At 37.5% G+C, this 72,089-nt stretch overlaps 1 long non-coding RNA gene across 1 annotated transcript; it reads left to right on the plus strand.

Moving 5' to 3' along the window:
• Window positions 1-3,654: 3,654 nt before the first annotated feature.
• Window positions 3,655-39,084, plus strand: LOC106005817. Its single transcript, XR_001179461.2, has 3 exons — window positions 3,655-3,920; window positions 20,416-20,459; window positions 38,012-39,084. It is a non-coding gene; the product is annotated as an uncharacterized LOC106005817 (long non-coding RNA).
• The last annotated feature ends 33,005 nt before the right edge of the window (window positions 39,085-72,089 follow it).

Consider the following 72,089-nt stretch of genomic DNA (forward strand, 5'->3'; position numbering starts at 1 on the left):
GCTTTTGTTTCCTTTGCCTTTGGAGACATATCTTGAAAGAAGTTGCTGTGGCTGATATCGAAGAGATTACTGCCTATGTTCTCCTCTAGGATTCTGATGGATTCCTGTCTCACATTGAAGTCTTTTATCCATTTTGAGTTTATTTTTGTGTACAGTGTAAGAAAATGGTCGAGTTTCATTCTTCTACATATAGCTGCCCAGTTTTCCTAGCACCATTTATTGAAGAGACTGTCTTCTTTCCACTGTATATTTTTTCCTGTTTTGTCTAAGATTATTTGACCATAGAGTTGAGGGTCCATATCTGGTCTCTCTACTCTGTTCCACTGGTCTATGTGTCTGTTTTTATGCCAGTACCATGCTGTCTTGGTGATCACAGCTTTGTAGTAAAGCTTGAAATCAGGTAACGTGATGCCCCCAGTTTTATTTTTGTTTTTCAACATTTCCTTAGTGATTCGGGGTCTCTTCTGATTCCATACAAATTTTAGGATTATTTGCTCCAGCTCTTTGAAGAATACTGGTGGAATTTTGATCGGATTAGCAACAGTCAAGAAAATAAAGAGGCAACCCACAGAACGGGAGAAGATATTTGCAAATGACAGTACAGACAAAAGGTTGATATCCAGGATTTATAATGAACTCCTCAAACTCAACACACAAAAAACAGACAATCATATCAAAAAATGGGCAGAAGATATGGACAGACACTTCTCCAATAAAGACATACAAATGGCTATCAGACACATGAAAAAATGTTCATCATCACTAGCCATCAGGGAGATTTAAATTAAAACTACATTGAGGAGGGTATGTGCTTTGGTGAGTGCTGTGAAGTGTGTAAACCTGGTGATTCACAGACCTGTACCCCTGGGGATAAAAATATATGTTTATAAAAAATAAAAAATTAAAAAAAAAAGAAAAAAAGAAAAAGAAGCTTATATCATGTCATGAAAAAAAAAAAACCTACATTGAGATATCACCTTACACAGTTAGAATGGCCAAAATTATCAAGACAGGAAACAACATGTGTTGGAGAGGATGTGGAGAAAGGGGAACCCTCTTACACTGTTGGTGGGAATGCAAGTTGGTGAAGCCTCTTTGGAGAACAGTGTGGAGATTCTTCAAGAAATTAAAAATAGAACTTCCCTATGACCCTGCCATTGCACTCCTGGGTATTTAACCCAAAGATACAGATGTTGTGAAAAGAAGGGCCATCTGTACCCCAATGTTTATAGCAGCAATGGCCACAGTCGCCAAACTGTGGAAAGAACCAAGATGCCCTTCAACGGATGAATGGATAAGGAAGATGTGGTCCATATACATTATAGAGTATTATGCCTCCATCAGAAAGGACGAATACCCAACTTTTGTAGCAACATGGACGGGACTGGAAGAGATTATGCTGAGTGAAATAAGTCAAGCAGAGAGAGTCAGTTATCATATGGTTTCACTTATTTGTGGAGCATAACAAAAAGCATGGAGGACATGGGGAGTTAGAGAGAAGGGGGTTGGGGTAAATTGGAAGGGGAGGTGAATCATGAGAGACTATGGACTCTGAAAAACAATCTGAGGGGTTTGAAGTGGCGGGGGGGTGGGAGGTCGGGGTACCAGGTGATGGGTATTATAGAGGGCACGGATTGCATGCAGCACTGGGTGTGGTGAAAAAATAATGATACTGTTATGCTGAAAATAAATAAATTAAAGAAAATGGTCCCTCTTTCGGGTCCCAAGTTTAAACAAGGGCCATTGCAGAATCTCTTAGGGTAAGGAGGTAACCTGGGGACAGTAGTGACCGGCATTTTGGCTAAGAAAGATTTGCTGTAGGGTTTGTCCATGATGGTGGTTTAGCTCACACGGCATACAGGCTAATCCTTAATGGCAATGAAATAGGATGGCTCCAAGGCTAAGAAGGACCATAGGGGAAACAACTGCTATTGGAAAAATGGTAAGTGGGGGCATACTCATTCTCTTATTTTACTCACTTTTTTGGGGCCTGTCAAGAAATACGATCTAAAAATCACTTTTTCTCTTCAGCTTAACTGAATTGTGTATCTTACTGCCCAGTGGCTTATGCAATAAATGTTACTAAAAAGACTAATTTAAGATCTGAATTTATTTTAATTAGTTTTTGTAATACTGCAGCAGATGTGAGTCTGCTTATATGCAACCTGTACTGGCTGAGAATCTCAATGAAGTCTCAAACATTTTATACTGATGGAGAAGACAGTTTCAAGTAATATGGACAGGAATAGGAAGTCAAAGGAAGGGGGAAAGAAGGAAGCAGGCTTGTGTGGTTTTGGACATGTTCCCTGCACACACGCAGCCAGTTATGGTGGGGTTGTGGCGTGGTATTAATAACTGACAGCTGTTGTTAACTCCTATGGAAGAGTAGATAACCTTACGTGGAATCCATACCCAGATCCTGGGCTGCAGAGTAATGAGTCCCCCTGGAATGAAAGCTTTGGCCCTCTTTGTTGTAACTATTGATCTACTGTAGAGGCCTGATGTGATTTAGATGAGGGAGGAAGAGATAATGGCATTGATTATTCTATTTGGGAAGCAGACTAAGACAGAACTAAGGTACAATACATGAACGGAAAAAAACCCCACTCAATCATTCCTTGTCTTTTCTTTGCAGTCCAAGGCAACACAAGTTGTCATAGTGACAGGGGAATACATCTTGATAAACAAGTAGCTTTGAATTTCAGGGACAATTTGGTGTGACAAAACCCTAACATTGCTTTTGCTGTCCTAGCTTTTGGGGGACCATGGATGACAGTCCGGTCAAAGTCCTGGATAGTGGCTTACCACTGAGGGGTGAGCTTGAGGGACCGAGTGCTCACTCAGGGAGAAGAGTCTTCCCCAGTGGAGGTCATAATTTTTCACTTCATTAGGTAAAAATGTCTTTGATTCAAAACTGGACTGTGTCATGTAATGAATGTAGTGGGGCTGACTTGGACCATTCATCATAGGTCAGTTTCTCAGCTGGAGATGGAAGGGCTGAGGGGTGGTAGATTTTACCCCGAGGGGATATTTGGTCATGTCTGGAGACAGTCTGAATTGTCTGGATTGAGAGTGGAGGTACTACTTTAATCTGGTGGGTAGGTCCCAGGGATGGTGTCAAACATCATACAATGCACAACAGCCTGATGCAACAAAGGATTATCCAGCCCAAATTGTCAGTAGTCAACATTAAGAAACCTTGGTCTAGTCTATTTTGTAACAGGGTTACCTAGAATTTGTTTAGAATTGTCCACCAAAAAGCAGCTCAAGTGCCTAATAGATTGCCTTAGAACAAGAATCCAAGAGAAAAACACAAATGAAAATGAAAAGCACAAACAAAATGAAAAGTATGGTTGCTGTGTTTTTTGCCTGGGTCTTATCCCTGTCATCTGCTTACAAGCTATTTCAACTACAGCATATCACTGGTAAGCATCCCCGCTTCCCCCCACTCCTGTTTCACCCCAGCCACTGCATTCTGGGGAGAAATTGAAGAGGTAGAATAATGTCCCTGACTTCCAGTGGGTTAATATTCTAGGCCTGTAAATAATAGAATGGGGTAGATTTAGAATGTCTTTTCTGTGACAAAGAACAGGAGGGACAGGAGAGGAATTGTGTCATGATGTTCTGGAATTCAGAGTCAGAAAGAATGAAGATCTTATCTGTTGTAAGAAACCAGTGTGGAGTCTAGCAGTTATGAGCTCAGACTTGTCAGGTGGATAGAGTTGGTGGTATTGCATAAAGTGGTAGGATTCTGAAGCAAGCTAAAACTCTCTTGAATGCTCATTTCTCACCTGTGAAGTGGGCTTACTTGTATCTTCCTCACACACTTATGAAGACTTTGTGGTATACTGAAGTTATTTTTAGCTTTCATGACCTTTTTCGCAGAAGAGAAGACCGCAGGTCAGCAGCATGGATTAGAGGTAAACAACAAGTCCAGGGATGTCTGGGTGGCTCTGTTGGTGAAGTGTCTGACTCTTGATTTCAGCTCCGGTCATGATCTTACGGTTGTGGGATCAAACCTTTTGTCAGGCTCTTCATTCAGTGGGGAGTCATCATTCAATGGAGATTCTCTTTCTCCTTCTACCCCTGCCCCTCCTTTCTCTCCAGTCACATGAGCACTCTCTCTCAAATAAATACGTTTTTTTTTAAAGGTAAACAATACCAAAGGACTAACGGACACATGAAAAGGTGCTTGACATCCCTTGGCATCAGGGAAATAAAAATCAAAACCACATGAGATACTGCTTCACACCAGTCAGAAAGGCTAAAATTAACAAGTTAGGAAATGACAGATGTTGGCGAGCATGTGGAAAAAGAGGAGCCATCCTACATTGTTGGTGGGAATGCAAGCTCGTGCAGCCACTCTGGAAAACAGTACGGAGGTTCCTCAAAAAGTTGAAAATAGAGCTACCCTATGACCCAGCAATCACACTATGGAAGAGCCCAGACGTCCATTAACAGATAAATGAATAAAGAAGATGTGAGATACACACACACACACACACACACACACACACACGAATATTATGCAGCCATCAAAAAAATTGAAATCTTGCTATTTGCAACAACATGGTTGAAACCAGAGGGTACTATGGTAGGTGAAATAAGTCAGAAAAGACAAGTATCATGATCTCATTGATATGTGGAATTTAAGAAATAAGGCAGAGGATCATAGGGAAGAGAAGAAAAATTAAACAAGGCAAAACCAGAGGGAGACAAACCATAAGAGACTCTTAATCTTAGGAAACAAATTGAGGGTTGCTGGAGGGAAGGTGGGGGTGGGGAGTCTGGGTGCTGGACACTGGGGAGGTTAGGTGTTGTGGTGAGCACTGTGTTGTGTGAGACTGATGAATCACAGACCAGTATCCATGAAACAAATAACACATTACATGTTAATAATAAAAATAAAATAAAATCATTCAGTAGCTTCACGGCAAAATAAATAAATAAATAAATGGTAAACAACAAGTTTGAAAAAGCCAGAGGTATACCTGAAATCTGGCCTAAGGTCAGAGTTCTGCCCATAACATGGGCCATACAATTCTCTCCTTTGATTCCCCTGGGCACTCCTATTGCATTAACACTGGATGCATATCAGCCTCCATCACACACCAGGTACTATTCTGGTTACTAGAGACACAAACACAAGTAAGACAAAAGCACTAGAATCATGGTATGGGTTGGGCAGATTTAAAGCTGAGATGGTCTTTGAACTGGCACTGAATAGTGAAGAAAGTTCGGATGGGGTGGAGCAGAGAAGCCCCAGAGACTCTAGAAGCAGTAAAGGATAGTGTTTGGGATCTGCTGGTAGTTGAGCAAAGAATTGCAGGATTCAATAGGATGTTACATAGTCTGTCTTTTATGAGTGGGAATACTTTATGCTGATCTAAAACTTCAGTTTACAAAGCATTCCCACATGCTCTGCCACCACTGCTACTACATCATGATGAAATGAACCTTTATTGAGGACTTACTATGTACCAGGAGCTAAGGTGAGCATTTTACAAGAACCAGCTTGTGTATTTTAAACAAGCAAATGCAGTCTATCAGGAAGATGCTACTATCAATGTGAGGAAGGAAATTATTAATTTATTTGTTAATTATGAAGAAACTTAAAGGGGATTTAGTGCCAAAAATTTTTACACCAAAATTTACATACTAGTTAATAGCATGTTTTGAATAAAACAGGCATCTTTGACTCCATGTCCAATGCTGTCTTAATTAACAGTTACATATATGTCTCACATTTCCCTTTCTTCCTTATGTGTTCATTCCTTTCAAGATTCTAAATTCTCTAAGGGCGAGGGCTATCTGTCATTGTGTGTCCTTGCAGTTTGGGTAGGGGTCAGAGATAGGGATCAAGAATTAGGTGTCTAGAGCAGAATCAAGATTTAGGAAATATTGGTGAAATTTAATAAAGATTTAGTCCTGGGAATTATCTCAAGGGAGTACTCTTCTTTAAAAGGTATTGGTAAAAATGGAATGATCCTGGGTATGAAAGAAGCAGCTCAATTTGAAAAAGTGTGATGATTGTAGTGTTTATCAGTGGGAGAATTAATAGAGAGAACTCTGAATATTACCTTATCTGGCCAACCTAGGCTGTTTGCTTAGGTTCAGGCCATATGTGTAAGATTCCAATGAGTTTTCATCAGCACATGTGTCCCCAGTGAGTCTTTGAAAGAATGAAAACTTTTCTAAGTACTGAGCTTTGCTTGCTGGGAAGTAAGAGAAGTTACTTCAATAATGCTGCCAGTAGTTCAGTAAGGATTGAAGTAAAGAGTTGAAGCTTCCCCATCCTGGTGCCCATTAGCCTAGTGGGCCTCTAGATATGTGCAAGTGTCTGAAAACTCACAGAGCAGGTGGCAACAACAGGGATTTTTTTTCTCTTAGAACTGTTTTTTTAGATGAGGGTTCAAATACATTTTAATACTTGAAAATTATAAACACTTAAAGATCACACACTGATTATGATATTATGATCTAACATTTTGATTTCAGGGACTTGCATCAGGATCTTGGGTTCTTGATGAGAGGGGTTGAAGATGTGTACATATAGGAGGGTTGTGAATGACTGGCTAGAGACAGGATGTAGTAGATCATATTTTCCAAGATGGCCACATCAAGGTCTTTCATCCTACATACTCTTCTTATAATTTGATATCTACATGCTTCCTATCAAGAAGTGGAGTTAACATTCTCTTGGAATTTGAGCAGGCCTGGGACTAGAGAGGAAGTGATGTAATTCCTGAGGCAAGGTCGTAAAAGAAGATAGAGCTTCAACATGGTCTCTCTTGGGATACTTGTTCTGGGAACCCAGCTGCTATGCTGTGAGGAAGCAGAGGCCACCTGCAGGTGTTCTGGCTGAAAGCCGCAATTAAGAGCTCAACAGACAGTCACCATCAATTGCCAGGCACATCAGTCCTTTGAGGTGACTTCAGTTCTAGCCACTGACTGCAATTGCATGAGAGACCCCATGTGAAACCCTTAGCTGAACCCAATCAACCCCAGGACCATAAGAGATAATACTGTTATAGCCACTTAGTTTGGGGATGATGTGTTACACAGCAATAAGTAATTGGAACAACTAGTTCACTCACTTCCTGTACTATGTTCATTTTTATAGATTAAACATTTTTATGCTTTTGTTATATATAGCATACATACATTACACGTGAGAAAAAGCCAGTGATATGATATATAAAACCTTTAAAAAGGTTTGCTAAACTCTTTAGGCTTTATATATATATGTGTGTGTATATATATACATACATATGTATATGTGTGCATGTTATATAAATATAATCATAAATATAATCATATATATAATCATATATATGTGTACATATATATATATATAGAGAGAGAGAGAGAGAGTGCATGCAAATGGATCTGAAAGCATAATTCAGACAGTTCCAAATCCTACATCATAATTTCTCAAATTTAATTTAGAACTTTGCATTTCTGCTGACATTCTTGTTTCTTGTTTTTTGCTGAAATTGGTTTTTAATGATAATCTTACTGCTTGTGGGCATTTAAACTATGAATTCTGAGATTAGCAGTAGAAGTTGAGTTAGAGAGATCTCATCATATTCAGATAGCTGAATAGCCAAGCAAATCACTCTGTGAACTGTCACCCTTACGGCTGATAAATATCTTTAATCCTATTCAAATATATTCTACTTCCAAGGCAATCCATAATATGGTTCCCCCCCACCATCAATTCTATTTGTGCAGGTTGCCAAAAAACCCCAAATTATTCTCCCTCCTTTAGATACATTATCAGAATATATCAGTAATATATCAAAGGTGTACTTGACCCAGGTTCCTACCTCCTCTCAATGGAGTAGGTTAAAAAAAATACCTTTACTTATATGGTATGAAGACACAGGCAAAATCATATATAGGGTCAATACATCCTGTGAATTGGATTCAGAGGAAAGACTTCTCTCTCTCTAAATTGAGTTCAATCACCTAAATAGGGCAAGTGAAAGAGAAATAACAAAGAGAATGGTCTGATGTTGGCATAAAGCTGAGGCCAGTTAATTGAGTATTAGTTGATGGTACTGGGTCCAGATTGCTAATGGTATATAGTATAGCCATATCCTGACTCCTGGAAAGAATTTTCAAGATTCCAATGATAATTTAACCCTGCAGACTAAGTCCTCAGACACTTCCATTGGCTTCCTGTCTAATTGCTCTACAGTTAAAAAATAACACTCAAATAAAAAGAAAATACACCCACACAAGAGCTCAACAGTAGTTAAATCTGAGTAAGGCATATGCTGAGCTCCTAGCCCTTGGAGTTACAGATGAAATTCAATTCCTGCTCTAAAGCTCAACATATAGATGTATTATATTAATTTGCTAGAGTGGTTGTAACAAAGTACCACAGACTTGGCTTAAACATCAGAAATATATTGTCTCAAGTCCAAGATCAAAGTGCAACAAAGCATCTTTGGTTGACCAAACTTTATCCAAGCTTCTCAAATGTCTCCTAGCCCATCTGTGCACTTCCTTGTAAAATGTAGTTTTAGCAAGAATCCCGCTAGGCACTTCATCTTCAGCCTTGATATCTGATCAGGTTCCTCACGTTCCATCATCCCCTAGTTGATAGATATCTAACTCTGGCCTGTCTTCAGCAAAAACACAAACACAAACACAAATAAAAACAAAAAACTCCCCCCCAAAAAACCCCCCAAATCCATTAAGTTTATTTAGCCAGAACCTCATCCTTACTCTTAAAGTTCCCTCTTGGTAATTTTCCATCCACCAATCACCATCCTGCATCTTGGCTGTAAATTTCCACTTGCTCATGTTGTGTTTGGAGTTGAGCCCAAACTCTCTCCACTGTAAAATCCCACCACACTAGTCTGCATGCTTACTGTGATGGTCCTGAATCCTTACCATCTTCACTAATTGTCCCTGAATACATTATTCTCTTTAATGGGTGCTGGTAGAGGTGTATCCTTCTGAGGGCTGTAAGGGAAGGGTCTATTCCAGGTCTTTGTTCTTCATTTGTAGATGGCCATCTTCCTGTTCACGTGTCATTTTTCTCTGTGTGTCTCTGTGTTCAAATTTCCCTTTTCTATAAGGACACTAGTCATATTGGATTAGGGTCCCACCCTAAAGACCTTGCTTTAGCTTGATTACTGTATAAAGACCCGATAGTCAAAAAAGGCCACTTTCTGAGGTCCTGGGGGTTAGAACTTCAACATAAGAATTTTGGGGGAAGGGAGGTACAATTTTACTCATAGCAAGTGTGATAGGCAAATAGAGAAGAAAGTGCAGTGTAAAAAACACAATGATAGGAGGACTTGCTGTCTTTCTGGAAAGTCAAGGCACATGCAATTAAGACAATAATTCAGCTGTGTGTAGTACAGATCCAGAGACTTCTAGCATGACACCGCCTTCAATATCAGGGGTCAAAAGGGATCCCCAGAATTGTACACACTCCTTGTAAAACACCCTCTGAGTTGCCCCACACTACTTACGGTATTCTCACTACTTTCTGCCTAGAGGCTTCAAGACTGTTGCCCCTAATCATGGTTTCCACCATATGAAGCCCAGTTCTGCCCTCATCTGTGTGCTAATTCCCATCAGTCTATGCAAAGACTTCTTCTGGAAAGACTGCAAAGACTACCTTCTGGAAAACACAAGCTGTCACTGGCAAAATACCCATACCCTTGACCTCCTTTCTAAATATTCTCTTCACTTTAGCCTGTCTGAATCCTGGTACCACCAAGGAGGCTGTTTCCTGAGCCACTCTTTCAGCTGGTAGCCATTTTTCTCCTACAGCTCTCTTATTATTGGGTCAAGAAGTGAGGTATGAGTCTTTCTTGCTCCATATACATTCTTCTTTTCCCTTAAAAAGAAACACCTTTGAACATTATATCTTCACGTTATAACCTTATACTTATCTACTAACTCCCAGGGCTCTCAAGTCTTTCTTACTTCTTGAAGATTTTAGCTCCTGGCTCACTCTCTACAAAAATACTCCTATTATAACTCATGATGAGTCTTATATCCATATAGGAAATTATTCTAAAACCTTGGCCTCTCAGTTTCTTGACCTCCTCTATTCCAATTATCTTGTTTCCCACTTACCTCAGTCATGTGATTCCCATGGTCATCATATTTAAAACTTGCCATTTTCAATACTTGTTAGATAATCTTTACCTCCAGCATCCCATTCCATCCTATACCACCATCATATATTTCAGGACCATTCCTCTAGGATCCCCATTCCTTCAGCCCCATCAGCTCCTATAGTTCGATACTCTTTTTTCACTGTCTCTCACCCTTTCCTGATGACTGCAACCAGCTCCATGTCCTTAATTCCTTATTCAGCTAAAATGTTGTGGACAATCATTAGAGCAACTCATTTACTTATATCTATAACATCCTCATCCTCTCTCATTTTGATAATGCCAGCAGAACAAATATAATTTCTTAAATTCACCTCTCCACCTATTCCACATCTGCATGAGGATATTGAAAAACACAGTCCTTGTTTCCTGGACTGACTTTAAATCCATGCCTTTATACCCGTTTTCTGTTCTTTCCTCACCAACCTCCCAATGATTTTACTCAACCTCATAGCTAAATATTTCTTGGAAATTTTGCATTAGGGAACACAACTCCTGTTGTCATGATTTAAAATTCATTTTATACATGAAGGGTAAAATTTATTTAAAAGGGGACAAAGTTATTCTTCTTTAAAAAGACAAAATTCTCCCTGAGAAGTCTTTCAGTAGTTACTTCTGCAATTGCAGTTTAAGAAGTAGTTCATAAAAATTCAGAAAGTTTAGGTAACTGAGATTTTATTCCAACTGATGAATCTGAAAGATCTGGTAGTTGATGCTCTAATTGGACAACCAGGACAGAATTCTTCATAAACTAAAGAGAAAAATCAGTTCTCTAAGAAATGTGGGCTCATCAACTTCTTTTTAGAAGAAGATGTCACCCCTTACCACTCCTAGTTTTCTCTCAGGCAAAGTACTGTTCTGCTTTGGACATACTTAATGGGCCAGTCATAGTTACTCAAAATGTTCAAATGCAAACTGATGATAATGTCTTCCACTTAACATCATCTCTGTTTTCAAGCACTGCATGTGAATTTGAGATTTGAGAAAAAGTATTTATATGTCATGTATATGTATTTTGTGTGTGTGTGTGTGTGTGTGTGTTTGCTTTTACTTTCTGAGAGACTAGTTTCCAGTTGTAGTTTGACTTGCATTCCCTTCCTTCTCTTAGGAAATTTAATACCTGACTCTAATCTAAACTCCCTGTTTGTGTAACAAAAAAAAAAAAAGAAAGAAATAAAAAGAAAAGAAAAGAAAAAGAAAAACTGAAGTGAAACTGTGGACCCTTCCTTAATCTTGAAACAACCAATTACCTACTCTACCTATTCATAGGTTCTCCTTCCCTTGTTGGTCTGCTTCATGGATTTCCCAACATAGAATAGTATCTATTTATCTAAATCAAATACTTTCCTTAATAGTACTTCAAACTACTTTCTGGTAACCACCTGTAATTGTGATGGACATTGCTGATGAAAGGTAGGATTCTCTAGAATTTAATGGAAAAAAAAGAATAAAATACATTTTGATGAATTTTGTTGATATTAAAATGAGTGATTTTTTAAAGTAAAACTTTATAACTATTTTCAAGATCACTACTGGGGAAAGGTAGTGGTTTTAACACTGGAAACGCATATTTCCACTTCCTTAAGTTCTCAATTCCCTTCTATAAAGAAAGGAAAGCATAAAATCCCTACTGGTCACTAAAAGTACCTGAGACTGAGTCTACCTGGAGGATACAGGGCCTGCTATCTCAGTCTTTTTTTTTTTTTTTTTTAAGATTTTATTTATTTGAGAGAGAGAAAGAGAGAGAGAGCATGAGAGAGAGATATCACAAACACAGGGGAGGAGCGGAGGGAAAAGCAGACTCCCCAATGAGCAGGGAGCCTGATGTCTACTCAATCCCAGCACCCTGGGATGATGACCTGAACTGAAGGGAGACACTTAACCAACTGAGTCACCCAGGTGCCCCAATGTTATCTCAGTCTTAATGGTTCCAGTGAATCTGTTGGTTTTTCATCTAAGATGCTCACATCTCTTTCTTAAGTATGAGAAACATATAAAAATTAAATAGGCAATACTTGGACAAATTTGGGACTTGTTATTCATAGTCAAATCAGTAAGATCTTGTCTGTCCTTTTCATCTTAAAGAAAATTCCATATTTTGCTTAGATTTCTAGATAGTGTACATATTTTTCTGTCTTTATTGAACTGATTATTTATTTAAAAATCATTAATGTAGTAAATTTAATTAATAGAGGCTAACATTAACAGATGTTAACATTAGTTAAACAAACTGTCCACTTTGTAAAAACGTTCTTATCATAGGTATTATCTTTTTATACCCTGCTGAATTAAAATTGTTAATGTTTACTTAGGATTTTTGCCTCTATTTGCATGAGAGAGATTAGTCAATAATTATTTCCTTCTAATAACCACCTTTTGTAAAGATTTTGGTAACAAGGTTATCATAGTTTCATAAAATGGCTCAGGAGTACACATTTTTAATATATTCATGAATAGTATATGATTAAAATTATGTCTTAAATGTTTGGCAGACTTTCCTCTTGGAACAGTGTGAACTAGAATTTTCTTTCTTGGAGACTTTTAATCTCTTTGTTTTTGATGTTTTGCAGCTTCACTGTAATCTTTTTAAGTGTGGATTTCTTTGTGTTTTTTTTTATTCTGTTTTGGATTTTAGGGCTTCCTGATTCTGAGGATTAGTATTTTTCTCCATTCTTTACATTCTGTCCTCCTTGCACTCTAAATATATTTATTTTATTCCTTCTTAAACTCTTCTCTATGTTTCTCAGTTTCTCCTTTATATTTTCCATCTTCTTGCCCTTCTGTGCTGTAATCTGAAATTTTCCTTTTAATCTATTTTTCAGTTTTCTAGTCCTCTCTTCAGCTGTGTCTAATTTTCATTTGATTTGAGTTTTGTTCATTATTTACTTACTGTTTTATTTCTAGGAGTTCTATTTAGTTCTCCTTGGTTATATGTGTGCATGTATGTATGTATGTATGTATGTATTTAAATAAGCTCCATGCACAGTGTGGAGCCCAATGTGGGGCTTAAACTCACAACTTTAAGATCAAGACCTGAGCTGAGATCAAGAGTCAGATGCTTAACTGACTGAGCCACCCAGGCACTCCATCCTTCATTAGTTTTTAAAGTCTCTTGTTTCTGGCACACACTTCCATTTCCATATTTTATCTCTTTAAACATATTTTTAAATTATGTTTAGTCAGCTAACATATAGTACATCATTAGTTTTTGATGTAGTGTTCAGCGATTCCTTAGTTGTGTATGACACCCAGTGCTCATCACCATACATGGCCTCCTTAAATACCTTTCACCCAGCTACCTCATCTCCCCCCACTTCCCTTCTGTAACCCTCAGTTGTTTCTCAGAGTTCAAAGTCTCTCATGGTTTGTCTACCTCTCTGATTTTATACTCAATTTATATTTTATTTCTGATAATTATATTATCTAAAGTCTTATTTATGGAGTCTTGTTTGTGCATATGACTAGGTTCTCCACTGTAAGCTCATGACATATTATCCATGGCATTTCTTTGAAGGCTGGATTGCAGGTGGGTTTCCATATAGGATTTGCATCTCTCTGTAAAGTTACTGATGGAGTCTTCAACCCAGGGTTACTGTAAAGTGCATTCCTAACTTGAACTTTGTGAATGACTGCAGAGTATAAATTTGGTTGGTAAACTCATCTGATGCCTGGTGTTGTTATAGATTTTCAGGGAAAATATTTTCCTCCCAGTGCCAATTTTCCTGTTTTACCCAGATAGGCAATTTTTGTTGCTTCTCCTAGGGTATGAATGAATGTTGAAGAGCTAGGACTTTTTTCCTAGTTTGTATTTACACTTTATGCTAGGAGATATTCCTATTAAATTTGCCATCTTGAGAGAGATTCTCTTAGTTTGGAACTCCTGTTCATTTAGAGATCATAAAGTTTAAGATCAACTTCAGCAAACACCCTCAGGGTAAATGCTGGCTTCAGTAATCAGCTCACATCTCCTCTTACTTCTTTGAGTGATTTTTGATGTCTGTGAATTTTTGGCATTTCTACTATCTCATATAAGCATTTAAAGCTTTTTAAAAATTCCACTATTTTCAGTTCTTCTTAGAGACAATGTCTATTCAGAGTTTATAGTCTATGATCATGTATAGAATTTCCAAAAGCAAAACTCGGGAGTCCTTTTGAGGACTGGAAAAACCATAGCTAGGCTTGATGTTTTTTATTTAGCTGAGCTGACATATTAAACTAATTACAAGTTTCAGAAACAGTAAAGCATATATTTGCTGCTAATGTCATTCTGTGGCTTGGGTCTTAATTATATAAGAATGTCAATTTTCTTTTGTATAAGAATGGGAAATAATGATTATTTGATCCTTTTAGTTCTTTGAATTTTTAATAAATAGGCTTCATTATTTAACTTGTTTTCAAAAGCCTAAACCAAGCAAGAGTTTAAAGACATTGCTTGTGTCTAATCTGGAACTTGTAGAAACTTAAAAACTAGTTAGTGGAGAAAATGCTAGAAATTTACATAATGGCTTATAGATTTTTAAAATAAATTCTTTTTCTTTTCTCAGTACATGAAAAATCAAGAGTACACTGTGCTTGAAATTTATAAGTTCTCACAAACATTTTTTCTACATGTTGACATAAGAGTAAAATAAATGAAAAGCAACAGTCATCTCTTAAGGGATTACAAGTCCAGCAAGGAAATGGGAAATAAAACTTTCAGTCTAACATTTAAAAGGCTCAGGTTTCATAAAAGGACATGAGTCTTTGGAGAGTTTTTCACTGAGACAATGCATGTCTCAAGTGGAGGCTTTGGTGTGAAAGATCACAAGACATCATTTCTTCAGTTTAATAATCCATTTAATACCATCTTTCAATCCCATTTCATGCTCAGTAAAGCAAGAATAAGTGAACTTTTTGCTGACACTGGTTTTGTTGAAGAGCTTTTGTTTATAAAACGGTGGCGACATGATCTTATCATGGTCCATCATTATTGGGTTGCTTCTGTCCCCCATCCAAGTAATGCTTTCCTGTGATGTGTGCAATTTTTTCATAGCAATGACTCCTGTCTTATGCTAAAGTGGTTTGACAGTACTTGTTCGCTTTTAGAAGAGAGACACATTCCAACATTCTGCATCAAAAATCCATTTAAGTGTTCACCTTTACTCAAACATCTCTGAATTCTGAGAAGAAAATATGAATTCTACTGTTTAAAAATGAACAAAGACAAAGGAAACTCTGGACACTGAACAAACTTTGGGGGTGCTGCACAGTGGGTACTTGATGACTCTATGCTGAAGCTAATTCTTCCATGAGCTTTGATTACCTATGAAACACAGGCTGACAAATTACTAAGAAAAGGAGTCGGGGGAGTCGAGCAAAGAAAACTCAGCCCTTAGCATTATGTCTACTTAACATCTGTGAATGTTATGTACTATATATTTCTATTTTTCCTGTCTGAGATTCATAATAGTAATCAGAGAATGATATGAGTTTAGGATCAAAGATGTTTACATGGGGTATATTTTAATGGCCTGACTCAACATTTGCAAAGGAAATTCATTATTATGGCTTTCATAAAATTTGTATACTATGACAATTTTATCTTAAATTTTTATAGCACTTCATGGGCTGTTTTCACACAGTAAGTAATATTGCTCTTTCTTTTTTAAGATGAAAGAATGGAAATTTAGAGACCAAATGAATGATCTTATCAAAGTCTCATAGCCCAGTGTTATTAGCAAAGCCACATTCTGAACGTAGGTCTTCTGACTCATAAATCAGTGCCCTCTTTGTCACACCAGCCATGCTCTTTGGCATTCCAGGATTCCCTGATGTCCCTCTGATTACTGTCCCTCTATCACACTTGGAAGGGCACCAAAAATATCACACAGATCAACAAATAGTTGATCTAGGCACTCACCACAAATCTGATCCCCAGTTTAGGAGATTCTTTCTACCATATCACAAAATAAACATAAATTTCTATGCACAGCAATGGTCTATTATGGATTCATTAAAATTGGGCAATGGATACACACACCACTAAATAACTAAAGAGACAGTTTAGAAAAATATTTATGAATGATAGTTCCCAGAAGGGTTTCACATCATGAAGAATCTAACAGATATAAAATGTCCACTGTATGTGGAATGTACTCCTGGTAAAAGTTCTTTGCCAGAAGGACCTGAAGAGAGGGGGAAATATAGGACGTGTTTAAAGGAATATCAGATTTCAACCACCATCAGCATAAAGGTAGAGGGATGTAGAATATCTTAATAACTCTGATGTGTACAGAAATGTTTGGAGAATAGAGAAAAATATTACACTTAAAAGTAGGGAGCTGTGTTTCAGGGAAGAGAGCTGGAAACCCAAATCAATGACTGGGATCAGCCCTTATACTGTCACGAGAAGCAGGAGTCTTGGGGTGAGTCTCTAGTCCTTTCTGAGCCTTGGCATTCTCTGTAAATGTGGGATAATGACTTATCCCACAAAGTGGTTTAAAGGAGTAAATTAGATTGAGTGTGAAAGTGCTTTGTAGATTGTAAAACAATACACAAGGTAAGGGAGTGTGAAGGACTGCTTGTCGCATATGTCTGTAAAACTTGGCTATGGATTTTGTCTTGATGGTACCAAGCACCCAAGTAGTAAAACCACCTTCCTAAACTGCTTTGGGTGCTTTACAGACAACGCTCTTTCTGCCATCCCTTTCCCAATACCCCATGGTTGTTCTTTGACTTGATGCACCAGTTTGTGAAGCTATGTGTCAAATGTCAGATGTGGCATTGGGAAATGGTGCAGTAAGTTTTGTGCCTCACTAGAGCATTACTGAGTATTTTGTACACTTTGGTAATGCCTAAGTCAGTCACCACTAAGAGCTGTGTTCATGTGATAGCTCCCATTCACATCTGAGATGCTATGTTTGTTTACACCTGAAAAAATATTTTCATTAAAATTTTTTTTTTCAAGAAAGTGCATCATTCTTTCTTTCCTACTCCTGGCTCTTTGTTCCCTTTTTTGAATTCCTAGAACTGGGCATCATACTCCACAAAATTATCATGGCAACCACGATCGGTTTCCGTTTGCTTAGACACATTTTCCTCAATCATGGGCAACAGAATGATAAAGAGTGGACTTCTATAACATGTAGCTCTTCCCATCTTCATTGGCAATGCTGTCAAAACAAGCATAGGTGAGTTTTCAAGTTATCTGTGAGGTCAACTGGAAATCAAAAGGCATGAAAAGCAGTCAGTTTGCATTTAACTAGGGGGTCAGTAGAAAAGAAAATAAGACATTTATTGCATCTAAGAGTTCAGTCATATGCCAGATATTAATCACACTCCCACATAATTAATGTTGTGCTTGTGTTTTGACAGACGGCTTGATACAAATTAGAAACCACCTTAAATCTTATTCAAGATTCTTTTTTAAATGTCAGTACTGAATTTCATACAGTCTGACATAAGAGCATGTGTATAAGGTGTAGAGACAGACTGCAAAGAAGCCCCAGCAGTTATTAACAGATATGTAAAGCAGTATAGATTTGGGGGTGTGCTATATGACTCTGTCTCTGCTCCAACTTTTACCTGTATCTGGGATTGAGACAGAGAAGAAAGCTGATCAAATGTACAAATGAAACAAAGATGGGCAGGATAACGAACAAGCACGACAGACTCAAACTTAACAGGAAAAAAAATCTGGCATTGAGAGTAGATTTACAGTAAGTCATAGGTAAGAACCAAAGATCCTATAATGAAGAACTGAAGGCTTCAGTTTCACTGAAGGTGATATGGTTGCAATGAATAAGAAGACATAAAATTAGTCTGTGTTGATAGGAGGAAATGTTGAAAGATACCTTTTGCATCTATTAACAGAGTCCGTCCTTCCTCAAAGGCTGCACATTAGAATAACTGAGGAACTTTTAAAATAAATTCAGGTTCCCTGGGCTTTCCACAACTTGTCTACATTCTTTTTCTGAACATCTTGCAGCTACCTCTTCTGGCATATGATGTGACTGTTATATTCTTGTGGTTCTAAAATCTTTTATTCTATTCCATGATATTTTTGTATATCTGATTCAGTATCTTCAAAAATTAACTTTTACATTTTCCTGAGATTACCTCCATTCTGTCAAGAACTAGCTGGTAAGACTTGGCTTTATTGAGTATTGGCATTGCTGCAAAACACGAATGTTCTTGGCATAATTCCTCACAACTGCCTCCCTAAGTAGTTTCTCTCATATTTCATGATTTGGTTGAAAACCCAATATGGTTAGGAAAAAGATGTGCATAAGTGAAGCGTAATTATATTGATTCATGTTCAGCTGATAAAGATTTATTTGTCCTCAAGGCATAATAATGGCCGAGATTTGCCCATGATCAATAACTCTTGAACCGATAAATCTTGATATTGGCAACAAAAGCCAATATCTACTTAAACTTTTTTCAAAGTGTTGTTATAATATGCTGATGGCATGAAACATATGGGCACATAAAACATAGTCTCTTGAGCTTTATGTTGACACTGTATTTGTATCCTCTAAGAGTTAATATTCTAGATTCCAGTGACATAGAAGCAACCTGCTGATCAAGGGGAAAGTTAATAATGAGGACTGATAGTTAATAACAGTTTTTAGAAGAGCAAATAAGATTAGTGTATGTGGAAGCACTTTGTTGAAACACAAACCACTGTAGAAATGTGAAGTATAACAGAGTTTGCCTATGGGTTTTAAGCTTTGTGCAGCATGCTTGCAAAATAAAGATTTTTTTTTTTTTAAAGAGCAGGAATAGAAGATATGAGTGGAAATGAGGCAAAAGGAACAGTGACAACACTATATTGGGTACCTAGCATGAGCCAGGAGCTAAGGGGATTATATGATGTGTATTTTTATATTTCATTCCCATAGTCCTAATAGGTTCAAGCCAAAACTCAAGGACAACTCAAATTCCTACAGGTTTAGCCTAAGGTTTAGGCTAAGGAACTGGTTCTACAGTTTTAAGTAGCAGAGCTGGCATTTAAGTCCATGTTTGTCTAAACCCAAAGATCATGGTCTTTCCTGGTTGCTGTAAACAGAAAGTTTCAATGGTTACCTTTTCAAAGTCATTTGGGATTTGTTAGTGGCATGGCAAGTCCTTTCCTTAGACTGGCTAACAGGCCTGTGCTGTTCTTCCCTTTTCACACTAGCATTATTTTCCCTGCTACACTCACATGCCTCAGAAAACTCTGTGCCATGACACTATATATTGGTGACTGACAATGATAAAAGGATGAATCATGTAGGTTGTTCCTTGAGAAAGGGAAAAGATTTGGGGGGACAGAAGGATGCTGGAATGTCTTCGGCCTTCAGGTACACTTAGTGTCTTTCCCTTACCATCTGGTCAGCTGCCATTAAAAAAATACCATATCCTGGGGGCCTTAAACACTAGAAGCTTATTTTCTCATAGTTCTGGAGCCTGGGCAGTCTAAGATCAAGGCGTCAGCTGACTTGGTTCCTGGTGGGAGCTCTTCTCCTAGGTTATGGATGCCTACTGTGTCCTTATATGGTAGAGAAAGGGAGAGAGAGAGAGAGAGAGAGAGAGAGAGGTTGATTGATCTCTGATGTCATTTTCTCTTTTTGTAAGGATACCAGGTCAAGCAGATCAGGGCTCCACACTTAATGGCCTGATTTAATATTAATCACCTCCTTAAAGACTTTATCTCCAAAATAGTCACATAGGTATGTGTGTGGGGGTTTGGATTTCAACATATGAATTTTGGGGAGCACAGTCAATCCATGGCAACCAGTGCAGCACATTGGACCTGTACGCAGAGATGTCCTCATGGATTCATGTTCATTCTACCACCTATGGCTGTCCACATAAACTCGGGCAAATTTCTTATAAACCTTCCTGAATCTTAGTATCATCACCTGACTGATAACGTGGAAATCATTATGCTGGCCCAGTGAACACCAGTGGGTTACAAGGAGGAGGGACCTTGACAACACATAGGTAGTCCTGTGTTTCTGTGCATAAGATTTCCTGAGAAAATGTAAGTGGGACTAACATCCCAAAGATAGACTAGAGTGTCAGAAGGAACTTCTATTTTCTGAACTATAGAAAGTATTCTAAAATCTCTAAACATCATCTTGTAGATAGAAATTTTAGAAATATATTTTAAGTTTTTATGCATGTTCTTTTAGTCATTTACTTATTACTGTCTTTTAAATTTCCCAGGTAATATACAAATACATATTGCAAAAATACTGATGATACTGAAATAAAAAGCAAAAATCTCTCTTTACCTTTTTTTCAGAAATCCCACTCCAAGCTGCAATGATAACTACTATTGTCAATCTGGTATGTTCCATGTTATGTATTGACAAGAACGCAGGTGTATTTCTATATATGTTTATGTAAACATGTATAAGCACAGACTTTTGTGGAACGCTTCCATGTTTGTTCTTTCCCTTCTCATTGAATGTGTATTTGTCTTCTTTAAGATTTGTTATTATTTTCTTTTTTGAGCTAAAGATTTGCTATTATCAGCATGTGTTGAGATTTCTGCCCCTTATCTGGATTATAGGTTTAAAAGACTGTGCTTTTTGCAATATCAAACCAGTAATTTTCTCCTATTTCCTACTAATTTTTAGAAAACAATGAAGCAAAACGTGCAATTATTTCACTATCTTGGTGCAAACAAACACTGCTGTTCAGACAAAGAGGAAAGCACGGCTGAAGCAGAACTCCCAGTCACCAAGCAGTTTAAAATATCTGTTGGTGGCATCTAACTCCAGCAGCGTAATGGTAGTTTAAGGACATACATGTATATTGCATAAAAGCTCAAGTCATTTTAAATTCAACATTGTAACGTTTGAGTTTACATGTGAAAGTAATTTGTGGAACCATACAGGTATGTTTGTGCAAAGAAAGAAAAAGTAGTCTCATTTTGTTAAAAGGCACTTCTTCTAAAAGTACTTATGAATTTTCCCATATTCATCTGTGCATGTGAGGTTTTGTCATCTGCCTGAAAGCCTTGTCTCTCTTGCATGTAATAAACGGGTCTTATTTTACAATTCATTACAATTTCACTTAGTCTACATGATTCACGTTAGTCTTTCTCAAACAACTTGTGCATTTCCTCTTAGAAAAGATAATAGTCTTCAGATGATTTTTTTTAATGTCACCAACAAAACACTAAAGATATTCCAACCCCGCTAACAATTTGACTCTGTCCTGCTCACTCTGAGCAGTACCATCCAGTGCAAGGCAATGTCTTGATGGATCATTCATGGAAAACTAAACTAATTACCATCATTCTAATATTCCTATTTAAATGCATGAAAAACTGATTAGCTGAAGGCAGCCCTATATATAGCAGAAATGGCATCTTCTTAATATTTATGCTAATGCAAAAGACATTTTACACAAAGGTTAGAGGTGACAAATGGGTAAGAAATGATCTTAACGTACACATTTGTTTACTTACAATAATGTGTGACATGACTATTACTCCTTGAGAGAGATTTAATTGGCATAGAGGACAAGGTGTGGGGAAATAGATCAGTGTGAAAGTACATATGCATATGTAGTCACAAATAAATACATATATATTTTTAAGATATGCTCCCACAGAACCACCAACCACTAACAGAGAAGTAGAACACCCACACCTCCAAGCTAGTTTTACAAGTAGATTTCAGTTCACATTCACCCTGAGGTTGTCACATTTTTTAGTCCAGAGAGAATTTTGATGGAAATTAGAAAAGAGTTTAATAATTTAGCTGACTCTGAGTATTATATACCTCTGATATAGAGAAACTAAAACATGTTAAAATGATGCCATTTCAAATTGCAGTTACTATCTTAAGCAAGGAATGAAGAAGTGGGCTTATAAATTCAATTTGATTTTTACACTGTCATTTCCACATGACTAATCCACAGACCGAGTTCTGTTTCCTGCCAGCTCTCTAAGCACGCTCCAAGGTGAGACTCCCCAGAAATGGTGCATAACAATGAGCACATCACGGAAGCAGTGCATGAAGAACAAATAAAACATGAAATTACACATGAACTTGAGAGTCACATAAGCAGGCTAAGAATGGGTTACTGTCAATAACGGATTTCAAATAAGCCTCTGATTTAATGACAACAGAAAGCTAGAGTCTGATTGAGGGCAATCAAATAATTCTCTCCCCCCCGCTTCTAACTCATGTTTTGTATGAAAAGAAAACCTGTGCCATCACAACATAGGCAATAGAAAGCTACACAAAAACCCGAAAATGGAAAAGCTGTTTTCCTGAGCAATTCTAATACAACACACATCCACATCTAGAGTATGGTCAAGTGAACGAGAAACTAAGAGAAACTTTTTACTTAGCATACTGGTGGACATTCACTGGTAAGAGTGTATTTGCTTTTCCCTTAAGTATTTCGACTGTGATTGTCCTTGTTGGTGCAACTGTGACTGGGGAAAAATAGGGCTTTTAGATTTAAAAACTGAACATGCAACCAAGTGACTCTCACAGGGGGAAAGGAGGCCATATGGAAAATGACCCCAGGTTTGGTGTCTAAGACAGGGGCATCTTTATAGAGTTTACAGGGGAGAAACTGTGCCCCCTGATTATATCTTCCTTGTCACACCCCCGAATTCCAACCCCCACAACACACACATGAAACTTTTTTAGCATCTTTAGCATTTCACTATTCATTGTCTAGTAGAGTTTTTTACGTTTTCGAGTTGAATAGTTTTTGAGATGCTTTCAGTCTTTTCCCCAAAGTACTTTAAGTTCTTCTCAGGGAGATCCTGGTATGACAAAGTCTCATTGAATTAATATACCAAAGATGGGAAGGAAGTGAAGTTATTGATTAGAGTAAAAAGATTCTAATTTCTAGGTAAGAGACTAACCAACTGCAGATAGGAAGTTCAGAATAAAGCGTTTTCCCCCTTTCACACATATTTGGATATTTAAAGCATGGATCTTCTATACCATACTGTAGGGACCGTGGGTTTTCACATTTTGAGAAACACTTGCAGCCAGATAAGGAGTTGCAAATGGGGAAGAATGGACTATATGATTGAATTGTGTGTGTGTGTGTGTGTGTGTGTGTGTGTGTGTGTGGAGGGTGTGGGTGTGGGTGGGTGGGTGTGGGTGTGGGTGTGCGCGCGCGCTCTATGTGACTTGGAAGCAGAAGTAGCCTGCAAAATTTTGGTCCATGCTGATCTACTTCCAACTTGCCTGGAAAGATCTCGGTCTGTCCAGTCCATTACTTAACTGGGAGTGGAAGTCAAAGGAAAGAAATGCACCCATCTTTTGTGCATCCCAGTTCCCACAAGGGGACAGAGCAAAATGGTCTTATTTCTTCTGACCCTTTGGTGATATCCCGAAGCCAGATCCAGGAATGGCATGTTGTCCTTTGCCCCTAACCCTTTCTGCCCTCTGGATCTCTCTGTAACACTAACACTTCCTCACAGAGTGGACTCCCACTTCAAGGTAAAGAACATACATTCGCAAGCAAAACACTAGAACCCTGTTTCCTTGGTTACTTGGACAAGAAAGGAATATTTGAGGTGAAGGGAAATATTCATTCTGACCAGAATATATCCATTCTCCTCATTCCTAAGGCTTTATCTGCGACACAAGGCGGGGTCTCAAGTTGCTCCAAGTAGCTATACATTTAAAGTTAAATGGAAAGTGAAGTCTGCCGCTAAGTTTAGCTCTCCTGCTGAAATCCTTGGGAGATTATTACTTCCTTCTGGCTATATCAGGCCCCCCTTTTCCCATACCTATCAAACGGCTTTGAAGTTTCACTTCATTTGAAATATTGTACAGTAAATGCACACAGTGTGCTAACGGGCTGCACGGATTAATGGAGCAAATAGTTGCTTAAATTTAATTTAAAAGTAGTTCAGATAAAGACCTAGAGAATTAGTACTGGGGTTAAGGAAGGATCCTATTGAGGGATGCCTGGCTGGAGGGGAAAATCCAGGGAGGAGGGGCTGCTCCTCCCTGCCCCTCCACCTTCTATGAGGAGAGGATTTGTTTAGTGCCTTTGTGCAGTCAAAGGGGATCCTGGCTGAAGGATGAATATGTATGAGCTGTGCTCCCGTGAATCATGTATAGCCCTAACAGATGTACATGGAGCAGTGTCTACCCTCGGCTCTCAACTCTATGCTGTGAGGTAGATACTGGCCGCTTAGCACAACTATTGTACTTTTATTACAAACGAAGGGAAACATTTTGTTGAAACTGTACCACGCGTCTAGGAAAGAGCTTCAAATTCTTTGTCACACACAGATGTATCTATCAACCGTTCTTTACTGAGCCCTGTCAGTGGATTTCAGTGACCCACCTGCAACTCATTACCCTTTTTACAACACTCTGCAGCAAATTCTTATTCATAATCAGACATCTTATCCAATTCTAGTCGCAAAAATCACTTAAGCAGTCTTAATGAATACTGCATCCTTGGGATTTATGTTTAGTAAAAATTGAAAGTAAAATGTTCCTAAAAAGAGACGGTTAGCCTAACATTCCCATCTATAATGCAAGTGTATAAAATCATAGTTAATGCAATGGGGCCCCATTTGGCTTTTTTTCTCCACTTTTTTTCTGTCATGTTTAGGCTCCCACAGTGGTTCTACTGAACTCAGATTTCCCCTAGGATATCCATAACTAGAAATGAAGTCTGTGGTATCTTTTTTTTTTTTTTAAGATTTTTATTTATTTATTTGACAGAGATCATAAGTAGGCAGACAGAGAGAGAGAGGAAGGGAAACAGGCTCCCTGGTGAGCAGAGAGCCCAATGCGGGATTCGATCCCAGGACCCTGGGATCATGACCCGAGCCAAAGGTAGAGGCTTTAACCCACTGAGCCACCCAGGCATCCCAAGTCTGTGGTATCTTGAGCAATCTTCCACCATAGTTACCAGCAGAACAAAAATGAACCTAAAATTTAAATATAATTTAGATTTAGAACTATGAAGAAAGAGGAGAGGGTCGTGAGTTATTTTCTTAAGAAACAAGGAGACACTGTAGTGTAAGAGTTCTTACATCATTGCTTTGCTTCCAATCCCAGACTGATGTGTGTACAGGAACTTGCAGAATAACAAGGGAGGCATGTCTGTGAGCAGACAAAGGCCACAAAAGTGAAGAACTCTCCCCACACATTCCCTTCTTTTGGATGGGCTGGAGGCAGTATATATCCTGAAACAGTATAAAGGGAGACATGGCAGTGGAGAATCCACTAGAAGGGGACAGAAGAAGATGCTTCTAAATGCGTGCGTTGAGATTCTCAAAAAGCTATCACTGCTATACAGTCCTCATAGCACTGCAAATGTCCTTTTTTTGGTTTGCTTTCTTCTAATCAAACCAAACCAAACCAAACCAAACCAAAACAAAACAAACCAATCAACCAACCAACCAACGAACCAGCCAGCCAGCCAGCCAGCATAATTCAGGAAAACAACTTTTTCTTGGGCTGTACTCAAACAGAGAATTACTGCATAGTCCTTATTAAAGGGCATGTGGTCTGCCAGAAAAGCATGGCCTCTGTTTGCTTACCTTCTATAATTTCTTATCTAGAGCTGTGCCTGGCACATGGTAGGTACTCAATAACTCTATCTCTAGTGGAGAAATGAGTAAAGGAACGACAAATTTAGTTAAATACATTCAACTTGAGTTTTATAAAAAGACATGTATTTTAACTGACAATCCTCACATGGAGAAATAGATCATTCCCTATAATAGCCACAACCACAGGATAAATTGTAATTTCTATTTGATTTGATTAAGGAACACTACAACTCTGGAATAAAAAGAAAACAAATATAATGTTAGCTATTTTAACATTATTATTTGGGATATTCACAATTAATAAAAAATGGCAGCACATCTCTACATATTTATAAATGTACATTTGGATTTATGTATATAATGGGTATGTATAAACAGAGAAGTGCCTAACTTTTCTAATTGCCAAAAAAAAAAAAAAAAAAAAAAAAAAAAAAAAAAAAAAAAACAAATTGAGACCCTGTTCATTTTGATTTTCTGTTATTTCTGTGGCTTACTAATAAGCCAATCAATGATATGAATAAATCCCTGCAGTCATTAGTGTGTCTCTTCGGTGAATTTACCAATTTCTTCTTAAGGAAGGCAATTACAGAATTTAAAACCCATTCAGTCTTCCACAGAATTTCCCCTTACTACATTGAAAATCTAAATGGTTCATGCAAGTAGAGGTGACTGCATTCTGAGCATGAGTTAGTAAAATGTTTTTAAGTTAAAATTTCATTTTTAGATAATAGTAGATTCAGATGCAGTTGTGAGAAATAATACAAAGAAACCCTGGCTGTCTTTTACCCAATTTTTCCTTAATGGTAACAATTTGTAAAACCACATGTAGTACACTATCACAGCCTAGACATTGACACTGATATACACTGATATAGGCAAGATACAGAACATTTCTCTACCACAAGGATCATCAGGTTGCCACACACCTTTTGTAGCTGCACCCGCCTCCCTCCCACTCCCAACCCACCTTAACATGCTCTCTGCATTTCTGTAGTTACGTAATTTCAATAATGGTACATATAGATCATGTTGTATATAATCTTCTAGGATTGACTTTTTTTATTCAACATGAGTCTCTCGAGATTAACCCACATTATTGTTTTTACCAATAGCATGCTCCTTGTTATTTTTAGAAATATGCCATGATATGGATATACTATAGTTTGTTTAACCATTCACCTGGTGATGGACATCTTGGTGGCTTGCGGCTTTTGGTTAGTATGAATGAAGGTGTTTTAATCACTCACGTACAGGTTTTTGTATGAATCTAAGCTTTTATCTCTCTAGAATAAATGCTCAGGAGGGCAATTACTGGGTAGAACCATAGTTGTATGTTTAGCTTTTAAAAGTCACTTGCAAAAATGTTTCTAGAGTGACTGCAATATTATACATTCTCTCCAACAGTTTTTGAGTGTTCCTGCTTCTCTGCATTTTTGCCAGCATTTGGGGTTTCCACTACTTTTTTGTTTCTTTTAGCCATTCTGTTAAATGTTTATAGATAGCTCAGTATGATTTTAATTTCCTTAATGATTCATGTGCATATCTGACATCTGGGTATCCTCTTTGAGGGAAATGTCTCATGTCTTGAGGAAATGTCTTTGTCTATTTTCTAGTTAAGTCCTTTGTTTGTAATGCTGGTGTTTTTTTTGTTTTTTGTTTTTTGTTTTTTTTTCTCTTTCAGAATTCTCTATAGGAGCATCCTGTGTGGCTCAGTTGGTTGAGCATCTGACTATTGATTTTGACTCAGGACATGGTCTAAGGGTCATGAGATCAAGCCCTATGTTGGGTCTGTGCTCAGTGCAGAGTCTACTTAAGATTCTCTCTCTCCTTTCCCACTGCCATGTTTCCCACCCATGTTCTCTCTTCTCTCTCTCTCCCTCTCAAAAAAAAAAAAATAAAAGAATTCTTTATATATTCAATATAGTAATCCTTTGTTGGACATATGTTTTGTAAATATTTTCTCACACTCCATAGCTTATTTTTTCATCTCATTATCAGGGTCTCCCACAGAACAAAGTTGTTAATGTTGATGACGTCTAATTTACCAACTTTTCCCTTTTAAGTGTTTGTTCTGCTATCAGAATTTTCTTTTTTTTTTTTTTAAAGATTTTATTTATTTATTTGACAGAGAGAAATCACAAGTAGATGGAGAGACAGGCAGAGAGAGAGAGAGGGAAGCAGGCTCCCTGCTGAGCAGAGAGCCCGATGCAGGACTCGATCCCAGGACCCTGAGATCATGACCTGAGCCGAAGGCAGCAGCTTAACCCACTGAGCCACCCAGGCGCCCCTGCTATCAGAATTTTCTATGTGAGAGTTTCATCTTTCTGTTCTCTGGAGCTGATGACACAGATACAATATCAGGTTTCTTGAACATGTTTAAGGTAAAGTTGCTCAACTTTATCCATTTTTCCACCCAAGGAAATGAGGGAGTGCTATAAACAATTTTTTCCTGGCAATACGCATTTTTTTTTTTAAGATTCAGTATCTTCCTTCCTCTTAGCTTTATGAAATATAATTGACATATACTATTGTGTTAAGTTTAAGGTATACAACAGGATGATTTGAAACACATTTATATTGTGAGTGAGTTCCAAAGTTAAGTGGTTTAACACTTCCAAAACCTCACATAATTACCATTGCTTTTCCTAAGGTGAAAATATTTAAGGTCTACTCACTTGGCAACTTTCAAATATATAATACAGTATCATTAACTATAGTCACCATACTGTACATTATATACCCCAAAATTAGTCATCTTATAACTCTACGTTTGTACACTTTGATCAACATTTCTTCATTTTTCCTACCGCAGAGGCCAGACAACCACCACTATATTCTATATTTCTATGAGTATGGCCTTTTTGGATTTCATATTTAAGTAATATCATACAGTATTTGTCTTTCTCTATTGACTTATTTCACTCAGTCCTCCAACCATGTTATTGTGAAAAAGCAGAATTTCTTTCTTATAGCTGAATAATATGCCAGTGTGTGTGTGTGTGTGTGTGTGTGTGTGTGTGTGTGTATCATTGGAAACTTAGGTTGTTTTCATGTCTTGACTATCATGAATAATGCTGAAATGAACATGGGGTGCAGATATTTCATTGAGATACTGATTTCATTTCCTTTGGATATATACCAAAAAGTTGAATTGCTGAATCATATGTCAGTTCTATTTTTAATTTTTTGAAGAGTGTCCATCCTGTTGACCCTAGTGGCCAGCCACATCAATGTACATTCCCACCAAAAGTTCACAAATGTTCTCTTCCCCATAACACTTGTTATCTCTTGTCTTTTGCTATTTCCATCCTAACAGGTCTGATCTGATATCTCATTGTGGTTTTGATTTGCATTTCCCTGATGATTAGCTGCACAACTTTTCATGTACCTGTTGGCCATTTGTATGTCTTCTTTGGCAAAATGTCTATTCAGGTCCTCTGCACATCTTTTTAATCAAATTATTTGTTTTTGTTATTGAATTACATAAATTCCTTATAAATGTATGATATTAACTTTTTATCAGATATATGGTTTATAAATGTTTTCTCCCGTTCTGTCCATTGCCTTTTAGTTTTGTTGATTGTTCCTTTGCTGTGCAGAAACGTTTTAGTTTGTTGTGGTCTCAGTTATTAATTTCTGCTTTTGTTGCTTGTGTTTTTGGTGATAAAACTAGAAAATTGCTGCCAAGTTCAATGTCAAGGAGCTTTTACCTCATGTATTCTCCTAGGAGATTTATGGTTTAGAGTCTTACATTTAAATCTATTTTGACTTAATTTATGTGTGAGGCATAATAGGGGTCCAATTTCATTCTTTTGCATGTGATTACTTAGTTCTTCTCCCAGGACCATTTATTAAACAGACTGTCCTTTGCCCCACTGAATATTCTTGTGTCCTTTGTCAAATATTAGTTGATTGCTTATGTGTGGATTTATTTCCCGGCTCTCAATTCTCATGGATCTATGTGTCTGATTTTCTGCCTGTATCATATTGTTTTTGTTACTATAGCATTATAATAAGGGTTGATATCAGTCTAAATATGATACTTCCAGCTTAGGTCTTCTTTCTCAGTGTTGTTTTGGCTATTTGGGGTCTTTTGTGGTTCCGTATGCACTTGGGTTCTCAATTCTGTTCCATGGATCTATGTGTCTGATTTTCTGCCAATATCATTGTTTTTGTTACTAGAGCATTATAATAAGGGTTGATATCAGTCTAAATATGATGCCTCCAGCTTAGGTCTTATTTCCCAGTGTTGTTTTGGCTATTTGGGGTCTTTTGTGGTTCTTTATGCATTTTAGGACTGTTTGTTCTATATATTTAAAAAGTGCCATTGGCTTGTTAATTTTGGCCATTCTAACTCATGTAGAGTGGTATCTCAATGTGGTTTTGATTTGAATCTCCCTGATGGCTAATGACGATGAACATTTTTTCATGTGTGTGTTAGCCATTTGTTTGTCTTCTTTGGAGAAGTGTCTGTTCATGTCTTCTGCCCATTTTTTTTTCTTTGTTGAAGTGTTATTTATTTTTTATTTTTTTAAATAAACATATAATGTATTATTAGCCCCAGGGGTACAAGTCTGTGAATCGCCAGGTTTACACACTTCACAGCACTCACCATAGCACATACCCTCCCCAATATCCATAACCCCACCACCCTCTCCCTACCCGCCTCCCCGCAGCTACCCTCAGTTTGTTTTGTGACATTCAGAGTCTCTTATGGTTTGTCTCCCTCCCAATCCCATCTTGTTTCATTTATTCTTTTCCTACCCACCAAACCCCCCACGTTGCCTCTCAAGTTCCTCATATCAGGGAGATCATATGATAGTTGTATTTCTCTGATTGACTTATTTCGCTAAGCATAATACCCTCTAGTTCCATCCACATAGTCGTAAATTTCTGCCCATTTTTTTATGTCATTATCTGTTTTGTGTGTGTTAAGTTTGAGGAGTTCTTTATAGATCTTGGATATCAGCCCTTTGTCTGTAGTTTCATTTGTGAATATCTTCTCCCATTCCATGGGTTGCCTCTTTGTTTTGTTGACTGTTTCCTTTGCTGTGCAGAAGTTTTTGATCCTGAGGTCCCAACAGTTCATTTTTGCTTTTGTTTCCCTTGCCTCTGGAGATATATCTTGAAAGAAGTTGCTGGCCAATGTCAAAGAGGTTACTGCCTATTCTCTCCTCTAGGATTTTATAGATTCCTGCCTCACGTTGAGCCCTTTTATCCATTTTGAGTTTATCTTTGTGTATGGTGTAAGAGAATGGTCGAGTTTCATTCTTCTACACATAGCTGTCCAATTTCCCCAGCACCATTTATTGAAGAGACTGTCTTTTTTCTACTGTATATTTTTTCCTGCTTTGTCAAAGATTATTTGACCATAGAGTTGAGGGTCCATATCTGGGCTCTCTACTCTCTTCCACTGGTCTGTGTGTCTGTTTTTGTACCAGTACTGTGCTGTCTTGGTGATTACAGCTTTGTAGTAAAGCTTGAAATCAGGCAATGTGATGCCCCCAATTTTGTTTTTCTTTTTCAACATTTCTTTAGCAATTCAGGATCTCTTCTGGTTCCATACAAATTTCAGGATTGTTTGTTTCACCTCTTTGAAAAATGCCGGTGGAATTTTGATCAGGATGGCTTTGAAAGTATAGATGGTTCTAGGCACTATAGACATTTTAACAATGTTTATTCTTCCAATCCATGTTAGAAAATTAACAAGACAGAAAACAACAAGTGGTGGAGAGGATGTGGAGAAAAGGGAACCCTCTTACACTGTTGGTGGGAATGCAAGTTGGTGCAGCCACTTTGGAAAACAGTGTGGAGATTCCTTAAGAAATTAAAAAAAAAAAAAATCTACCCTACGACCCTGCAATTGCATTACAGGGTATTTACCCCGAAGATACAGATGTAGTGAAAGGAAGGGCCACCTGTACCCCAATGTTCATAGTAGCAATGGCCAGTCACCAAACTGTGGAAAGAACAAAATACCCTTCAACGGAAATGGATAAAGAAGATAAGGTCTGTATATGCAATGAAGTATTATGCCTCCATCAGAAAGGATGAATACCCAACTTTTGTATCAAATGGACAGGACTGGAGGAGATTATGCTCAGTGAAATAAGTCAATCAGAGAGAGTCAATTATCATATGGTTTCACTTACTTGTGGAGCATAAAGAATAACATGGAAGACATTGGGATATGGAAAAGAGAAGTGAGTTGGGGGAAATTAGAGGAGGGACAAACCATGAGACACTGTGGACTCTGAGAAACAAACTGAGGTTTTGGAGGGGGGTTGGGGGGGTAAGCCTGGTGGTAGGTATTACAGAGGGCATGTATTGCATGGAGCACTGGGCGTGGTGCATAAACAATGAATTTTGGAACACTGAAAAAAATTAATTTTTTTTAAAAAGTACCATTTGGATTTTGATAGTGATTGCATTGATGCCACAGATCACTTTGGGAAGTATAAACATTTTAATAATAGTAATTCTCCTAATCCATGAAAATGGGATACATTTCCATATAGTTGTATCATCTTTAATTTCTGTCATCAATACCTTCTAATTTTCAGCATATAGGTATTTCACCTCCTTGGTAAAATTTATTCCTAAGTATTTCATTGTTTTAAGGCTATTATAAATAGGTTATTTTGTTTATTTCTCTTTCAGAGAGTTTGTTGTTAATATATGAAAATGCAACTGATTTTTGTATGTTGATTTTGTATCCTGCAACATTTCTGAATTTATTGGTTCTAACAGACTTCTGATGGTATCCTTAGGATTCTTTATATATAAGATTATCATCTGAAAACTTCTTCCTTCTTAATTTGGAGGCATGTTATTTCTTTTTCTTGCTTAATTGCTTTGCTTAGGACTTTTAGCACTATGCTGAATAGGAAGAGTGAGAGTGGGCACCCTCATCTGATTCCTGACCTCATAGGGAAAGCTTTCACTCTTCAGTATGATGTTAGCTGTGGGCTTGTCATATGTGGCCTTTATTATGTTAATGAACATCCCTTCTATACCCAGTTTGTTTAGAATTTTTGTAATCAAAAGGATGCTGAATTTTGTCAAATGCTTTTTTGCCATCTATTGAAATGATCATATAATTTTTATCTTTCATTCTCTTACTGTAGTGTATGACATTTATTGATCTGTACATGTTGAATTATCCTTGCATTCCAAAGAAAAATCCCATTTGATTATAATGTATGATCCTTCTAACGTGCTATTGGATTTGGTTTGCTAATATTTTGTTTGAGAATTTTTGCATTTATATTAATCAGAGATATTGGCCTGTATTTTGTGTTATTTTCTTTTGTTATTATTATTTTCTTGTGTTATTCTCTTTTGGTTTTGATATGAAGGTAACGCTGGCTTTATAAAACGAGTTTGGGGGTGTTCGATTTTCCTGAAATTTTTTGCAGAATTTGAGAAGCACTGGTGTTAATTCTTTAAATGTTTGGTAGAATTCACCAGTAAAAAGTATAGAACTTCTCTCTGTTCCTCAGGGAACTAGAAAAAGAACAAACTAAGTCCAATGTTAGTAGAAAGAAAAAATAGAAATTATCAAAGTGGAAATAAATAGAGTTAAAAAGACTAAAAAAACTAAGAGTTGGTTTTTGCAAAGGTACACAAAACAAAAATTTAGCTAGACCTATCAAGAAAAAAAGAGAGGGAACTCAAATAAATAAAATCAGAAATGAAAGAGGAAACATTATAACTGATGCCATAGAAATACCAAAGATCATAAGAGATGAATATGAACAATTATAATCAACAAATTGAACAACCTATAAACACTCAGGTGGGAAGGTCTGGTGCCTGGATCCAAGGGGGTAGGTCTGCAGCCCAATTTCACAGGGGTGGGCCTGGCACTTGCATATGTGGTGGTAGGCCTGGGACCTGGGTCCATGTGCTTGGGCCTGGTATCCATGGGGGCTGACTCAATCTGGGGTAGGCTTGGAGCTTCAGTTCACAAGAGTAAGCCTGGAGCCTCAGGCTTTGGGAGGGCTGCCTGAGTCTGTGGGAGCCAACCTGGAGGCTGATACCACCTGAAGCTAGCTCAGTATTAGACCAGAAACCTTAGTCTATAAGATCCTTCCTAGAGCCTGGAACTGTAGGATCTTGGGCAGCCTGGAACTGATCTAGAGGATAGGTCCATGGATACTGGCTTGGTGAGGGACAGGGTCTTGTGTTCATGGAAGTTGGTCTGGCACTTGTGTGGGCCTGTAGTAGGGTCTATAATGAAGTCAGATTCTCACTTTACTCTCTTTCCCCCAAGGAAGGTTGTTTTTCTCCATGCTGAGCTGCCTGAACTCAGAGAGGTAATGGGGTATTGCATCGTCTTTTATTTCTTTGCTCCTCTCAGGTACTATAATTCCCACCTGTTTTGAAGGCATTTTTGTGTATGGATATTATTCAGATTGGTATTTCTTGGAGGAGACATGTACTATAAGTTCCTACACAGTCTTCTTGCTTATATCACTCTCCTGTATTTTCCTTCATAGATTGTACTTTTGGTGTCAAATCTAAGAATTTTTTGCCTAGATTTTGTTGCCAAAGATTAATTCCCATTTTTTCCCTTAAAAATTTAGTTATAGTTTATATGTAAGTTTGAAATCCATTTTGAGTTAACTTTTTAATAAGGTGGGTCTTCAAACTAGGTTCATTTTTGTTGCCTATGGATGTCTGCTTGCCTAGTATCATTTCTTGAAAGCGCTATCATTCCTGTGTTGAATTGCTTTTTCATCTTGCCAAAGTCAGTGGGCCATATTTGTGTGAGTCCTATTTCTGGATTCTCAGTTCTTATCCATTGATCTGTGTGTCTGTGAATTCGCATCCTTGCTTTATTCCTACCCTTAGGAGAAAAATGTTCAATTTTTCACTATTAAGCAAAATTTTAGCAATGTATTTTTTTTGTAGGTACTTTTAATGGAGTTGGGAAAATTGTGGAAATTTTCTTCTATTCTTATTTTCCTGAGAGGTTGGTTTTTTTTTTTTTTTTGTTATCAAGAATAGGTGTCAAATTTTTTGAAATCGTTTTTCTGCATTAATTCTTGTTTTTCTTCCCAGGTAATTTTTCTTCTTTAATCTGCTAATGTGGATTATATTGAACTAGTTTTATACCTCTGGAATAAGTCCTAATTGTCCATGGAATATAGTTATTTTTATATTGCTGATTTCTATTTGTTAATATTTTATATGGTTTTTATATCTATATTAATGACAAATATTGGTCTGAAATTTTCTTTTTTGAATTATTTTGGTCAAGTTTTGGTAACAATATAATGCAAGTTCACAAAATGAATTGAATAATGTTCCTCCTCTTATGTTTTCTGGAAGAGATGATGAGAAATTAATGTCTGGTATAATTCCCCACTTAACCACTGGACCTGGGCAGGCAAACTTCCTTCCTTCCTTCTTTTTCTATCTTTCTTTCTTGTAGGTTTTTTTTTAAATAATAGATTTAATTTTCTTAACAGCTTTAGACATTCAGCTAGGTTCATTTTTTTGCCTATGGATTTAATATTGGGTGAGCTACAGTAGACTGTTTTTCAGAGTGGCCTATTTTGTCTAAATTGTCAATTTCATATGTATAGAGTCTTTTTAAGCATTTCCTTGTTGTCCTTTTGTTGCTTTCAAGGTATTATGGGTTGCAATGCCCCCACAGAATTGATATGTTGAAGTCCTAACCCTTAGCACCTCAGAATGTGACTTTATTCGGAGACAAGGTCTTTAAAGAGGTAATAAAGTGAAGTCCTTAGGTTAACCTTAATCCAATGTGACTGGTATCCTTATAAAAAGGAGTTTGGGACACAGATATATGCATAGAGGGAAGACAGCCACCTACAAACGAGAAAAGCCTAAAACAGATCTTTCATTCAAAGCCTTCAGAAGGAACCAAACAGGGAAACACCTTGGTTTGGGACTTAACAGCCACCAGCACTCTGAGACAAATCTCTGTTGCTCAAGCTGCTCAGTCTACAGCACTTCATTAAAGAATCCCTAGCAAACTAATATACAGGGTCTTCATTGACATCCACATTTTCATTCTTGGTACCAATCATTTGCATCTTTTTTTCTTGTTAATTTTTATCAATTTATGTTTGCAAATAATAGCTACTTTGTGTATTTCCTAATTCAGTTTTCTGCTTTCAATTTCATTGGCTTTTTGCTTCATTATTTCCTTTCTTCTGTTTGCTTTGAGTTTATTTTGCTTTTCCTCCTCCTAAATTTTTGAGGAGAGATTCTAAAATACAGATTTTAAACCTTTCTTCCCTTGTAATATGTGCATTTAGTACAATAAGTTTGCCTCTCAGCACTGCTTTAGCAGCTATCCACAATGTTTGATATATCGTGCTTTCATTTTCAATTAGTTCAATGTATTTTTTTTTTTAATTTCACTCTTTGACTCATAGATTTAGAAGTGTTTAATTTCCAAGTGTTCAGGGAGATTTTTCCCATTTTCTGCATGTTATTTATTTCTAGTTTTACTCCATTGTGGTCAGAGAAAATACCGTATAATTTTAATTCTTTAAAGTTTGTTGAGGTTCCTTTTATGGTCCATGGTATGATCTATCTTGATGTAGGTTCTGTGGACACTTGAAAAGAATGGTTATTCTGCTTTTGTTGGGTGGAATGTCCTACAAATATCAATTAGATTCCATTGGCTGATGGTGTTGTTGAGTTCTTTTATATACTTGCTAATTTTCTCTCTAGTTGTTCTAGCACTTACTGAGAGAGTGGTGGTGAAGTTTCCAACTATAACCATAGATTTGTTGGTTTCTCCTTTCAGTTTTGTCAGTTATATCTCCACATATTTTGCATCTTGCAGTAAGCCACTGTTATCCTTGAGCCCTGTTGGTATGGTGTTAAGGTATGGGGAAGATGAAGTCTTTTATAATCTTATGATTAAATCTGTCTTTTAGTGGGTCCTTGTACCTGGACTGTGACTCCCACAAGTGTTTCTTGGCTCCCCTTCTCCTTGAGCTTTAGGTGAAATAGGAAGTAGAGAAAGCTACTGTTGTCTGATACATCCAAGAGTAGAACAGAGCAATCATTTTAAAGACTGTTGTCCTTTTCTTTGCCTTTTGGCAAGAGAGAGCAGAATTTTTTTGGGGGGAGGGCCTATTTTTATCTGTACCTGTTGATGTTTCTAGATTGCTGGCTTCTTCAACAATAAATCTGGGCATACGAGGGGTAAAAATTCATCAAACTCATTGTTGTGTTGTTCCTTGGGTCCCAAAATCCATAGCTAACCCTGTGTTCTTCTCCACCTTTCAGAGTCTTCTTACGTTTGTTTTATGTCTGGAGTTCTCGTTTATTTAGCAGAAGGAAAATGGAAAAGTATATATACTCCATCTTTCCATAAGTAGAAGTCCTCTTGCTATTAAATTTTTTTTTTTTTTAAGATCCTAAATATCCATGCCCTGGCTGAAAACAGGTTAGACATCTCTTCTGGTACTGTAATACTATGAGGAAGAACCTATTTAGAAAATTCAAATTTTTGAAATTTATTTTACTACTTGATAATATCGCTGTCCTCCTAACTGACTTATTTAGTAGCCTATGTCTTAAATAAGGTACACTTATATTATATAGCAATTCTTTACATTTTAAGTTAACATATAAGTTAATAAACTTGACCATCCCCCCAGAACTTGATAGTACTGTACACTGTTCATATTTCATTATATTTTATAATGTTTCAATACACAAAAGAATTTGGAAAGGCATTTGTCCAACAAAGATCTAATTACAGCTGATTTTGATCCTTAAGAAATAAGGGGATACATAAACTATAGAAAAGGTAGTTCCATTACTGATTTTATAGACTGCACCTAGTACAATGTCTGGCATACAACATATACCAAATGAGTGAATGAATGAATGAATGAATGAATGGATATGGCATTGGGAATTTAATAAAGGTAACTTTTCCTCTGAAATAACAAAAATTTTATAACTAAGTTGAACATAGAAAGTCTAAAAGCATCTAAAAGGATTTTTTAACTGTATCTGAAGATGCAGTTTATGCATCCATATATAGTATTTTTATTTATAAAATCTCATATTTATTCTTTCTATGATAGATACAGAGAAATTTTTGAAATTTTTTAAATCAAAGAATCTTTTTTTCTTTCAGCATCTTTCAAAACATGAGAAAATTAACAAGCACAAAACTAGCTCTCTTCTATCTACAGTAAAAGTTAGTTAGTGGTTAAACTTCCTGAGCTTACCCGAGAATTATTTTATTTCAAAAGATGTTCAAGGGTCTGGTCATAGTCAGAAAACTGCTTTTTTTTTCAAGCAAACAAATGACTTTCCTCCTCTTTCTTTCCAGGTCTCAGGATAAAGTGTTTCCAAGTGTTACAGATCTCAAACTGGGCTTCTTCTGAGTTCCATGGATTAAGCCTAACTGACGGGCAGAGAATAAGTAGGAAAACAGGCCCTAACCCAACAGACACAAATCCAGCTTTTCCAGCCCAGCTCTCAAGTACCAGCCTAGACCATTTACATTCTTCCTGGTCAGAGCTATAGTTGCTAAAGTCTCTTACATCTAGATGTGCAACATAAAAGAAACCCTTCTGATGGCTGCAAATATTCTGGGTAAAAGAAAACTCTGACTTTAGGATATTTATCTGGTTGAGTTGATGCCTTATAGGAGATGAAGGAGAGCTATATAGAAAATCTTGGCTTTCTTCCCTATGGACAAAGTCAAGATTTTCCACAGCCATGCAGGAAGTGGATTGCATGGCTCTCTACTGCCTTAGGTCTAATCTCATCTTTTCTTTTTTAACTTACTCAACTAGCCAATATATAGTAGTATGTCATTAGTTTCAGATATAGTGTTCAATAACTTTTCAGTTGCATATAATACCCAGTACTCATCTTTTTTACACTGCTTAAGGTTTTACTATCTTTTACCCTTCAACACAAAACTATAAATTTATTTCCAAGTTCTTTTTCCTGTCTAATTTTTCTTCCTAACACTTATCATTATTTTGCATGTTATAGGTTTCACACATTTATGGTGTATATCATCTGTCTCACTCCACTAGAATACTAATCCTCTGAAGGCAGGGTTCTGTTTTCTTTGTTTATGTCTGTGTTCTCAACAGGCCTTGTGCATACAAGGTACTCAATGAATGAATGAATGAATGATCAAGGAAAAAGACACAAATAGTTGAACCACCAAAATGCTGACTGCTGTTTGTATGGTTCAGTTGATTTAATCACAAAGGAAGCTTTAACAGAGGGAGGAAGCACCAGACTGGGGATAAGGCAAGTCTATCACTCTGGCAAGTTTGTCGCTTTGTTATCTGAGCAGCTCACTTGGCCTCTCTAGGTATCAATTTCTCATCTTTAAACAAGGAGACTAAGATAGAAGATCTCTAAAGTACCCTCTAACTCCATCATTCAGGAATTCATTTGCTTTTTATTTCATGGTCTGTGAGAGACTCTAAGGCGAGAGTTTCAGGCAAAATAAAGATGGTTTCATTATGGTATTTTGCACCTATCATATATCATAGACTACAGTGATAGAAGTTAAATTACAAAAGATAGGCCAAGATAAAAAAAAAAAAAAGTATAGGATAGTTTAAAATTGAGCCAAAAATAAAACAAAGGAACAAAATAGAGCACAGAAAATAAAAAAGAGAATAAAAGTGGTGGTGGGACTATTCCATTGCACAAAAGGAACCACATAGAAAGGATGATATCATCAAAAGGGATGGATTTCTAAGTGTATGCTGGTCACAATCATATAATGAATCATGATTTACAACACGATTTTTGCAAATAGACTTGGTGCACTGAATTGTTCTAACAGGTCATGTTTTTAAATGACTTCTGAATCTTTAATAATAATAAAAAAAACTTAACATGTGGACCTTGAGATTACTGCCTTGCCATAAAACAAGGTGATTTCACGTCCTTAAAATGAATTATTTTCTGTGAGCCACTGCAAGGCCTGTGGAGTACTATTCACACCAATTCTCTTTCTTTACACACTATTTGCTCTTCTCCAATCATAAGTCATTTCACCAATGGAATTTCCAGTTGCATATAAAGTGTCTGGTGCCATGGACGTATTTATTGTCACTTTTTATAAAAAGACTATATGTTTTCAGCCATGACAAGAGACCAGCTGGCTAATTTAGAGTGCCTGCTGAACATTTGAGGAAAAGTAATCATTTTATTTTTCACTGGCATATTTAGAAGGCACATGCTGAATATGAATAATTAGAAATACAAGAATTGTACAGATGTATGGGGGGGTATCCAAACGTTGTCATAGGAAATGCATAGCAATCCTCTTCATGACTCTGTGGTGTTTTAGATTAAAGCAATTCAGAAATGCTTACTTTTTAAGCAACAGATAAAGGTTAGTTAAAACTGATTATATGGTATTTACACTTTTAAGGACCAGTTTTACTGTTGGTAATTGTGTCTTCTTAAAAATTTTATTAATTGACATGGGTTCTAAATATAATAGTCTAATTATTAGTAAACATGTTCCCTCTATCGATTATTCAGCAATCCAATGTGTGAAATTTCATTACTATAACATTCATATGCTTAGTGTTTAATTTCAGAATCCAATTTAAAACTTAGGAATCCCATACCTTGTCTCTAAGTACAAGAGCATAATATGATTTCAGTGCTAAATGAAAATAGTACATTTTATTTAAATTTATTTTATTTCATTATTTCAATGTTGTAAGTAAAAATAGCATTGCAATGATGTATGTATATACTATGTAAATAAACAAATATGCAGAAGTTGGATTGTGTATAATTAAAACTACATAGCAGTAAAAAAGCAAGGCTACTGCTCTAGAAAATAGTAATTCTGAAACACTGTCATTTCTATTTGCTGCCAATCACCAGTACATATTTAACTACCAAATACTTTTTATGAGACAGACATTATGCTAGGCATAGTGTGTAGAATTACTAATAGTAAAATAGATGGCCTAGAGTTTAACAAACTATACACCATAAAATGAATTCAAATAAAATAATATAGTATAGGAACTAGGATGTCACTTCTCCAAAGATCCTATTATGGGGCCATCTGAAATACGTGAGACTCCTAAAGCTAGCAAAATCAGGCTGATGTGTTGCCAAAACAAATGCCTTCAATCCCCTTCCATTTTAAAATAGTTTTCTCTTAGGTCTGGCTCACAATGTCTTCTAATGAGCTTGACAGTCAAGCTTCCCAGAATACTAGAGACAACAAGTCAGAAGGGGTTACAGGGTATAAAAAATAGGGGATCAGTAATAGGAGGAAACAGGGACAGCTGAAAAGCAAAGGAATATTTAAAAATAAAGCCAACTGTTATCTCACATCATATTAAAAAATTAACTAGAAAGAGATATCTATACACAAGAGCTAAAATTATAAAAGCTTTAGAAGAAAATAGGACAAAGTCTTTGCACCCTTAGTATAAGGAACCATTTTTTAGATGTGACACAAAAGCATGAACCATAAAAGAAAGCTTTGATAAGTAAGACAATCAAAATTTAAAACTTTGCTCTTTGAACGAGACCATTAAAAAAAAAATCCCCCATACATATATCTGATAAAGGACTCATCAACAGAAGTTATTAAAAAAAAACTCTTACAGATCAATAATAATAAGAAAAAAACTCCAACTAAAATGACAAAAGATCTGAACACACATTTTATAACAGAAGATGCAAGCATGGCCAATAAGCACAAGTAAAGATGTTCAACATCATTTGTTATCAAGAGAATATGAATGAAAGCCACTATGATATATTAATATAGATCCTTAGAATGGCTAGACTTAAAAAAAAAAAGACTTATACCAAGTGAGGTGAGGATATGAAACATTCAGAATTCTCATCAGTGTCAGTGGGAATGTAAAACGATACAGCTACTTTAACAAAAGTTAAAGACACAATTACCAGATGATCCAGAAATTCCACTCCTCGATATTTGCCCCCCAAATAAAGCATTTGATCATTTCAACTCAGTTTGAAGTTTTATGAATCAAGATATACCATAAATAGCCAATGCCTTGCACAGTATTTAATACCTGGAAGATGGTCTTAAGCAGGCATTAATTGAATGGAGGATGACATTAATGGTATGCTCTAAGATTGAGCATGAAAGTACATGGTATATTATGGTAACTTCCATTTTTGTTTTGTTTTTAAGTTTTGAACCCCATTCATCAATAGAAACCTTTTAAGAAACCCTAATAGGTAAAACAGATAAACTAAACTCTGCCCTACCAGCCCACCCCTCCTGACCTCCGTTTGCAACCAATGAAGAATCTCAACATGGGGTTGGCAGGACCTACAGGAGTCATGAAGGACTGGCAGGAACCTGGGGAACTCACAAGGGAAATGGCAAGACTGATGAGAGGAGGAATTACATTAGGAGCAATGGGGCAAAACCTAGGTACATGGAATGGGGTTTAATTGTAAAGTGTTTTTCCAACATACTCCTTGATTTCTTGCTTCATCATTAGGTATTATTTCTACCTCCCCAAGTCTAAAAATTCCCTTCTCTGCGTCCTTCTCTGAGCCTTCTGACCATACCAGGAAGAGGACATTTATGCTTTCATTTCACTACTGTCCTTCATCAAAGCAAAAAATGCCATAAATTGTAAGACACACCATTATTTTAAGCAGCACTAAAAAAAATTGTTGCTAATTAAGTATTGCCTGGTGCTTTCTTGTCACTTGGAATTCTTATTTTAACCTGCCAGAATGAGCTCTTCCAGGGTCATTTACACATAGAGGACATGTGACTTGTGATCATGATCTTGACCTATTTAATACCTTTAGCACTGACAACTTCTTTCAAGAATACCATGGTTTAGTTAGAATAACAATGTAGTATCATCTTCACCCCCTGATTGAATCATATGTTGCAGGAAGTTAGATGGCTTCTGTCCAAAGTCAGAAAGAGTTCAGCAGAAGTCCAATGCTTTAATGCTAAGTCCTACACAATGAATGAAACAGTAATGCCAGCCTCTTAATACTTTGACATTTCTTTCATCTTGTGCAGATTGTATTTTTGAAATACAGCTGCAACAGTAGCTTCCAGCCCATATGTTCTTCTAGGATTTCGCTCCCCAATCAAAAGGTGAAGTTAAGTTCCCTCCCATTGAATCTGGGCAGTCTTTTGACTTTCTGGTAGCCAACAAAATGCCTCAGAAGTGATGCTGCATGGGCGCCTGGGTGGCTCAGTGGGTTAAGCCGCTGCCTTCAGCTCAGGTCATGATCTCAGGGTCTTGGGATCGAGTCCCACATCGGGCTCTCTGCTCAGCAGGGGGCCTGCTTCCCTTCCTTTCTCTCTGCCTGCCTCTCTGCCTACTTGTGATCTCTCTCTGTCAAATAAATAAATAAAATCTTTAAAAAAAAAAAAAAGAAGTGATGCCGCACAACTTCTGAGGCCACGTTGTGAAGGTGATTCAGCATCCATCTTGCTCGCTGGACTACTCTCTCTGAAAGCCTTTAGCTGCCACACAAATAGTCCAACTGCCTCGGGGCTGTCTAAACATTTCAAAGCCCAAAGCAACCCATGTAAAGAGACCACAGGGAGAGGCTCTGGGAAAATATGAAGTGAGACAGACGCCTGACCCACCTGCAGGTGCTTCAGCTCCCTGTTGTCCCTGGTCTAGTTTCCTTGTGACTGCAACTGCATGACAGACCATGAGCCAGAAATACTCAGGCAAACCCTTCCTGAATTCCTGTTGCACTGAGACTCTGAGAGAGACAATAGAATGATCAGTGTTGCTTTAAGCCATTTGGTTTGAGGGCTGACTTGTTACGGAGTAAAAGATAACTAGAATATATCTATGCCAAGGAATCTGACAATTTCTCCTACTTTGAGTTGAATTGCTTGATTTGTGCTCTGCAATCCTTTTTCAGGTATCCCAGTAACAAAACAAGAGTAGTTGCATCTACCTGTGGGTATAATTTATGGAAAGCATTTGAGTTGCTGCTTCCCCCCAAAATATGGACTTGTGGTCATATTTACTGAATTACTATAAATATTTGCTTCGCTAACATATATGCCTCCAAGCCCTGTATCTATGCCTCCAAGATACTTTCAATGGCATGTACAAATCAATATCTGTAGTATCCTCAGTGAATACAACCCAACAGACCTGAAGGTGATTTGAACCCCCATGGTCAAGTTCAAGATTGTGCAGATAATCACAACCAACTCATGACAACTGTCTTGTCATTGCTGAAAAAGACTGTCACTCATTTTAAGATACATCCCAATTTTAAGGTGTTAAAATGTGAACTTTTGGAATTAGAGTAAATGAAGTGTGGCATTCTCTGTACCTCTCTCATGGCAGGTATCACATATAATTGTTTTGCTTTGTATTTTAAATATCTGTGTATAGCAGTGTTGTAAGTGCCATTTACTTCCTTATCTCTAACAGTTTCAAACTTCCTGTCATGGACACTGTTCTGCTATAGGTGAATCAAATAATCATCTAAATAGACTTGATTTCAATATCACACTTTGGGACTTCAAGTCCTCAGATCTGGTTCTGAGACTTGACAATTTTTGCTTATTTCTGTGTGGCTATGAGTTTCATTTCCCACCATGACTATTCCAAACCTGTCCTGTTCTTAATTTTCCATGCTCATTCCCACCAACTTGAGAATTGATAAATAAAAAGGCCATAGAAAAAAGAACCAAGATTTAGTGGTAAACAGTATTGAGTTTGCACAGTGTGTGGTCTTTGGTAAGCAACTTAAATTCTCAACTCTCCAGATGCTTTTTTTTTTTTTCCATAAAATGGGAGTATCACTATCTTCTTGGAGGAACTATAAATGTTTTATGTAAATGTTAGGTAAATGTTTTATGCTAATATCAGAGCACCAAGCCATAATAACCTGAGTTCTATTTTTGTTCCCTTGTATGACCATCTCCCCTATTACCTCTTATTTTGTAGGGAAGATAAAGATCATCTTTTCAATTGCTCTCCATTTCATCTAAAAATTTACCTGTATCTCTACTGTACCTGTCTTCATTGCCTCTTATTTATTGAAAATATCCCAATTCCTTCAGAGTGTGTGAATCTAACAACATTGTAGTATCTCAATATCTTCACAAATAGATAAGGGATAATGAAAAGTAACCACTCATGGGGTTGATTTTTAGGATTTAATCAGTTACTGCATCTTAAAACTTAAGGTCATTTCCTGGCTTATAGTAAGTGCTTAATAAATGTTAATAATGAATCTTGGCATCTTCATTTTCTCACACTTTGCCTCTGGCAGTGAACAGGCTCTGCTTAGTGGCAAATCCTAATGACTTGAGGTGAAAAATCAGAAGGGAGATGATGAACTGAGCTTGAGTATGTGTAGTATTAGAAAGAACTCGAAATGGCTGTCAAAGAGGTGAAATGACTTCTCTGTCACTTCAAACATGGCCAGATCTTTCCTTCAGTCTATTTGTCCTGTCATTGTTGTTCTTCTCTAGTCTCTACCTTGTAAAATCTAATGCAAATTGTTTTGAATAAACATTCAATAAATACTCGTGGGTGAACAATTCTTGTTTTCAATAAGTCAATGAAAAGTAGAGTTTATAGACAGAATTTTACATTAGTCAATTGTCAAGGGTACATTTAAAAAATTTACAGACCCTACTCCATGCAGATCGGGACTTTGCCCAAGCCCCTAACCATCTTGCTTCCTTATGTATATCCATTAGCTTAGGAGCACCTAACACACTTGGTGGTAATTCTCTGGCAAACCATCAACCCGTTCTGCTCCAATGACTACATATTGCTTAGTTTTTACGATAGCACTTTTTTCTTTAAGGATATAACAAAATGCAAATTTAGATTTTATTTTCTTTCAAATAATGATTAACTTTATAAAAGTTTTTTTAAAAAGATCTTTCATTATTGAATTTTCCAATTCATTAGCATTGTTTATTCCTTTCTCCTGTAACTTTGGTCTTGACTGACATGGGTTTAAACCCACTGTTACAACCTTGTAGAAGTTATTTTACTTTACTGTATAATTGCTTTCTTCATATATAAAATACTACGTAGGAGGTAGTTTTGAAGACTACATGAGATAAGCTTGAAATTAGGCTAAAGGGCACCTTGAATACAATAGGTGATTTAACAAAGCTGAATTTCATGGCAAACCTTTTCCAATTCCTCTTGACCTTTTTTTTTTCCTTTTATTTTTCTTTTTGTATGTGGGCAAGACTATAGGGAGGATTTTAGAATGCTGTCAACAGCTTATTTTGCCTTCTTGTGCCTGAGCCTTAGAGCATTAAAACAACAAAAAATTGCTGACATTTCTGGAATCTGATTTGAAGCCCCTATCTATTCAATCTTTAACAATCCATGTATGTGTGTAAATATTTCTTTCTGTCTTTTTAGAATAGAGTTATCCTCAGCTTATCCTTCATTAAAAGATATGCTTTAGATGATCTTTCCTGATAATCTAGGAGACAGGATAGGAACAATATCCAAGCCTATATAAACCTGATTAACAAATCCTTTCAGATCACTATGAAGTAAACTCTCTAAATTTATATCGTAAGCTCCTGGGATGTCTAAGGCATTATCTACATTTATTTTAAAGAAAACCCCTTCTGGGTCTATGTAAGGAAAATTAGTAAGTTTATTAACAAAATACCATCCAGGGCTTCCAAGATGACAACCATATTGTGACAACTAAGGGCAGTGTAGACCATGGTTCCAATTGTTATCTCCAAAATTCACCAGTGTCTTGACCATCTCTTTTTCATCACTCTTGCCATCTGTGCACTGACTTCCATGGATGAGACTCTGCATCTCATTTAAAATGTTAGCTCAGGAGAGACCATTAGCACAGTAGTACCTTCCTTCATTCTCTATGGCTCAGTTCCGGACTTTGTTAGTTCTAGAATAACAAAAGGCTATACACTCAACACATACACATACCAAACACACAAAACAGGGTAGATATCTGAAATATTTATCTTTTGATATCGAATATACAGCCCAGGAACAAACTTAAGGCTCCCTACTTCCTGAGTTCAATAACCAAGAAGCCTGAGAGAGTAACAAACCCCATCTCTTCCACATAAAGCCAATTTTCTCCATTTAATAATTCAGGTGTGCCTACCTCTTCTCTACTATTGACACTAGAACCTCTTTTCTCTATGTGCTTGTGGAACTCACTATACTTTATTCAACAAACATTTATTGAGTACCAGAATAAATTCAGAACTCAGTCTATGAGCTCCATCTTCTGAGTCACATTTCTTCTAGTCATAGTCTATTCTGTGGCCCAAGAAGTAACTAACTGTGTGGTTAATATTTTTAAGAATCATTAATTTATGCTTATCATATTCATATAAAGAGTATTCAGCTCTAATAATTCAGCTATTGTGACACTCTTCTGTATACAGCAAGAATAAGGAATTTGTCTCTCAACAGAGAAAATGTGACTTAAATAAGATGCTTGGAATTCACAGTTAAGCATGGCAATAAACAAATTTCCAATGGTACCAAAGAGGCACTGACTTTAAGCACAGGCCTTGTCGTTAACCAGTCAAGAGGCTTGGAAATAAGTTATGTGTCCTCACTAGAATTTAATTTCTTTATATCAGGGGTTAGCCTGATGATTTCTCTGGATTTCACTCTAAAGTTTGATTCTGCCATGTATCTCATTGTTAAATATGTTTTGCTATTTTGTTTAGCATGTAAAAAAGAGATAATACTTTTAGAGAAAACAATCAGCTTCTGAGCCAACCAGTCACATTTATCAATCCCACACTATGTGCTTCTCACAGAATTCAACACTAGCAGGGATTAGCATGTGTCTTAGTTTGGGTTACCCAGAAGAAGTCTCCAAGTGAGGATTTGTGTTTAAGTCATCTGTGAAGGAAGTACTTCCAGCAGAAACTGGGAAGTGAGTTGGGCATGTTAGATAAGGAATGGAAGAATCCCAGCAAAGGTTTAGATCCTGAGCCAGGCTATGAAGTGTAAGCTATGCCTCAGGGTTTGTCCAACTCCAGACTTCATGCTCATGTACTGGGAAGTGGTTGGCTAAGGCCTGCACTAGGAAAGATGTAAATCCAAGACAATTCTGGCCCTCTGATCAAAATTGCAAAGCAGCTCCAGCAACCTGAGATAGTCCTCTGAGGACTATCATAGGTATAGGCCATTAGACGCAAATGGAGAGCAAGCAATGGGGGTGGGGGCAGTCGAAAAGAAATCCTAGGGATCTTAGCAGAGCACTGCCTATATCCACCACAGAACCTATCAGTGAGGATGCTTCCACTTACAAGAGAAAACCCAATTCCAACTCTCCTAATCAATAAAAGGAATTTACTGGCTTCATTCACAGGTAGATCAGGTTTCAGGTAGGGCTTATTCTGGGATCCCACACCATTTTCCTGCATTTTCCAGGGTTTTGTATCTTCTAGAAGTTGATTGGTCCAGCAACAATCAATATCAATACTCTTAATTAATATTTTCTCTTTCCCAACCATAAAGCAAAAGTTTACAGCTTACTCTCCTGAATCAATGTCTGTATATTCCCATGAGTGACTAAAGCCAAGATGGGGTCAATCAAGAACATGGGTGTTATTACAAATGAAAGGAGTGAAATGACTCAAGAAACAAGCAAAAAGATCCATTGTCATTTTTGCTAAATCAACATCCATGTATCTTCCTCTCCATATCCAGGTTCCCCAAATCTTCACCCCTAAGTGGAAGCAGTGGTTCTCAACTAAGCTACATGTTGGACCACTTGATGCCTGGTTTCTCCCCTTGAGAATCTGATTTAATTAATCTAGGTGCAACCCAGCCATAAGAAGTTCCTAATGGTTCTGAATAGCAACCAAAGTTGAGAACCACTAGTTTAAAGGGAGACAATCAAGTCTCTTCCAGGTACTAGCACTTCAAGTGCATGATTTCTAGATGGAGTCCCCCCTTTTTTTTCTTAAATAAAATTTCGATATGATTCTTAATGATCAGTAATAATTCAACAAACTTAAGTCACCCATTCTCTGTACTTCCCAGCCTACAAATGATGGGGAGAAGATGGTAAGTTATAATACATATTGAGAAGGAGAATAGGAAGCAACATGGAGTGGTTATTGGTTCATAGCACATTCCATATCCTGCTGGACAGGAGCACTGAGTGATTCTTGCCTTGTATGAGGAGTGAATGATTTAGTTGTCCAACCTTATAGACCTTAGTTCTACTCTCTGGGACTATCTCACCTATCCTTTGTCTGGTAGGGTTATGCCAAAGATGGATATTGGGGAGAATTCTCTTTTTGGGCCTGAGATTGTCCTAGAGATGAACAAGAGCCTAACCCTTGGTGTGGGGTTTCTTTGAAAATTCTCGTTGCTGGGAGAGCATTAGATTTCCTTCAGGCACCAGCTTTGTCTCCTGTGATGGTTACTCCATCCTGCTTTTTCTCCAACTGACCTAACCCTAGGACATAAAATTTCTTTTTTTCTCTCTTTTTTTCATTCATTCTTTCTTTCTTTCTAAATATGGTCAGTCTTAAACAGACTTTTACCAGTCTAGGAAAGAGAGTCACTTGCAGAGACTGTTTCTTTTAGAAAAGATATATTGCTTTAAATTTCTTTTTCAGATTGGTTAGTTTTAGTCCAAACTTGTCTCTCTACTGAAGGACTTTAATGAAAGCTAAAGATTTTCCTACCAAATCACCGAATATTGTAATTTTGGCCAGCACTTGAACTCTATTATAAGGTACAACTGGCAATGATTTAACCATTTATGTAATCATTTAACCAGTTATATATAATTATATACATTGTGTATATAACATAATGCATACATTATATATGTATAAAATAAAATTTATCAACTTCCAGTCATAGAAAAGTATTTTTTCCTCATTACTCTGCTTACCTAGAAGCAGATAGTGCAGCATTTTAGGAACTATGATGTGTAAGGCACCACTCCTAGCACTAAATTCTGTATCTGGTAGAACACTTTAGGTTATAAATAGTTGAACATCACTACAATCTGGCTTAAATCCCTTCATGAAGGGAATTGATTGGCATGTATCATTGACAGTGAAGAGGTGGGGTTTTGAATGCAGCACAGTTAGAGGTGGAGCTCTGTCTCTCAGTTCTTCTTGTCCCTTCATCTTTATGGATCAACCTCACCCTTGGATTGTCTTCCCTTGTGATCGTAAGGGGGCTAAAGCTAAAGCTCAACATCCATAATTCTCTCTCCAGATCACATGTGGTAGGCTTAGAAGGGCAGTGGGCAGATTTTTCTCATTATTGTTAAACAAAATCCAGAATTTCGCTCTAACTGGATAAAGTTAGATCGCATCATCACTTCTAGGTAGTAACTATGGTAGGCAGGATGGGACAGCTTTGATAGTCCCAGGCCAATGGCTTGTCACCCAGTCACTGGAGTGGAGGAACCCTAATGGACATTGCTCAGCTGCTTGTCAACATCTGAACAGGTGGCCAGCAAGGAATACATTCCAGAAAGAGAAAACAGTAGTTGGCATTTACTTGTCTTTTAGATGTAGATGAAAATACACACAACATAAATGAAGAACTCTTATTTTCAAGAGCTTCTAAGTGAAAAAAAAAAGTATCATATTGATAAAACAATTCCTTTGTGGTCTTAGTGAATATTTTGTTTGTCTAAGAAAGCATTAGTGTCAGAATCTATGAATCTGATTTTTGGAGTTTTCTGATCTCCAGTAGGTAAACAAATAATACTTAAAACTTACAAATGTTGCTATTTAGCAGCATTTTTCCTTTTAAAAAATACCCATAAAAGTAGTGAATTCAGACAACTGCTAAAATCCCTAGGTCCTTAGCAAGCATGTTATTACCAAGTTGTGGCATCACTGTATTCATGCTAATGCTATAATCATAACACATGGCAAAATCCTGGGAACCAAAAGGTTAACTCTGGGGAATACAAGTGTGTTGACAACCCTGCATTCACAAAAAAGATCCTGGTTAACATTTTCAAGACTTCCCCTCTCCCCTCTCTCTATTTCTTTTTATTCCTAAATGATACGGCTTCAAAATGATAATATACATAAAGCACCTCCATAATCATATTAAGGAAAATATGTATGAAATATTTTATTTATGTTTAGTGACAGTGAGCAAAGAGGAAATAGGTGGAAGAATTTTTGTGACAGTTTATATTCCAACAAATAATCACATGGTTTAAAGTGTACTCCCAAAGCAGATTATACATTTTATGTATTTAATTATAATCATACTTTCCTCTTATCTGATATGAATATCTTCAATTTAAATATCAGCTTAATTGATGCCTATCATTTAATAATCATACTATGATCCGGGCCAATTATAACAATTCTTTCCTGTACAACTAGAGTGTTAGAAGAATGTCGAGGAGGAAAATGTTTAAATCCTGACATAAAAATGTCTGTGATAAAACCAGGGGCTTTGAATTTCATGGTCCTTTAATATTGCCTTTGAAGTAATGAAAAAGCCATTTTCCACCACTTGCTTCAAGGACTCCACTAATAACATCTTCCACAAAAGACCGATCTTCTTAAAAGAAGAATATTGTGACGTTATTTTAAAGCATTTAAAATTATATAACAAACTTCTACTGGAATTTCTCAGTCTATCTTTTTCATTCCCCCTAATGAAATACTTGTTAAACAGGTTACTTCATCTTAACCTTATGGAAATGCCAATGACAGAGCATCTATTATTTAATTCAGTTCCAGAAATAAAGGATAACAATTTGGGGGTGCTAGGGAGGAAGTATACTACAAATAATTTGAAGAAATAGGAAAAAGGCTTTTTTGGGGGGGTCTAGACTTCAGGTTCACCTTAGGTGGCAGAAAAATGGTGAACTGATAGCCTTGTACTCATCCATGGTGGACACCTGCCCTTCGCACCAACTTCTCCTTTAGGATGACTGGCTGTCCACTTAGGAAGGGATCTGGTGGCAGAGAAATCACCAGGGCTTAAATGGGTCAACAGAATCAGCAGGGATCTTTACAGACATCTGTGTGTTAGGCTCTGGGTGTCCTCAATAAAGTCAGCGACACCAAGAAGTGGGATTTCGGGAACTCCTGGAATAGGGCTGTCTAATTAAAAAATGATGCAAGATGAAGTTTCCCAGGAGCACAGAAATCCAAGGGGAGAAAACGAGTTTCTTCTTTTAACTTCATATGAGATCTTGGCTAGGAAACTGCAAGGGGTAATTATGCAAAATGCACGTGAGAATGCCAGAGACATCTGGGCTCAGGGAGAGGTGACTTGAGCAATAACCCGAGGCTTTGGGGTTGTGCAGCTTGATCTTCCTGGGAGGATCAGGTACTAGAATGGGGAGGGATTCTAGGGAAGTGACTAGTGGGAATAAGAGGACAGTGCTACCAGTCAGTGTTGAAAAAAAAAAAAAGTAAGAAAAGAAAAGAAAGGAAGGAGAGGGAGTAAATGAATGCACTAAGTAAAAATCTGTCTCTAAAGAAAGACTTCCCTATAGTAATGGTGAAGAGAAGAACTGCCTTTCTCTTCATCACAAACACTTCTTCGCTGGTTCCCTTCCTTTTCCTAGGAAGAATAATAATACCCAGATATGAACCACTGTCAGGACTTCAGAATAGTGCCTGGCTATTCATAGGTCAGAAATCCTCCTTACTGTTAGAACCTGATTTTATCCATTTACAGATGCTGATGGTAGGTATCTCTTAGAATGTCCAAATGGATGAGGGAGCATAGTATTTGTATCAGCCTAAGTGTTAAAGAACACTTAGTTTCCTAAATATTTTATGGCCATATTTCGCTGGAATCATTACACTCCATAAGAATGGGTCAGACCTAGTTCTATAAAATGATGCAGAGTCTTCTATTCCAGATGAAACTCGATGAAACTTCATCTTGAAACCTTTTCAAATTAGCTGGCCCTATTTTGGGAGTGTCCACAACAAATGACTTCAAATGAGTTATCTGAAAATGACTCAAATCTCTTCAAGGGAGGAATGTTTTTTAAACGTCATCCTTTTCTGCTGAAATTTGAGTTGATTCCTTCTTCTTGTCCTCATTTTGCTTTATTTATAAAAGCCTATCTCTGTATAAAATATTTCTAATTTTTTCCTGTTGGGAATGAGGGAGAGGTTACATCTGAGTTAGCAGGTGGGACCATATAAAAGACAAGATGGCCAGTTTATTTCATGGAACACAAAGTCATAAAATTTTAGGGCTGACATGAGCCTCAGAGAACATCTAACCCAAATACTTCATTTAAAAAGTGAGGACAAAGAAGCCATCTAGGCCATATGCTTAGCGAATCAGAAATGTGGTCATTAATAAAGCACAGTAATAGATCCTAAATATAACTATATAAGTATAGGTACGTAATATATAAAGCTTATATACAGCTAAAATGGTGAATACTATTTTGGTAACTATGATGCATAAAAGGCATCAAATTGGTAATCTTGGCTGAGGACTTCTTGTTAAATTTTAGCCAGAATTAGAACCATCATGTTTTCCATAGTGGTAACCACTCTGTTTACAAAAGTATGAAGGATCTAATCTTTGTAGCAATCACCACATTTAATTTGAAAAGGGGGAAGAATTCTTAAAATAATTTTTAGGTTAGAGAATTTATTTGAAGTTATAATCAAAACACAATTTTTTTCAAGGTACATTTAATTTAATATCAGCAGTGCAAGGGCAACCCTCTTGGGTCCCCTCCCTCTGTGGGAGCTTTGTACTATTGCTTTGCTATTGCTCAATAAGCACTGTTTTGCTGCCCTCTACAAAAAAAAAAAAAAAAAAAAAAAAAAAAAATTCAATAGAAAAAGCCCAAATGCAATGAAGGAAACACATTCCCCCATTAACACTAATGACAATGTTCTTTCAACATGTGCCTGTTGAAGGCAATGGAGATTTAGTTGCACCACTGAAAAAAATAATGCAGCGAGTCTCATCACAGCCAATCCCCTACTACACTCTAGTAGTGAAACGAATGTTTATAATGCTTCAAACACTTTCAACCTGAAGTTTGATACCAGGCCTTTATGTTTGTACAGTCCATGGTAAGATTATCTACAGCATTAGAAACCATGCAAAGAACAAACCATTGATTAAAACCACATTGATTTAAGGCTCAATCAAATAATACGGAGCCCCAAACTAAAGGGTTGAATATATGAACTACTTGTACTGACATCTATTATTTGATTCTCTCATGACAATTAAATTGGTTCTTAGCAAAAAACCCAAACAACAACAACAACAAAACCACAAAACAAAACATAACCAAAAAAAACTCTCCAAAACTCTTAAAGGAAAAATTTGCCTCATTTGAATTTTGACCCAGAAGTTCAACAATCACAAAGTCCACAGACTTATTGGCAAAACTGATACACAGTGTCTCTAAATCACTATGCTCAAGGTTAAGAGAACATTCTATTTTTACATTTTACTGGAATTTTACATGTTCAATTCATGACTTTAAGTCTCTAGGTTCTCATTCCTCCAAACTGTCTAAAGACACAGTATGCCACAGACTTAAGACTTTCATTTCTCCCTCTATTTTCTTTTCAGAAAAATTTCCCCAGTGTCTAGGGTATTTTTTGGAGGTGGGTATTTATTTTGGAAGGGGTATTTTTTGGAGGTGGCCAGTTCTTTAAAATAGATAGATGCTATCAGCCTTTTAAAGCAGGGGAGGGGGGAGAGAAAAAAGCTGAAACACAAGATACATCTGGTAAATCTATCTTAACCGTTACAGGATAGATAGTATAAGAATGAGGCCTTTTTTTTTTAGATTCAATGTCTGAGTCTTGGTGTGGAAACTGGGTACTTGGTTTCCCACCACAGCTCTCTCAGGGTGGGACTGCCAGGTTTGTCTTGCCTGGGGAGTATCTCCTAAACTGCCAGATACTCAGTTCATTTTGGGATTGTTCCAGTTTGTCTTTAGTCTGTTCCAATTCACCTTCCATGTTTAGGAAAAAAAGCTGATCATTGGGTCTACCATCAGGCAATGCTACGCTAGTGGACTGGCTTGAAGTACTGGATTTGATTAGTACACTCTTGCATCCCTCGCTCCTTGGTTGCTAATCTCCTTACAAGGATGTTTTCCTGGTTGTTGCTTTAGTTTTTCTTCAGACTTCCCTTAACTCCATTACATCATTAGAATTAAGATCTGTGTACTTGCCCTCCAAAGCTTGGACCTATACTTCATATTGTTTCCATCTGAGAGTTAACTCATCTCATGTCATAACTGTGAAGTCTGCTTCACTCAGTCAAACCTTTTTTTTTTTTTTTTTGTCATCCCTTTTTTGAAAACAGGTTTCTCCATGGTCATCTTGCATCCTTTCCAGACAGAGGCCATGCTGGTACAGCCCAGTCACATAAGTAAAGGCTACCAGCCTGTGCTAACATTCGTCCCCCACTCCACTTCCCACTGCAGCCCCAGCACTCCCCTTTCTTTGCCAAGACATAATTTTTGAAAAGAGAGGTTATTTAGAGTCTTAAGGCTAATCACTGATACCCTCAGTCTTTTCCTATACTAGAACTCAAAAATACAGTTAGCTGTGTCACTTTTGTTTACGACTATGGAGAATAAAAGTGGTAGAGGGAGTCCGAGTTCACCTCCATAATATTTGAGGCTCTCTAAGTAAAAAACGCTCTCTGGGGTATAACTGGCTAACTTTTCATGACTGGGCTCAGAGGTGGTGGTTGGAAATGTAAGAGGGATCCCCATAAGTAGTTTCATCAAGACACATGATGCATAGTTTAACACAGTTTACTTTCTTCCTATCATTATTGCACTTTGCTTCCTTCTAAACTCTTTTGGACACATAGTTTTGAATGGTGATAACTGATTAAAGCAATTTGGCAATAAATGCTGTAATTCAGGGCACAAGGACATAATGTCTAGACAAAATAATGTCATAAAATGTGTAGGAAAAAATCATGGCCTTGACTGAGGTTCTGAATAATCAGCACAAAATTTCACACTGTTCAACCCTGAATTCTCCATATTGATGAATGGGCAGTTACATTCATTAAGTAGAATAAAAGTGGTTTGGCTTAATCCTGAAACTGCAATGAAAATTTAGAGGCAAAGCCTTCACATGACATGCTGGAAACTGGCTCTACATTTGTAGGTGTTTAGAGCTCTTTCTTTCATAAAGTCTTTTTTTTTTTTTTTTAAGATTTTAGTTATTTATTTGACAGAGAAAGAGAAAGAAAGCACAAGCAGGGGGAGCTACAGAGGGAGAGGGAGAAGCAGACTCCTCACTGAGGAGGGATTCTGACATGGGGCTTGGCCCCAGGACCACAAAACCATGACTCAAGCTGAAGGCAGACACCCAACCAACTGAGCTACCCAGGTGCCTCTCTTACATGAAGTTCTAAAAAGAGTGCTATCCTTTCTTTTTTCTAGCATGCTTCACAGAGAATATTCCAGTGTATGGATTACCAAAGGAAAAAATACACACCTGGACTAAATAATAACAATTATAAGACTAATGAAAGGCCTGTGTACAATACCAAGCCTCAAATCTTTATTGAGCATGAGGACTTGGATATAAACTTTCAACTGCAAATCATAGCAGCAATTAGAGGATAAAGCTAGTAAGAATAGAAAAGAAACTTTTTAATCCACAAGGACATGTATTTCTGGAAGGCCCTTTCTGGCTTTTAATGCTGGCTATAGAAAGATCACATGAAGGGGCACCTGGGTGGCTCAGTGGATTAAAGCCTCAGGTCATGATCTCAAGGTCCTGGGATCAATCCCTGCATTGGGCTCTCTGCTCATCGAGGAGCATGCTTCCTCCCCTCTCTCTCTCTCTCCATCTCTCTCTGCCTGCCTCTCTGTCTACTTGTGATCTATCAAATAAATAAATAAAAATCTTAAAAAAAATCCTAAGAATTTCTCTAAAAAATAAAGAAAGAAAGATAGATAGATCACATGAAGTTACCTGACTCTGTGTGGCATCTAATTTGTTTCCCTTTATCTTATAGCTCTGATGAGTCCTTGGGGAGTTAGGTCAAATAACCAATGCCCATCTAGAAGATGCTTGGGTAGGTCTGCAGTGGTCCAGTCATGCTAGGAAGAGCACCCTCCCTGGTAAGAAGCAAGGGGTCCCCTGTTGGTTCATCAGCACTTTGATTCTTGAAATATATGGTGAGGAATTCTCAGTAATATCAAGATCATCTGTTGGCCGGGGATACAAACCGTCAGAACTCTTGAGGAATCAATTCCAATTGATTTGATACCAAAGAGTAAACTTTCTTTCAGAAATGGACTTCAGTATCTGGGTGTCAGAAAGCAAAGCACTGGGGTTACCCTCTGCAGCATGATCAGTAAGAAATATATTTGTTCTGATTGGTAGACATTCCCATGCACACCATCTTCCATTCAAACCATTTCTGGAAAGGGCATCTACTGTGCCGTGAAAGGCATACAGATTAGAAGCTACTCCTTTACATTTTGTGACATGGAATGATGCAAACTTAGTGTCTTTTTAAATCTCTAGCAAACACCAAAAATAATGAAGTCAGGATGCATTCTTTTTTTTAAAAAAAATTTATTTATTTATTATTTATTTTTTTAAATAAACATATTATGTATTTTTATCCCCATGGGTACAGGTCTGTGAATTGCCAGGCTGACACACTTCACAGCACTCACCATAGCACATACCCTCCTCAATGTCCATAACCCCAAACCCCTCTCCCAACCCCCTCTCCCCAGCAACCTTCAGTTTGTTTTGTGAGATTAAGAGTCTCTCATGGTTTGTCTCCCTCCCAATCCCATCTTGTTTCATTTATTCTTCTCCTACCCCCTTAACCCACCCATGTTGCATCTCCACTTCCTCATATCAGGGGGAGCATATGATAATTGTCTTTCTCCGATTGCCTTATTTCGCTCAGCATAATACCCTCTAGTTCCATCCACGTCGTCACAAATGGCAAGATTTCATTTCTTTTGATGGCTGCATAGTATTCCATTGTGTATATATACCACATCTTCTTGATCCATTCATCTGTTGATGGACATCTAGGTTCTTTCCATAGTTTGGCTATTGTGGACATTGCTGCTCTAAACACTCGGGTACACGTGCCCTTTGGGATAACTACATTTGTATCTTTAGGGTAAATACCCAGTAGTGCAATTGCTGGGTCATAGGGTAGTTCTATTTTTAACATTTTGAGGACAGGATGCATTCTTCAAGGGCCACACTGAGCTCTGTGCACACAGGGTAATACTGCAGGGTGGGCTTAGTAAAGCCCGGGGTTTCTCCAAGAAGAAAAATGTTAGCAGGGTTTTTCTGCCATTTGTGAAATTTAAATTTATAAAGAAAAATGGACAGTGAATAAAGGAACATTAAAAAAAAAAAGAACACATGCATCAAATACCTCACATGCAGCTCGGGAAACCGTGAAAAACCTGGTAACCACTGATTCAAGGCCCTATGCTTTATTAAGACCCAATTACAAATGTATAAAAATATATTTTTTTCCCTCCAAATAAATATATAGAATTTTAGGAAGCAGTCCCAGGAACTCACTCCACCCTCAGGCAGAAGATATGTGCGGGCACCAAACACTTGTAATTTTCCTTTGTGTACCTGTTGACATCTATGCTCCCTGTGATTACTGCTGGCTACTACTTCTTCCCTTCTTTCCATTCCACCTTTTCTGTTTCTCCTGCAATCCCTTTCCCTCTTGCTCTTCTTCCTGTTCTCTTTGCCCCGCCCTCCTTCCTTTCTCCTGCCATAGGAGACTATTCTCATTACCAGAAGCGATGTGCTCGAAAAAAAATGAGATGGCAAGGAACCAATAATGCACTCGAAAAAACAGGAGTCTTTGGATGCCACCAAATCGCTCTGCATTAAGCCCATCCTCTTTCTACTGAGAGCAACTTTAGGAGTTTTCAAAGGAACAAAACAAAGAGTGTGTAGTCCCAGTCTCTCATTTGGGAAAACAGGACAATCAGGGTGGTGAAATTGGCTTGCTGAGGTCCCACTATGAGACTAATGACAAAAATTCCCTAATAAACTTAGACTTTTTAAAAATGGTCTCCAAAAACATTTTCTCAACAACAGCAAGTTTAAGAAAAGATGTCACATTGCAGTAGTGGTCATCCTCACATTATCTGTGAGTACCTAGAATGAAAAGAATCAATGGGCAAAATATAGATGTCTTCCTGAAGCTTAACATGGAAAGGCCAAAGAGACTGGCTTTATGTCTGCATTAAACAACAGCAACCACCACCACCACCACCACCACCACCACCACCACCACCACCACAAGAGAGAGTATGACAATTTGCTGTCTGTGAAAGAGGAGCATGAATTAGGGAGGCCAGTTTTTCCCTCCTTCCCAACGATAGGCCAAGAGGTGTCACAGACAGCTTGGATTAAGAACTCAGAAGGATTTCTCTTGAAAGATTTTTAAGGCCTCAAACACACAACTGCCAAGGGAAGCTGTGAGATTTCTTTTTTCTAGCAGCCTTGAAGATTGTATCTTTCAGGGTTGGTTGACATGTAATGTGGCTGTGACCTTGCATGACCTTTCAAAGCCTCAAAGAGGCTACAATTTCGCAGTTTAGGGTTTGACATTAAAACCTGAGCCCTTATAGTTACCGTGTTTTAAATACAACAATTTGGAAAGAATGAAGCATTGTCCAAGTGTTGAATATAATGACACTGGTTTGGATTTACAAAGTAGCCTCATATTCAACCTGTCCAGGTCATAGAAAGGTATGCTTCCCTTCCATCCCCAATTTGGAGAGGAGAAAAAAGAGACATAGGACAGTGACTGAGTAAAGTCATTTCTGAATCCCAAGCTGGACTGGCCTCCCAGGAGTGCAGGCCCTCAGACTTGCCACTGCATCTCTTCCTTGGTTCTAAAGGAATTGGGACTCTGGTCACACCTCTTTATTATAAGAATAACTTATACAGGAAAACAAGATTCTTCATTTATATTTCCTATGAAGCTGATTTTTATTTAATTGTTATCTTTTTAAAAATTACACTTTTTTTTTAAAAGATTTTATTTATTTATTTGAGAGAGAGACAGTGAGAGAGAACATGAGCGAGGAGAAGGTCAGAGGGAGAAGAAGACTCCACATGGAGCTGGGAGCCCGATGTGGGACTCGATCCCGGGACTCCAGGATCATGACCTGAGCCAAAGGCAGTCGTCCAACCAACTGAGCCACCCAGGCGCCCTAAAAATTACACTTTTTAATAGTGTTTTTCTGAGGACCACCCAAATCAGAATCCCTTATGCTTGGCAGAAAGCAGATTTCTAGGCTCCGAGGATTGTTGACCAATTCGAATCATGGAGGACAGCACCACCCCCAAGTCTGCATTTTAAACAAATACCCCAGATAATTTTTATTCATTGTTCTAATCCTTAAGTATTACTTAAATCAATTCTATAACTGCGCCCTGGAAGTCACAACAATTTAATTGCTTTCAAAGAACAACAACAAATGTACAAGTATAATGCGACAATAAGAATATATCATTAAACAAATAATATGGTAATATGTGCTTAAAAAAAAGGCAAGAGGCATACTAAAACCTTTTCTCCTAGTGTGAAAATCCTCTCTACTTCATTCTCACAGGTGACATTGATATTTATGAATCTATGTGCAATTTCATAGCAAATTAAGAGTAATCATCTGCCTCCTTTCTCTGACTCTGACTTTATGGGATTGACCCTGCATATATTCAATATTCTTCATATTTTTTGGACTCAAATCCTCAAGAAAAATCAACATAAAAGCTTTGGGAAAGGTCTTCTCAGTAACCAAAGGAATAACACAAATCACTAGAAAAACCATCAGTGTTTGAGCAAAGTTAAGCTTTGATAAGGTTAATATAGAATTCAAATCTGCCCCACATCCAGATTTCCCAACGTTGACTCCAGAAAGGGGCTTCTGTGCAATTGCTAACTCCTTACAAGTTTTGAATGTTACCTTAAATTTGAGCCTCTCTTTAAGCATTCAAGCCCTGGCTTCTCTTTGCAATAGACCTTACAACCTGAACAGCCTTGATGACAGAAGTTTGCAAACAGAAGCATTATGAATGGGTTTTGATTCCCTGCTGATGACGCTGTGCACATCGTAACTGACAGATGTTTGCTTGTAAAGGACTTACATATGCCTGAACTATCTTTCCATCCGTGGTGAGAAAGGAATGGTCATTCCAAATGTACTTCTGCCCCTGGCCATAAGCTCTGTATGTAGAAGTACCATTTTACATGGCGTGATCTCAAAAGCAGGAACAGTAAGACAGAAGGATTTAACCAGGGATAGCAAGGGACCTAATGCACAACAATCCTGTCTCCTATTAAGTGAAAACAAATTTAAAGCCATGCCAGGTAGCCAGCTGCCTGTTTGCTTTCTGAGATCAATCTTTCAGCATTATCTGCCAGAAATCATAATACAAGACTCTCATGTGACCAAATCCAAGCAGAATTAGAATTAAAAAAGCTGTATCTCTTGCTAATTCACATTGGTTACAGGGAGCTCACTATAAGTCACTACTAGTGGGTCTGTGGACAGAGTCATTCAAGGAGATAACAATAGGAAAATCGCCTATTCGTTTATCGTGGCACTGCTATTTGGTTCTAATTAATTATGAAAATACCAAGGACTAACAGCATATGACAGCTAGGGTTTTGTCAAAGCGAAGATATGTCAGTAATTTGAGAAACTGCAATAACTCTGGTATTAAATTTTTACAAAAAAGTGAAAAGGGAGGGAAATTTGGGTATTTTGTAAGATCGTTAAGTAAGCATAATATCGAGTGTGCTACCGTGTACCTTTCATCAATTTTAGACTAGGGATGGAGCCAGATAAAAAATCTGAAGAAATTATTATTTTTTTATTAGAGGATTAGCTTTGAATGTGTCACCTTTAACAAGATAACCTCTGTCACTGCGCTTCCATGGGCCACTTGTGGAAGGTAAATTGGCTCAACTCCTCTGGATGGTATTGGGACAACATATATGCATACAAAAATATGTATGCCATGTGACCTTACAATTTAAGCCCTAGGAATTTAATCTAAGCAAATAACGATAGATATAAAATAAAGATGAATTATAGGGTCATTCATAATGGCTCAGTTTGTAAGAGCCAAGAGGGAGAAGCCACGCAAATGTGCTAAAAATGAAACACTAGTCCAGCTATGGTCTCAGCATTCAATGCACATTTGTAAGGACAATTCAGCACGGAAATCCTTAAAAGATTTTTTTTTATGTTATTTAATGATTTGGCTATATTATTTAATAGAGAAGAAATCTAACCAAATATTATAGTTGGTAGAATCCAAATGTGTATGTATTACTGAGTTTTGGTGAATTTCCCAGACCAAGGGTTCATCTTAAGAATGTGTTAGAATGAAGGCCGGGTCTGAGGGTTTCCAGGGACAAAAGACTCTATAGGGACAGGGAGTGTTTCTACATGTCCAGGAAGGGGTACGTACAAACTTTGTTATTCTAGACATTATATCACAGTCCGTGGATTAATCAAGTCTTCCTCTCACCCCCTTCCCACTGCCAGCACCCCACTCACAGAAAGCACTAGAGAAGGGGTAAGAAGTGAGCAATGGCTCTGGTATAGCTACCACTATTTTTTTATATTTCTTCCTAGATGATGAAGGGCATATCATATTAGGTCAGTGATTTTTCTAGTCTTTCATTTTTAAATTTTCTTTTTTTTTTAATAAAGATTTTATTTATTTATTTGACAAAGAGAGATCGTGCTGAGCAGAGAGCCCTATGCGGGGCTCGATCCCAGGACCCTGAGTTCATAACCTGAGCTGAAGGCTGAGGCTTAACACACTGAGCCACCCAGGTGTCCTAAATTTTCTTTATAATAAAATAATACATACATTTAGACAATATATGAAAATTTATAAACTTCATTAAAATATATGCAGGGGACTTCCAGAAGGCTCCAGTAGTAGTATAGAGGACCAAATACCTTGACTGACCCTCTTGCTTAAAACAAGTACAAATTTCTAAATAAAACACTAAAGGGAGTTTATGACTGGAAGATCAAAATCCAGTGAAATTAAGAATCTGAAGCTGAAGGAATCTGAAGGCAGCTTGGCTTTGAGGGCTTTGAGGGAAGAGTGAACTTGAATGTTTGCTTTCATGGTCTTATGCAACACACAGGGCAAAGACAGACAAGAGTTCATCCAGGGTCACTAATGTGAGGACCTGCAAAAGGATGTATATGAATGGCATACATGCTAAGTATAAGGGAGAGCCAGAAATTCATTACCACTGTGAGACTGAGGGAAAAAAGATCATAAAATGAAGAACACCCAGAGGACAAGTGCTCAGAAAGAACAGACAGTTTGACTAGCCCTGCAAGATTTTTGGATATTATAATTGTCAAGCACAGCATATAAAATAATAACATTTGTATGTATTTAAAAACCTAGCAAGTTTGTAAACATAAGCAAAATGGGCAAGTAACTTTTAAAAAAGTCCAAATATTTTTAAAAGAGCTAAATAGAACTTCCAGAAATTTTCTGTTACCAGAAAGAAAAGTAAATGTTTTTCTTATGTAAAATGCCACATGAGGAATCTCTTTGTAATAGCAGCTTAGTTTCTAGATAAATTAATACTAGATATAAGAATTGTAAATACATAAGTAAACTGAAGAATATTTAAAATGACCAAATTTTGTTTATCCCAGGTGGTTTAACATAAGAGAACTTATTAATATATTTTATCACATTAGCAGATCAAAGAAGAAAAATAGAATGATGATCTCAATAATTTCATTAAAAAATATTGGACAAGATTCAAATGTCTAACATAATAAGGATAGAGAAGAAAAAGTATAACTACAAAAAATTAAATAATAAGGTCAATGTGATTCATTCAAAGGATTCCCTTTAACTTAAGAATATCATAACGTGTCCTTAACATTAATTCCGTTAAGTGTGGTACTGGAAGTGGAAGCAGAACAGTAAGGTAAGAAAAGAAATAAAATAATTAGAAAGCAAGAACTAAAGCGTCCTGGGATCGAGTCCCACATCGGGCTCCTTGCTCCGCAGGGAGCCTGCTTCTCCCTCTGCCTCTGCCTGCCATTCTGTCTGCCTGTGCTCACTCTCTCCCCCTCTCTCTCTGATAAATAAATAAAATCTTTAAAAAAAAAAAAAAAAAAAAAAAAAAAATAAAAATATACCATTTTTAGGGTGTCTGGGTGGTGAAGTTGGTTGAGTGACCTGCTCTTGGTTTCAGCTCAGGTCATGATTTCAGGGTCTTGAGATCAAGCCCTGTGATGGCTCCACGCTCAGTGGTAGAGTCTGCTACAATTTCTCTCCTCCTCTCCCTTTGCTCCTCCCCATGTTTATGTGTTCTCTCTCTCTCAAAATAAATAAATAAATAAAAAATAAAAATAAAAACAAACAAATAAATAATTTTTTTAAAAAGATACCATTTATAATAATATCAAAAATACAAATTTCCCAAGAATAAATCTACCTACTTTTCTAGGTTAAGGAGAAAATTTTTAAATAAAATTTTCCAAAAGACTTCCTAAAATTTCCCCAGGAAAGATTTCCTTTCTCACCCCCACCAAAAGATAATACTCTGTTCAGAGACAGCATGACTCAAAATCGTTATGAGGCTAATTCTTAACAAACTGACTTATTGATTCAATTCCAATCAAAATTCCCATCCAAACCCGAGCAGGGATTTCTTTTTGTGTGTGTAAAATAAAAGAATAAAGTAAACTGATTTTAAAGTGTATACGGAGGAACAAAGGGTCAAGAATAGTTAAGACAGTTCTTAAAAAGGAGTAAAGAAAGAGCAGGGAACTCAGGTTTATGAGAATTCAGGGATTGTTATAAAATATACTGAGATTGGGTGGTTTGGGAGCACACAGCCAGGAGACCTGACATTTCACAGCTGGTGGCACTGATTAGTGGGCAGAACACGACCTTTTTTGTGTTTGTCTATTTTTTTAAAGGTTTGTTTGTTTATTTTTATTTATTTCAGAAAGAGTGTGGGGGAAGGGGCAGATGAAGAGAATCTTTGAGCAGACTCCCTGATAAGTGTGGATCTTGAGGGGCTCCGTGTCAGGACCCATGAGATCATGACCTGAGTCAAAACCATCCAACCAAGAGTTGGGTGTTTAAACAACTGAGCCACCCATGTGCCCAGAACACAACTTTTTAAACAAAAGTCATTAGTCATCTAAAAAAATTGCATTAGATCCTAACCTCTTACCATAAACACACATCAATATCAGGTGGATTAAAAACTTAAAATGGAACCCAAATTACAGAATTTTTGGAAGATGACATAGAAACTGTTTCATGACCTGGGTTGGGGAAGCATTTTTTATCCAATATATAATAAACCTCTGGAGACACATTGGGAGACATTGAAAGGGTAACATTTTAGGGCTCAGTTTCTGCAATAACCAAAGAAAAAAGACACCTCACATGAGGCAAAAGGATGTCCAAAATCTAATTCTGGCAAATTGCAGTGTTTGGGGAAAGCATCAGAGATTAACCAGCCAATACAGGCTTCTCATGCACGATTCCTCCTTATCCTTATACCGCGGTGGACTGACTACACTGTCTGACAACAGCCAGCTAGTTTTAGTAAGGCAAAACCATGAAGAATGCCATCAACCTACATCAACAGGAAATGTGTAGTTCATTGAAATATCCTGCATAAGCAATGAAATAAATATTAAAGGTTAATATTGAGTCATAAAGGGCATACTTTTCTATCAATATTAACAGATATAATACATTAGCACCTGAAAGCTACACTTAACATTTTCATCTATAAAGCAGAAAGAAGTAATTCTTAAGAGTATATAAAAATGATACATAGCTAGAGACCTCTGCCATGAACTACCCCCCAAATTATTTGGTTATAAGACAATGAATCATGGAAGTACCATGGAAAGCTGAGGCTACAGAACATAAGAATTTTTCCTCTAGGCCAGTCCTCACTAGCTGGTGACCCTACAGTCATTGCCATAAATATTTAAATCCTTGTGTTCCCTCCTATGAGATACCTGCTCATAGGGGCTGGAGGGAAATGGAGCTACCTGCTCACAGATTTATAAAATCCGGTTAACTGTAAAGAATTTCTTCTCCTTTTCTCCCTTCCCTGCTCCTCCTTTCCTCCCTCTTTCTTCCTCTTGCTCTTTTCCTTCTTCTTCTCCCTTATTTTGTAAAAACAGAAATTACTGACAACTGAAGACAATTGAGGAAAAGTTATTTTCTTTATAAAGAGGAGAGAGGGGAGTAAAAACTGAATTTAGAGCACATTTTAAACTGATTTTAATAAATGAAAAATACAACCCTAATGTGTTTCCAATATCAGATGCTTATTATATTTGCAGGAGCCTAGGACATTTTTTTCTCTGTATGCTGGAAAGAGAAGAGAGCCCTATTCCCCCTATCTGAATAATTTCAGGCACATATCAGATCAATAAACCACAGCTGGCATAAAACAATGATTATTTCATAAGGACAAGTCCTTGTGAAATAGTCATAAATGTCTAGACTTGTAGCTGTGACTTCTTTTATAATGACAGCAGATCTGAAACATGAATTACTTTCTTTCCTACAAAAACAACTTTGTAATACTGGGTAGGCCAACACTGAAAAAGCAATTTTAATATCTGTCCTGAGAACACATTGGCCTCTACTTTCAAGTTTCTAATTTACGGACTCAATTCAAGTGAAAGAATGTGGATACTGCACTGTTCCCATCCATGGGCTCCTCTCCTTTTTAGGTCCTTAAGCTAAGTTGGCTCAATGCCATCATGTAACCGAGGGAACCCCATCCTGCAGGTTAGTGAGTTCTAAAGACATAGGTCAAGGTCATCAGCTGGCATTAAGATTAAGGTGGTCTTTCATACTAGAAAGTCACCAAGGTTAATTGGGGTCTTACATCTGCTTCTATTCACATTAATCCTGTGCATTAAGACATGCACATTGCTAAAAATATATATTTCAAAGAATCCTTGGAAAGAAACGACAGGCCCAAAATAGTGTCACTTTGGCCAAGTCACCAGGGTCTCAATACCTAACCTACTTGCATTTTCAACCTCCCCCCAGACATGTAACTCAGCTATTCAATGAGGAGTTTTCTGATAAGCACCAGTGCTATCACCTGTCACATGGGCCCTCTCCATCCTCCAAAGAAAGATGAGGAATCCACCTAAAGACTTTCAGGGAAGGTGACCAGGACTGGAACAATCCTTTTCTTTAGCTAATAACTTTCTGGATCCACTCTCCTTCCTATAGAGACCTTCCACTTTATACAACTTCTCAGAGCTCCCCTCTACTTGCTAGATGGAATGCTGCCTGTTTCATGAATCACTTAATAAAGTTAATTAGATCTTCAAATGTACTTTAATGAATTATTTTAGTGGAGTCTTTATAAACTGTATTCGCCTTCTGTCTGCCCATCTCTCCGGTGTATTTTGGATGTCCATTTTTCTGGTGCTGTCTTTCCATTCCTGGGCTGGCATCAGCAATGAGCAGAGTTTGACATCCTTGGGCTGACTCCTCACGGGCTGACGCACAGTTCATGCTCAGGGATTTTGCTCTCAGTAGTCCCTGCCACAGTCTTGGCTCTGCTGTGGCCTCTTTGGAAAAGAGATGATACCATCTTTGGATAAGGAATGGAGGGAAATGGATCTAGATCACCTCTTTTGCCTGAGAATGTGTAGTACTTTCTCTATTGAAAAATTTTTATATTTCTCATTAGATCCCCACCTTGGCATGTGTTTTAGGTATTTTTCATCTACCATCTCTTTACTTATATCTTCTTTACTTATATAACAGGGTCTCCCTGTTAGCGGGCGTTGAAATTGGACTACAGGAATAGCAATGTGCCTGGCCACATTTTGAGATATAAATTTGCAGTAGTCATAATTTTGACTCCCAAACCCTCCACCCTTTGGTGACACACCACAGTTCTGTTCAATTACATGACAAAAAGAACTGCAGTTATAATTAAAGTTATGAGCCTTAAAAATCAGGAGATTGACATAGATTATTGGATGCACCCAATCTTATAGCAGAGGACTTTCTCTATTTGCAAGCAGATGATATATCAGAAGAGGGCGTAAAAGAGATTCACAATGTGGGAGAGACTAGGCCCAGGGCTGCTGGGTTTGGAGATGAAGGAGGCCATGAGCTAGGGCATGTGAGCCACCTCTAGAAGCTGGGAATAATATCAGACTGTCATCTGGGAAGGAAAGTAAGACCTATAGCCACATGGAACTCATTTGTGCCCAAAGTGTAAATGAGCCTAGAAACAGATGACTACTCATCCTACCCCCAGGGATTCCACAGAAGACCCAGAATGGGCAACATCTTAATTCTGGCCTTGTGAGGCTCAGAGCAGAAGAACCAGCTGAACCCACCAGGACTTCTGACTTACAGATGTGTGAGACACCTTTACGTTGTTTTAAGCCACTTAGTTTGTGGTAATGTGTTACAGAAGTAATAGAAAACCAGCAAAATTAGTTATCACTTTTCCCATACTTTCCGATTTCTCTTTTCTCCATTCAAACAGTAAGTTGTTTCTAGCTTTGGGGAGCCATGAGGTATGGCATGTGACCAGAATTTATTGGCACATATTCTGGCCTTTGTTTATAGAAATAGAAGGTTGAAGGGAAAAGAGGCTTTGGGGCTTGAATAAAGATGTCCAAGTGAGGAGAAACCAGGGGTAGTGGGGAGAGTATCTTCTTAACCTGAGTTATCCCTGGGTTTGTGGGCAGAAGACAGGGAAAGAGGACCAGAGGGATCACCAGAAGAAGGGTTCTTAGGAACTGGTAGCCCGAGAAGGAACCCACTGCCTAGAATCCTTCATTTACATATCCAGAAAAATAAGGCATAGCCACTTTAGAAATTACTGTGAACCAGAGCACGGAAGGAAATTTTTGCCTAAGCTGAAGTTCATTGCATGAGAAATTCTTTAAAAAATTAAATCCAATTTCACTAACATATAGTGCATTATTAGTTGCAGGGGTAGAATTTAGTGATTCATCAGGTGAAGATAACAGCCAGTGCTCATGACATCAAGTCATGATGCCCATCGCCCAGTTACCCCATCCCCCTACTCACCTTCCCTTCAGCAACCCTCTTTCCTAGAGTTAAGAGTCTCTTATGGTTTGCCCACATGAGAAACTTTAATAGCTAGTTAGCCTGAATACCTGTGTCATTGGTCATAGGAGAGGCAGCATTTCCTTAATGTGAGGTAGGAAAAAAGAGTCTGGAATTGGGACCTTAAGAACTGTTTCTCTGTGTGGTTGTATCTCCATAGAGACATATCATCACTACAGAATGTGAGGATTCTAATGTCTGTGTGGCTTTCAGAAAGAGCCATACATTTAGATTTCATTGCTATGAAATGATCAGGTATGATTTTATAAGGTAAGGTCAGAAAATATTGCAGCCTCTGTGCTCCCCTTTTAGAGCTAATTTATTAAGTTAAAAAAAGGAAGAAATGTGCCTTCAAATAAACAGACTAAATTAGACCTTTCAAAACACTTGTCATTAAAAGATGGTTTGTTGAAACTTCAGACAGGTTAAACGTATGCCACAATTTGAGTGAAAAAATTAGCTTTCCAGGGTTGCAATTACAATCCTACTTAGTTGCCATGGTGATCACACAGCATATGGATTTTGTCAGATAAAGACATCAGGGGTGGTGAGAAGGGACAGTGTATTTTTTGAATCACCACATGCCAAGTGTCAACTCCTTTGCAGTCCTCATGCAAAAAAAAAAAAAAGGAAAAAAATGTGTCTTGATTTGGAGGGGGTTGGGAAGAGGAACAAGGCTTTGGGAAAGCAATCAAGGGGAGATTACTATAAAATGTTTAAAGAAAAATCTGAATTTAAAATATCTTGAACATGAATGTCCAGTTGTATAAATAAGGGCTCCTTGGGGTTTTAGAGTTAGAAGCACCTGCTATTTAACAAATACATTCCAATAATGCATGGCTAGTCTGTTCTAGTTCCTCTTCTATTCCGGTTTCTCTTATATCCATATGCCCTGTCATTTAAATGTTCTTTTCCTTGTTTTAACTGTATGCGCCTCGAAGGTTATTTTTGTTAATGCACTTGTCAGTAGGCTGGCCCAGTATAAAAACTATAATGCAGACAAAGAATATCCCTGGATTAAAAGATGGGAAATGATCCCCAAAGAATTTCTTCTTATTGCAAAAGAAGAAGAAAAAAGGCTAAATACTCTGTGAACTCTAGTAGAATTTTCAGTTATCTTCATTTATCACTCAGAACTTATGCACTCATGATGACTACACCTGTTCTATGAGCATGAAAGTGAAATAGAAAGATAGCGTCACATCTCTGCTGTGGTGTGGTAGAGAGTCCCAGAGGTGGCTAGCCTGGGTCCAATGGCTTAACTGGCTGTATGATGTGATGCTGGCAAGAGCCACAGCAACCATTAGTTCCTAACCTTATGGACTTTACATTTTAGTTGGTAAAGAGGAATAATCAACAGACAAGAAATAACAGATAGGACATTTATGTACTGTGATAAGAACTGGGAAGTAAGGAAATGGTGTCTTAAAAAGGAAAGTCCAACCTGGAGGAGGAGGGAAGAGGGTAGTGGGACAGGAGCCTACCTCAGATAGAGTGTCCTGAGATCACTCAAGGAAGTGATATATAAGTTGGGATCTGATGAAAGAGACACCGTCAGTCAAGCAAAGATCTGGGGAAAGATTAGAGCCCAACAACAACACAAGTATGTTGTGCAGTCAAGATTTTGGCTAAAGCAGAATGAGGAGCAGAACAGAATACAAGAAATTTTAAACAGAGGATCTCAGGAAGAGCCCAGTGGTCCAGGATATGGTGTTTTGGTTTTACTCTGTCTTCTTTTTAGAAGTTATATGATTATATCAATATGTTTCAGATTAATGCAAACCAGCATTAGACATATTGGAAGGACTGCCTATGAAAAGAAACATATGGGGTTGGATGGGGTGCTTTTATGATCTTTTGCAGAAGTTTCAGCCAGTGTCTGGAGCTGACTTCCCAGATGAATGGATGGAACTCCCTCTTCTTGGCCCTCCACTCCTCCCAAGATTAAGTGATTCAGTGATGCTCTCCAAGTCTTGATGATCATTGTAATAGCTTGCGGAGCATGTTAAAAGTTCAGGTTCCTGAACCCTCTCCCAGGCTTGCTTAATCAAAATCACATGAGTGGAGCCAGAGATCCTCTTTCCTCCTAGATGACTCAGCTCATCAGCCATGTTAAGGTACAGGACATAGGAGCAGGCCAATTCTACTGATGTCAGTAAGACCAGAAACTGTGAAAGGAAGTTACTTCTTGCCTTCACAAATGGGGGAGGTCCGAAGGGGGCTAAATTCACCCATGATCGATGCATTTGGGTTGACTCTCTTCTTTTCTCTGCTCTTGTTCACACAATGAAACTCCTCTGGTGAGGTCTTTATGAATCTTGGTTGCCCTTACAGTCCCAAGTCACCAGTCTGTTTACTGGTTTGGTGCTTCTCATTGCTGAAATGGAGATGATTTTTCAGAATGGCAAACTTGTCTGGGTATATAAATAGTGTGTCTGTGTCTTTAAATAGAAAGACATTAGGGCATATTAACCCAGGCTAATTATACAGATCAGTTATAGCTAATAATTAAAATTTGCCTGAGGCTTTGTGGGAGGGTTGCTCTTAGGGACTAAGGGTTGGTTCTCTCTCTCTTGTTTTACATATTTACAAATTAATTTAAGTGTGATAATCTGCAACATTGATAATTATAAATGCTTAACTAAATAGAAATGTGTTAGTCTTGAGATAGGCTCCTTATGAGATGACTAAGACATAATCACTTGTCCAAAAAAATCTCCCTATAAATACTCCATTGCAGTCATGGAGGGGCTATCTATACAAGAGGAAAAAACAGACACAGAGCTGAAAAATCCTCTCTGATTTCGTTCAGCCCAATTTCTTGAATGCCGGTGTGGGGCTCAGAAAATGTCCACTGTGTAGACATGTATTTGAAGCTGGACCCAGATCAACATCCAATTTAATACAGGTCAGCGAACAAGTGTTAAAAAGCAAGGTCACTCGCCTGTTTCCAATCTATACTGGATTAAAAACAATGATTTAGAGGTGAAAGGCTCTGTGTACTGTGGTATGAGCTCAGTGCCACTCAGCACTTTGGCTATTCTTCAGCGCTAAAATCCATGGCACCATATTTTCCTGAGGTCATCTTCATCAGACAGGATGTTGCACGGTCTCATCCTGCCAGAGAATTTATTATATCGATTTGGGGAATAAGGTTAATTGAAATGAACTTTGGGTTTTAAAGGTAGGCTTGGTGCAAGCCTTAACAATTAAAATGGAATTCTTCTCCTTTAAATGACTTGGGCTCATTTGACTGCACGGACGGTACTGTTTA

This window comes from Mustela putorius, unplaced genomic scaffold (genome assembly GCF_011764305.1).
Source record: "Mustela putorius furo isolate JIRA1106 unplaced genomic scaffold, ASM1176430v1.1 tig00003863_pilon_pilon_pilon, whole genome shotgun sequence".
In the NCBI taxonomy this organism is placed as follows: domain Eukaryota; kingdom Metazoa; phylum Chordata; class Mammalia; order Carnivora; family Mustelidae; genus Mustela; species Mustela putorius.